Raw genomic sequence first — 72,089 nt, forward strand, 5'->3', positions numbered from 1 at the left:
TTCGAAGAACCTGCACAAGCTTCTTCCGCTGAAATGGCTTTGCTGAGCCTTTCTCAGGGCAACTCCTCTGTGGGCGAGTACCCTATCCGATTTTGTACTCTGATTTCAGAATTATCCTGGAATAATGAAGCTCTTTGCGCCACTTTCAAAAGAGGACTCTCTAGGATGTCCTTGCTGTCTGGGAATTGCCATCTACCTTAAATTATCTTATACAGCTGGCCTCCCGGATTGATATCCGTTTCTCTGAGCGACGTGAGGAACAATGTCAAGAGAGGGAGTCTGCATGACCTCTGCGATTTCCTCACCTGGCACCAGTCTTCCAGCAACCACCGCAACCTTCTACATTGCCTCCCGCACTGGAGCCTATGCAGGTGGAACGGTCTCGCCTGACTCTGCAGGAAAAAACTCACCAATGAGCTGAGCATCTGTGTCTTTACTGCACCAGTGCAGATCATTTCTTCAAAGATTGTCCTATATATCCCCCGTCACAGGGAAACGCTCCCACCTAGGGTTTGTGGGAGAGGCTTCGCTAGGTGTGAACATCAACTCTCTACACTTGAATTTATCGGTCCAGCTTTCTCTACCCTCCAAAGAGATTATTTCCGCTCTTGCCTTCCTGGATTCTGGTTCCACAGTTGATGCCTCCTTAGTTCATAGGTATCATCTGCCGGTGTCTCGCCTGTTGAAGCCTTTATACATCTCTACGGCTAACGGAAAAAATCTGGACTGTACTGTGCTATACCGCACAGAACCCTTATCTATGCAGGTCGGAGTTTTGCATAAGGAGAACTTGTCCTTCTATGTACTTCCTCATTGTACCTCTCCTCTCCTACTTGGCCTACCTTAGTTGCAACTCCATGCCCCGCAGCTGGATTGGAAAACTGGAGAAGTTCTCCATTGGGGACCTTATTGCAACGCTCACTATATTCAAACTCGTTCGTCTCCTTCTACTCCTCTGCACGCTTTGCCTTCGTATCTTCGACTATGCTGACTTCTTCAGTAAAAAGCAAGCTGAATTATTGCCACCTCATTGACCCTACGATTGTCCTATTGACTTATTGCCCAGGACCACTCCTCCTCGGGAAGAATTTATGCTCTGTCTATTTGCGAAACTCAGGCCATGACTAAATATATTCAAGAAAATCTTCAAAAAGGTTTCATCAGGAAGTCATCTTCCCCTACCTGAGCCGGATTCTTCTTTGTAGAGGAAAAAAGATGGTTCTTTACGACCCTGCATTGACTACCCTAAAATTACCCTCAAGAACCGCTACCCACTTCCCTTGTTCTCTGAGTTATTTGTGTGGGGCGAGGATCTTCTCCAAACTTGACCTTCGAGGTGCCTATAACTTGATTCGCATAGGAGAAGGTGACGAATGGAAGACTGCATTTAATAATCTGGATGGACATTTTGAGTATCTTGTGATGCCGTTCAGACGCTGTTATGTTCCAGCAGTTTTCCAGGAGTTTGTTAATATCTTTCGTGACCTCTTATACTCCTGTGTCGTGGTCTATTTGGACGATATTCTCATCTACTCGCCAAATGTTCAGACTAATCATTCCCACATCCGCCAAGTGTGTTTTTGAAAAAAAACTGTCTTCATTTTCTGGGTTAAATTGTTACTAATAAAGGTCTATAGATGGATCCTAACAAGTTGTCTGCTGTACTGGACTGGCCCCAACCTACCGGCTTAAAAGCTATTCAGCGCTTTCTTGGTTTTATCAATTACTACTGGCAATTTATTCCTCATGACTCCACCTTGGTGGCTCCCATTGTCTCTCTCAAAAAGAAGACTTCTAATCCCAAGGTTTGGACTCCAGAGGCTGAAGATGCTTTTAAACAGTTCAAGTCCGCCTTCGCTTAGGCTCCAATCCTGTCTAGCCCCTCTAGCAAGCCTTTTCTTTTGGAGGTGGATGCTTCTTCAGTTGGAGCAGGTGCGGTCCTACCACAAAAATCCTCTAAGAGAAGAATTGTAACCTGTGTTTTTTTCTCTAAAACTTTCTCTCCCGCTGAGAAAAACTATACTATAGGAGACAGTGAACTCTTGGCTATAAAGCTGGCCTTGGAAGAATGGTGTCATCTCTTGGAGGGTTTGTACATCCTATTACTATATATTCTGACCACAAGAACTTTCTCTATCTTCAGACAGCCCATTGACTCAACCCACGGCAGGCCCAATGGTCTCTGTTCTTCTACAGATTTGACTTCTACATTCACTTCCCTTCTGCAGGGAAGAATTTACGAGCTGCTGCTCTTTCCAGGTCTTCTGATTTAAATGAAAGAGAATCTCCTCCTCAGCATATTATTCCTCCTGAGCGTCCTCATCTCTGCAGAGCCAGAAAATTTTCAGCGCCTGCCTCCAGGAAAGACTTACCCCTGTTTAAGACTCAGAGTCTTGAAATGGAGCCATTCCTCTCTTCTGGCCAGTCATTCTGGAACTCGTAAGTCCCTACAGCTCATCTCCAGACAATATTTGTAGCCTAGTTTAAAACAGGATGTTGTTGATTTTGTCCGTTCCTCTTCGGTCTGTGCCCGGGATAAAACCCTTCGTTCTAAACCTGCAGGTCTTCTACAGCCCTTGCCTGTTCCAGAGCTCCCCTGGACCGATATTGCTATGGACTTCATTACTGACCTTCCGTCTTCCGTAGGCAATACTGTCGTCTGGGTGGTAGTGGACCGATTTTCTAAAATGACTCATTTTGTGCCGCTGCCTTGACTTCCATCTGCACCGCAGCTTGCTAAACTGTTCCTTTGCCACATCTTCCATTTACATGGTTTACCTTCGCATATTGTATCCCACCGTGGAGTCCAGTTCGTCTCTAAATTCTGCTCACGTCTCCAAGTCCAGCTGGATTTTCCTTCAGCCTACCACCCTCAATCCAATGAACAGGTTGACAGGGTGAATCAGGTCTTAGGAGACTATCTTCAGCATTTCATTCCTGCTTGCCAAGACGACTGGGTCAATTTACTTCCTTGTAGAAAACAGGAAAAAACTGGAACGCATGAGCGGGCGCCAAAATCCCAAGAACGACCAATATGCCATAAGTATTCCTTAAAAACAATTTGTCTTTTATTGGCAATAGAAGGGTGCAACACAAAGGTTTCGAACCCGTGCCGGGTTCTTCTTAAGGCTAGGTTCTCATACAATCATAAGGATTCTGAATCCACTGGAACTTCGCCCTTTCTACGTAGTTCATGGACTTCATAATCGTCCTCCTCTTCCTCTGTCCTCTTCTTCCGGAGTTCCTGCGGTTGATGAGCAAGTGAAGAACTTTTCCACCATCTGACAGAAGACACGTTCTTCTCTTTTGCATGCTACGTCTCGTATGAAGTCTCAAGCGGACAAGAAAAGAAATTCTCCTCCCCAGTTCTCTCCTGGTGACAAAGTCTGGTTGTCTGCCAAATATATCCACTTCAAAGTACCCAGTTATAAACTGGGCCCTCACTATCTTGGTCCCTATAAAATCAAGAAACGTTTAAATCCTGTGGCCTACTCTCTCCATCTGCCGTCCTCTCTCCGGATCCCGAATTCCTTTCATGTCTCCCTCTTGAAACCTGTCATCCACAACAGCTTTTCTAAAAAAGACATCTCACCTACTCCCATCTCTGGTACCTCTGATGTTTATGTTGTTAAACAGATTTTGGACACCACGTTTATCAGAGGAAAACGCTTTTTTCTTGTGGATTGGGAAGGATTCGGTCCAGAGGAGAGATCTTGGGAGCCAGAAGAAAATATCCTGGACCGTGACCTCAGTAAATTTCTGAACTGCAAAAGGAGGGGGAGACCAAGGGGGGGGGGGGGTACTTGCGGCCACTTACGTTGGCCGTGAGTGCATTGCCCCGCTCTCCCCTACTGCTGGCAAGGCTAGGATTTGCATTGCGGGACGCACCCACATGCGAATCCCAGCCTTTCACTTACCATCGGTCCTCTGCTGCCTCTGCCTCTCAGCTTCGGCGCGCGTGCGCCGGAGCTCTGAAATTTAAAGGGCCAGTACGCCAATAATTATGTGCAACACCTGACACTGCTCTATACGTCCCTGCACCTCCCACTCTTCCCTGCCGGATCTTCAGTGCCATTTGCCTGAGATTAAGTGCACCCTTGTCTGTTTGCCTAGCTCATGTTCTGACCCTTCCGCTACGTTATTGACTACGCACCTTTGCTGCCTGCTTTGACCTTCTGCAAAGTCCGACTTTGTCTATGCCTCCTCCTACTGTACTTCGCCTTGCCAAGCTACCTGTGTGGTCGAGTTATATCGTGGGTAGTGACCTGGATGTCTCCTGCCGCAGCAAGCCCATCCTGCCTTGAGGTGGGCTCTGGTGAAGACCAGCGACACCTTAGACTCCGCTCCCCGATACGACCTGTGTCATCAGTCACACGGGTCAGTGGATCCACATCCAGCAGCGTTACAGATATGGAGTCACACTCAAAATCAAAGTGGAAAACCACACTACAAGCTGATCGAACTTTGATGTAATGTCCTTAAAACAAATCAAAATGAGGCTCAGTAGTGTGTGTGGCCTCCACGTGCCCGTATGACCTCCCTACAACGCCTGGGCATGCTCCTGATTAGGTAGTGGATGGTCTACTGAGGGATGTCCTCCCAGACCTGGACTAACACATCCGCCAACTCTTTGACAGTCTGTGGTACAACGTGCCATTGATGGATGGAGCGAGACATGATGTGCTCAATCGGATTCAGGTCTGGGGAACAGGCGGGCCTGTCCATAACATCAATGCCTTCCTCTTGCAGGAAATGCTGACACACTTCAGCCACATGAGGTCTAGCATTGTCTTGCATTAGGAGGAACCCAGGGCCAACCGCACCAGCATATGGTCTCACAAGGGGTCTGAGGATCTCATCTCGGTATCTAATGGCAGTCAGGCTACCTCTGGCAAGCACATGGAGGGCTACGCGGTCCCCAAAAGAAATGCCACCCCACACCATTACTGATCCACCGCCAAACAGGTCATGCTGGAAGATGTTGCAGGCAGCAGAACGTTCTCCACGGTGTCTCCAGACTCTGTCATGTCTATCACATGTGCTCAGTGGTGAATTTGTGGCAAATGCTGATCAAATGAATCTTGCTGTTCTCTGGCAAATGCCAAACGTCCTGCACGGTGTTGGGCTGTAAGCACAACCCCCACCTGTGGACGTCGGGCCGTCATACCACCCTCATGGAGTCTGTTTCTGACCATTTCAGTGGACACATGCACATTTTTGGCCTGCTGGAGGTCATTTTGCAGGGCTCTGGCAGTGCTCCTCCTGCTCCTCCGTGCACAAAGGCGGAGGTAGCGGTCCTACTGCTGGGTTGTTGCCCTCCTACGGCCTCCTCCGCATCTCCTGATGTACTGGCCTGTCTCCTGGTCATCCTCCATGCTCTGGAAACTACGCTGACAGACACAGCAAACCTTCTTGCCACAGCTCGCATTAATGTCCCATCCTGGATGAGCTGCACTACCTGAGCCACTTGTGTGGGTTGTAGACTCCGTCTCATGCTACCACTAGAGTGAAAGCACCGCCAGCATTCAAAAGTGACCAAAACATCAGCCAGGAAGCATAGGAACTGAGAAGTGGTCTGTGGTCACCACCAGCAGAATCACTCCTTTATTGGGGGTGTCTTGCTAATTGCCTATTATTTCCACCTGTTGTCTGTTCCATTTGTGTCAATCAGTGTTGCTTCCTGAGTGGACAGTGTAATTTCACAGAAGTGTCATTGACTTAGAGTTACATTGTGTTGTTTAAGTGTTCCCTTTATTTTTTTAAGCAGTGTATATCTGAATATCTTAGCCGTGGAAGATTTACTACAATACTCCATCTGTACTTTTGCAATTAGTACGAATTGTTTGGCATGAGAAACATGTACATATCATTATGAAAAGAATGGTACATTGAGATTTTTTGTTTTTTTGTTTTTTGTTTCTGTTTGTGACACCCGCATTCTTGGGTTTGCCTGTTCTCTTAAGCTCATGTGTGCTTGGTATATGTAGACTATATATTCGGCCGTGTTTCACATGATGCGGTAGTCAGCGAATATACACAATCATGTATTCAGCCTTAGCCACCCGAAGGTATACAGCTGGTCCTGGGCTAGGCACGGGGGCAATGAAGACACCGACGCCATGTTACGGAAAAAGGTAGCTTTACTGAGGGTAGACAGTTGTTACAGTCTATGCAGTACAGCCAGGGCCCAAGGAGGTGACCAGAGACACAGAGACCTCGCAGGTTTGCTGGGACTTGTAGTAGACAGGAGAATTTAGTGCAGGCCACGCTGGATAGACAGAAGACTTGATTTGACTGACAGGACTGTGACTTTAGCTTACTGTGCACTTGACTTGTAGCTGCAGGACTTGACTTATAGATGCATGACTTGACTTGAGGCTCCAGGACTTGACTTGTAGCTGCAGGACTTGACTTGAGGCTCCAGGACTTGACTTGTAGCTGCAGGACTTGACTTGTAGCTGCAGGACTTGACTTGTAGCTGCAGGACTTGACTTGAGGCTCCAGGACTTGACTTATAGATGCAGGACTTGACTTGAGGCTCCAGGACTGTGACTTTAGCTTACATTGCACTTGACTTGAGGCTCCAGGACTTGACTTGTAGCTGCAGGACTTGACTTGAGGCTCCAGGACTTGACTTGTAGCTGCAGGACTTGACTTGAGGCTCCAGGACTTGACTTGTAGCTGCAGGACTTGACTTGTGGCTGCAGGACTGTGACTTTAGCTTACATTGCATTTGACTTGTAGCTGTAGGACTTGACTTGTGGCTGCAGGACTTGACTTGTAGCTGCAGGACTTGACTTGTAGCTGCAGGACTTTACTTGTGGCTGCAGGACTTGACTTGTAGCTGCAGGACTTGACTTGTGGCTGCAGGACTTGACTTGTGGCTGCAGGACTTGACTTGAGGCTCCAGGACTTGACTTGTAGCTGCAGGACTTGACTTGAGGCTCCAGGACTTGACTTGTAGCTGCAGGACTTGACTTGTGGCTGCAGGACTTGACTTAAGGCCTCCAATGTTCTGGACAAACACACTAAGATGACTTGACTGCACTGAACCTCAGGAACAAAAGAGAGAAGCTCCGCCATGGGTAAATATATATGGAGGAGACTAGCAGGGAGCCCATAGGTCACCTTTGGGGTCAGCTGGTCACTAGTACCTCCTGGGTAACAATCACATGGTACATTTATTAAAGGTACAACACACAATATAATACACAACATATATACATGGGGGAAACAACTGCAGGGGGCCCTGAGGACACAGAGGGACACTGCCTGACAGGGCAGGAAAGGTACGGGGACACACCATCCAGCACTGGGCCACCACATTAGGATGACTAAGAGGTTATGCTTGAAACGCGTCAGCATTTCAGTCCTGTTTTATGACATGTCACTTTTTACTTTTGGAATGCTTTTTTAACTATGTATTATGTAAACATTAAGTTTTCATTTTTCTTCCTGGGAGCCGGATTTTTTCTCCTTCATTTGTCTGCTATAAATACCAGCAGTTCTAATAGGTATTATCTGTGTCTATTACCTGTATTTTCTCAGTACACAGCGCCCCCTGCTGTCAGCCAGCAGCATCCCGGGAATGCGGAGGGGGCGTGGTCTGTGAGCTCCGCCCCTTCTCGTATAACACCTCTAGTGGTTCCGGTAACACGGGGATAGACATGGCAGCGGTGACCAGATTGCTCTCCGGCTCCCGCTGCCTCCTGGCCCGGTCCTGGAGCGGTATATCCGCGGTGCGGCGGCCGCTGAGAGCGGCGGGAGGAGGGTTCCCGGGGGCGGCGCGTCTCTTCAGGTAATGTCCCGGTGACCCCCTCCATGTCCTGCCTGTATACAGCACTGACAGCGAGGAGCCCTGTGGACTACAACTCCCGGCGTGCTTTTCACAACATCACAGTTCAGAGCAAATGACGTCTGCTGAAAGGCATTGTGGGAGTTGTAGTTCTGGACGAGCTGCAGTCACCTTGCAAGTGTTTGCAGAACTTTTTTTATGCTCTCCTGGTGCAGGAGACGGGGTCACGTGGTGTGTCTCTTTAATTACTTTTGTTGTTCTGTCTTTTATGTTCTGTCACGTGATCGTCCATGTGCAGTGATGTCCAGCACCAGTGATCCTGGGCATCTGGGTGTATAGCTGTCATGGGAGGGGGGTATACAGGAGCAGGTAACCATAGACCAGAACATTCAGGGGCCACAGTCACTAGTTTACAGCTATGTCCAGTGGGGGCACTCAAGCTGGTCTCCAGTTGTTGCAAAACTACTACTCCCAGCATGCTGCATAGCCTTTGTCTATACTATGTGCCTATAGGCCAGTGTTTTCCAACCAGGGTGCCTCCAGCTGTTGCAAAACTACAACTCCCAGCATGCCCGGACAGCCGAAGGCTGTCCGTGCATGCTGGGAGTTGTAGTTTTGCAACAGTTGGAGGCACCCTGGTTGGAAAACACTGGCCTATAGATTAGTGATCCCCAACCTGTGGCTCTCCAGCTGTTGCAAAACTTCAACTCCCAGCATGCTGCATAGCCTTTGTCTATACTATATGCCTATAAGCCAGTGTTTCCCAACCAGGGTGCCTCCAGCTGTTGCAAAACTACAACTCTCAGCATGCTGCGTAGCCTTTGTCTATACTATGTGACTATAGGCCAGTGTTTCCCAACCAGGGTGCCTCCAGCTGTTGCAAAACTACAACTCCCAGCATGCCCGGACAGCCGAAGGCTGTCCGGGCATGCTGGGAGTTGTAGTTTTGCAACAGTTGGAGGCACCCTGGTTGGAAAACACTGGCCTATAGATTAGTGTTCCCCATCATGTGGCTCTCCAGCTGTTGCACAACTACAACTCCCAGCATTCCTGGACAGATTTTAGCTATGCTATGTGCATATAGGCTTGAGCTCCCCCAAACCTATAGTTATCTGGCGGTTGCAAAACTACAACTCCCATCATGCCCTGGTAGGATTCAGCTATACTGTGTGTGTCTATAGACTAGTGTTCTTCAGCTGTTGCTAAATTAAAACTCCCATCAAAGCCTCAGCTACAGTCAGGTCCATAAATATTGGGACAGCGACACAATTCTAACATTTTTGGCTCTATGCACCACCACAATGGATTTGAAATGAAACGAACAAGATGTGCTGTAACTGCAGACTGTCAGCTTTAATCTGAGGGTATTTACATCCAAATCAGGTGAACGGTGTAGGAATTACAACAGTTTGCATATGTGCCTCCCACTTATTAAGGGACCAAAAGTAATGGGACAGAATAATTATCATAAATCAAACTTCCACTTTTTAATACTTGGTTGCAAAGTATTTACAGCCTGAAGTCTGGAACGCATAGACATCAGCAGACGTTGCTGGTTTCATCCCTGGTGATGCTCTGCCGCCTCTACGGCAACTGTCTTCAGTTCCTGCTTGTTCCTGGGGCATTTTCCCTTAAGTTTTGTCTTCAGCAAGTGAAATGCTCGATCGGATTCAGGTCAGGTGACTGACTTGGCCATTGCATAACATTCCACTTATTTCCCTTAACCGGTTGCCGTCTAAGGACGAGCCGGCTGTATGGCTCCCAACTCGAGCCCGCGTCATACTTGCCAGCCCCCAGCTGATTCCTGTAGCTGGGGGCCGGCGTTAAAGGGGTATTCCAGGAAAAAACTTATATATATATTGGCTCCAGAAAGTTAAACAGATTTGTAAATTACTTCTATTAAAAAATCTTAATCCTTCCAACAATTATCAGCTGCTGAAGTTGAGTTGTTCTCTTCTGTCTGGCAACAGTGCTCTCTGCTGACATCTCTGCTTGTCTCGGGAACTGCACAGAGTAGAAGAGGTTTGCTATGAGGATTTGCTTCTACTCTGGGCTGTTCCCGAAACACGTGTCATCAGAGAACACTTAGACAGAAAAGAACAACTCAACTTCAGCAGCTCCTAAGTACTGAAAGGATTGATTTTTTTTTTAATAGAAGTAATTTACAAATCTGTTTAACTTTCTGGAGCAAGCTGATATATATATATATATATATGTGTGTGTATGTATTTTTTTCCTGGAATACCCCTTTAAAACCCCTTAAGGACGCAGTGTTTTTCCGTTTTTGCACTTTCGTTTTTCCTCCTTACCTTTTTAAAAATCATGACTCTTTCAATTTTCCACCTAAAAATCCATATTATGGCTTATTTTTTGCGTTGTCAATTCTACTTTGTAATGACATTAGTCATTTTACCCAAAAATTCACGGCGAAACTGGAAAAAAAATAATTGTGCGACAAAATCAAAGAAAAAATGCCAATTTGTAACTTTTGGGGGCTTCCGTTTCTACGCAGTGCATATTTCAGTAAAAATGACACCTTATTATTCTGTAGGTCCATACGGTTAAAATGATCCCCTACTTATATAGGTTTGATTTTGTCGCACTTCTGGAAAAAATCATAACTACATGCAGGAAAATGTATATGTTTAACCCCTTAAGGACAATGGACGTACTCCTACGCCCCCGTTTCCGAGTCCTTAAGGACCGAGGACGTAGGAGTACGTCCTGTCCATTCCCGGCCCCCCGCCGCTAGCCGGAGGGGAGCCGGTGCCCAATGCCTGCTGAAATCGTTCAGCAGGCATCGCGGCATATCGCGATCTGCGGCGATCCCGGGTCAATCGGGTCTCCGGTGACCCGGAATTACTAGCTGTTCGGGGCTGCCAAACTCGGTGTTTCACAACCAGTGTGCCTCCAGCTGTTGCAAAACTACAACTCCCAGCATGCACTGATAGACCATACATGCTGGGAGTTGTAGTTTTGCAACAGCTGGATGTCCCCCCCCCCCCCCCCCCCCCCCAATGTGAATGTACAGGGTACACTCACATGGGCGGAGGATTACAGTAAGTATCCGGCTGCAAGTTTGAGCTGCGGCAAATTTTCTGCTGCAGCTCAAACTGCCAGCGAGAAACTACTGTGAACCCCCACCCGTGCGACTGTACCCTAAAAACACTACACTACACTAACAAAACATAAAATAAAAAGTAAAAAACACTACATATACACATACCCCTACACAGCCCCCCCCCCCCCCCCCCCCCCAAATAAAAATGAAAAACGTCTGGTACGCCACCGTTTCCAAAACGGAGCCTCCAGCTGTTGCAAAACTACAACTTCCAGCATGCACTTATAGACCCTACATGCTGGGAGTTGTAGTTTTGCAACAGCAGGATGTTCCCCCCCCCCCCCCAATGTGAACGTACAGGGTACACTCACATGGGCGGAGGATTACAGTAAGTATCCGGCTGCAAGTTTGAGCTGCGGCAAATTTTCTGCCGCTGCTCAAACTGCCAGCGAAAAACTACTGTGAACCCCCCCGCCCGTGCGACTGTACCCTAAAAACACTGCCACAAAATAAAATAAAAAGTAAAAAAACACTACATATACACATACCCCTACACAGCCCCCCTCCCCTCCCCAATAAAAATGAAAAACGTCTGGTACGCCACTGTTTCCAAAACGGAGCCTCCAGCTGTTTCAAAACAACTACTCCCAGTATTACCAGACAGCCACTGACTGTCTAGGCATGCTGGGAGTTTTACAACAGCTGGAGGCACCCTGTTTGGGAATCACTGGCGTAGACTACCCCTATGTCCACCCCTATGCAAGTCCCTAATTTAGGCCTCAAATGCTCATGGCGCTCTCACTTTGGAGCCCTGTCGTATTTCAAGACAACAGTTTAGGGCCACATATGGGGTATCGCCGTACTCGGGAGAAACTGTGTTACAAATTTTGGGGGGTATTTTCTGCTATTACCCTTTTTAAAAATCTAAAAATTTTGGGAAACCAACATTTTAGGTAAAATTTTTTTTTTTTTTTTTTTTACATATGCAAAAGTTGTGAATCACCTGTGGGGTATTAAGGTTCACATTACCCCTTGTTAAGTTCCCCGAGGGGTCTAGTTTCCAAAATGGTATACGCCATGTGTTTTTTTTTTTTTGCTGTCCTGGCACCATAGGGGCTTCCTAAATGCGGCATGCCCCCAGAGCAAAATTTGCTTTCAAAAAGCCAAATGTGACTCCTCCTCTTCTGAGACCTGTAGTGCGCCAGCAGAGCACTTCTCACCCCCATATGGGGTGTTTTCTGAATCGGGAGAAATTGGGCTTCAAATTTTGGGGGGTATTTTCTGCTATTACCCTTTTAAAAAATGTAAAAATTTTAGGTAAAAAAAAAAAAGTTTTTTTTTTACATATGCAAAAGTCGTGAAACACCTGTAGGGTATTAAGGTTCACATTACCCCTTGTTACGTTCTACGAGGGGTCTAGTTTCCAAAATGGTATGCCATGTGGTTTTTTTTTTTTTTGCTGTCCTGGCACCATAGGGGCTTCCTAAAGGTGACATGCCCCCCAAAAACCATTTGTCGCTCCTTCCCTTCTGAGCCCTCTACTGCGCCCGCCGAACACTTTACATAGACATATGAGGTATGTGCTTACTCGAGAGAAATTGGGTTTCAAATAAAAGTAAAAATTTTCTCCTTTTTACCCCTTGCAAAAATTCAAAAATTGGATCTACAAGAACATGCGAGTGTAAAAAATGAAGATTGTGAATTTTCTCCTTCACTTTTCTGCTATTCCTGTGAAACATCTAAAGGGTTAATACACTTATTGAATGTCATTTTGAATACTTTCGGGGGTGCAGTTTTTATAATGGGGTCATTTATGGGGTATTTCTAATATGAAGACCCTTCAAATCCACTTCAAACCTGAACTGGTCCATGAAAAATAGCGAGTTTGAAAATTTTGTGAAAAATTTCCAAATTGCTGCTGAACTTTGAAGCCCTCTGGTGTCTTCCAAAAGTAAAAACTCATAAATTTTATGATGCAAACATAAAGTAGACATATTTCATATGTGAACCCAAATTTTTTTTATTTTGAATATCCATTTTCCTTACAAGCAGAGAGCTTCAAAGTTAGAAAAATGCAAAATTTTCATTTTTTTTCATCAAATTTGGGGATTTTTCACCAAGAAAGGATGCAAGTTACCATAAAATTTTACCACTAAGTTAAAGTAGAATATGTCACGAAAAAACAATCTCAGAATCAGAATAACTAAAAGCATTCCAGAGTTATTAATGTTTAAAGTGACAGTGGTCAGAATTGCAAATAACGCTCTGGTCCTTAAGGTGTAAAATGGCCTGGTCCTTAAGGGGTTAAAAATGTCCTCTTTTGACCCCTATAACTTTTTTATTTTTCCACTTACAGGGCGGAATGAGGACTCATTTTTTGCGCCGTGATCTGAAGTTTTTTCAGTATAATTTTTGTTTTGATCAGACTTTTTGATCACTTTTTATTCATTTTTTTTTAATTGTATAAAAAGTGACCAAAAATACGCTCTTTTGGACTTTGGAATTTTTTTACGTGTACGCCATGTGGGTTAATTAATGATATATTTTTATAGTTCGGACATTTACTCACGCGGCGATACCACATATGTTTATTTTTATTTACACTGTTTTATTTTATGGGAAAAGGGGGGTGATTCAAACTTTTTTATTAGGGAAGGGGTTAAATGACCTTTATTGACACTTTCTTTTTTCCTTTTTTTTTGCAGTGTTATAGGTCCCATAGGGACCTATAACACTGCACACACTGATCTCTCATGCTGATCACCGGCGTGTATTAACACGCTTGTGATCAGTTTTATCGGCGCTTGACTGCTCCTGCCTGGATCTCAGGCACGGAGCAGTCATTTGTCGATTGGACACAGAGGAGGCAGGTAAGGGCCCTCCCGGTGTCCTGTAAGCTGTTCGGGACGCCGTGATTTCACCGCGGCGCTCCCGAACAGCCCGACTGAGCAGCCGGGTTACTTTCACATTCATTTCAGACGCGGCGGTCAGCTTTGATCGCCGCGTCTGAAGGGTTAATACAGGGCATCACCGGGATTGGCGATGTCCTGTATTAGCCACGGGTCCCGGCTATTGATAGCCGCCGGGACCGACCCGATATGACATGGGGACACCGCGTGACCCCGCGGCATATCGCAGGAGCCGGCGGAGGACGTACATATACGTCCGTCGTCGTTAAGAGGTTAATAGTTGACATGCGGTGACTACTGCGGCTGGCTATTATCCCTTTAGATCGCCGCTGTCAAATTTGACATTTAAACCATCCCTGGTGGTCCAGTGGGATGGATTGCCTCACCGCAGCACGATCCACTGCTGAGGTAGCCGGAGGGCTTACCTCTCGTCCTATGCTGGCTGCTGCTCTGTGAATGATAAAGCCTGGCAGGACAAGGCTTTATCAATCGAGCACAGAGCACACAGATAAAAAAAAAAAAAAAAACACCCATTAACCCCTTCCTTATTAAAAGTTTAAATCACCCCCCTTTTCCCAAATTCCATCTAAAAATATGTAACGTAATAAAAATAAACATGTGGTATCACCGCGTGCGTAAATGTCCGAACTGTAAAAATATATTAATTAAACTGCATGATCATTGACGTATGCAGCAAAAAAAAATTCCAAAGTCCAAAATAGCGTATTTTTGGTCACTTTTATGTCATGAAAAAAATGAATAAAAAGCGATCAAAAAGTCCGATCAATACAAAAAATGTACTGCTAAAAACTTCAGATCATGCCGCAAAAAATTAGCCCTCATACCGGCCCGTACATGGAAAAATAAGTTATAGGGGTCAGAAGATGACAATTTTAAACGTATTCATTTTCGTGCATGTAGTTATGATTTTTTCCAGAAGTACAACAAAATCAAACCTATATAAGTAGGGGATCATTTAAATCATATGGACCTACAGAATAAAGATAAGGTGTCATTTTCACAGAAAAATGTACTATGTAGAAACGGAAGCCCCCAAAATTATTATTTTTTTGGTTTTGCTGTAGATTTGAGTAAAATGACGGTCATTACAAAGTAGAATTGGTGGTGCGAAAAATAAGCCATAATATGGATGTTTAGGTGCAAAATTTAAAGGGTTATTATTTGGAAAATGTAAGGAGGAAAAAACACAAAAGTGCAAAAACGCTCGGTCCTTAAAGATGATGTCCGGTGCTCACTTTTCTTATTGTATCCGTTCCGGGTTCCGGGCTGCAAAATAAAAGAAAACAAACTTTCTCTTACCTGCCTACGCTCCCCCGGCGCTCCGGTACAGGTGTTCGGTCCCCGGGCTGTATTCTTCTTACTTCCTGTTAGCCCGGCACGTCACACGGAACTTCAGCCTATCACTGGCTGCAGCGGTGTCCCGCCTCGGCTGGTGATAGGATGAAGTTCCATGTGACGTGCCGAGCACCGGGGTAGTGTAGGCAGGCAAAAGAAAGCTTGTTTTATTTTTATTTTTTTGCAGCCCGGAATGGATACAATAAGAAAAGCGAGCACCGGACATGTCCTTTAAGGGGTTAAAAAAAACCTCTTTGGTTGCTTTTGCAGTTTTCTTTGGGTCATTGTCTGTCTGCACTGAGAAGCGCCGTCCAATGAGTTCTGAGACATTTTGCTGAATATGTGAAGATAATATTCCCCCGAAACACTTCAGAATTCATCCCGCTGCTTTTATCAGCAGTCACATCATCAATAAATACAAGAGAACCAGTTCCATTGGCACCATACATGCCCACTATGCCATGACACTACCACCACCATGTTCACTGATGAGGTGTACGCTTAGGATCATGTTCCTTTCCTTCTCCATACTCTTCTCTTCCCATCAGTCTGGTACAAGTTGATCTTGGTCTCATCTGTCCATAGGATGTTGTTCCAGAACGGTGAAGGCTTTTTTAGATGTTTGACAAACTCTAATCTGGCCTTCCTGTTTTTGAGGCTCCCCAATGGTTTCCATCTTGTGGTGAACCTTCTGTATTCATTTTGGTGACGTCTTCTCTTGATTGTTGACTTTGACACCCATACACCTACCTCCTGGAGAGTGTTCTTCATCTGGACAACTGTTGTGAAGGGGATTATCTTCACCAGGGAAAGAATTCTTCGTTCATCCACCACAGTTCTTTTCCTTGGTCTTCCGTATCTTTTTGTGTTGCTGAGATCACCGATGCATTCCTTCTTTTTAAGAATCTTCCTAACAGTTGTTTTGGCCATCTCTCTGATGTTTTTTTTTTTTTTTTTTTTTCAACCTAATGATGGCTTACTTCACTGATAGTGACAGCTCTTTGGATCTCATCTTGACAGTTGACAGCAACAGATTCCAAATGCAAATAGTACACTTGAAATGAACTCTGGACCTCTTATCTGCTCATTGTAATTGGGTGAAAAAGGGAATAACACACACCTGGCCATAGAACAGCTGAGAAGCCAATTGTCCCATTACTGTTGGTCCCTTAACAAATGGGAGGCACATATGCAAACTGTGGTAATTCCTACACCGTTCAACTGATTTGGATTTAAATACCCTCAAATTAAATCTGACAGTCTGCAGTTAAAGGGGTACTCCTCTGGAAAATATTTTTTTTTAATCAACTGGTGCCAGAAAGTTAAACAGATTTGTAAATTACTTCTATTTAAAAATCGTAATCCTTCCAGTACTTATCAGCTTCTGTATGTTGCACAGGAAGTTCTTTTTCTTTTTGAATTTCCTTTGTCTGACCATAGTGCTCTCTGCTGACACCTATGTCCATTTTAAGAACTGTCCAGCGGTCTGACTCCTCCCGCGATCTTCTGTACGGGGCCGCGGCAGCCTGCGGGAAGGGGGCGTGTTGACCACCGCACGAAGCGGCAACTGACACGCCCCCTCAATACAACTCTATGGCAGTCGGAGATTGACAAAGGCAGCGCTCCTGCTCTGCAATAAAGTTCTATTGAGGGGCGTGTCAGCCGTCGCTTGGTGCGGTGGTCAACACGCCCCCTTTTCCGTGGGCTCCAGGGCCCTGTACAGGAGATCGCGGGGGGCCCCAGCGGTTGGACCCCCCCGCAATCTGAAACTTATACCCTATCCTTAGGATATGGGATACGTTTTTCAGGACTGGACTACTCCTTTAATTGTCGATTAATCAATTAGTGGCTTTAGCCCTACATACCTGTCCCCGTCTGTCATCCATTCTTTTGCTCTGTACTTTCGTTCTGGCGGTAGGGCGGAACTTCCTTACGTCACCGCTGCTGTTTCCCTGCTGACCTCAGGAAGCTTCGCCCATTCTCTAAGTCTGCTGTTGTGCCTCCCGCTATTCTCCCCTCCTTTCCTGACGTCTGCTGCCTGCCGGGTCGCAGCAGCAGTTTGTAAGGGGCCTATGTAGGGCTGAAGCAACTAATCGATTAATCAATAAAAAAATATTCATTAGTTGCAGCCCTAATACTATTACTACTTCCCTTATACACTGCTCAAAAAAAATTAAGGGAACACTAAGATAACACATCCTAGATCTGAATGAATTAACTAATCGTGGGAAATATTTTCGTCTTTACAGAGTTGAATGTGCTGACACCAAAATCCCACAAAAATTATCAATGGAAATCAAATTAATCAACCCATGGAGGTCTGGATATGGAGTCACAATCAAAATCAAAATGGAAAACCACATTACAGGCTGATCCAACTTTGATGTAATGTCCTTAAAACAAGTCAAAATGAAGCTCAGTAGTGTGTGTGGCCTCCACGTGCCCATATGACCTCCCTACAACGCCTGGGCATGCTCCTGATGAGGTGGTGGATGGTCTCCTGAGGGATGTCCTCCCAGACCTAGACTAAAGCATCCGCCAACTCCTGGACAGTCTGTGGTGCAACGTGGCATTGGTGGATGGAGCGAGACATGATGTCCCAGATGTGCTCAATTGGATTCAGGTCTGGGGAAAGGGTGGGCCAGTCCATAGCATCAATGCCTTCCTCTTGCAGGAAATGCTGACACACTCCAGCCACATGAGGTCTAGCATTGTTTTGCATTAGGAGAAACCCAGGGCCAACTGCACCAGCATATGGTCTCACAAGAGATCTTAGGATCTCATCTCGGTACCTAATGGCAGTCAGGCTACCTCTGGCAAGCACATGGAGAGCTGTGCGGCCCACAAAGAAATGCCACCCCACACCATTACCGGCCCACCGCCAAACCAGTCACGCTGGAGGATGTTGCAGGCAGCAGAATGTTCTTTCACGTCTGTCACGTGCTTAGTGTGAACCTGCTTTCAACTGTGAAGAGCACGGGGTGCCAGTGGTGAATTTGCCAATCTTGGCGTTCTCTGGCAAATGCCAAACGTCCTGCATGGTGTTGGGCTGTAAGCACAACCCCCACCGTTGGACGTCGGGCCCTCATACCACCCTCATGGAGTCTGTTTCTGACCGTTTGAGGGGACACATGCACATTTGTGGCCTTCTGGAGGTCATTTTGCAGGGCTCAGGCAGTGCTCCTCCTACTCCTCCGTGCACAAAGGTGGAGGTAGCGGTCCTGCTGCTTGGTTGTTGCCCTCCTACGGACTCCTTCATGTCTCCTGATGTACTGGCCTGTCACCTGGTAGCGCCTCCATGCTCTGGACTCTACGCTGACAGACACAGCAAACCTTCTTGCCTTAGCTCGCATTGATGTGCCATCCTGGATGAGCTGCACTACCTGAGCCACTTGGGTGGGTTGTAGACTCTGTCTCATGCTACCACTAGAGTGAAAGCACAGCCAGCATTCAATAGTGACCAAGACATCAGCCAGGAAGCATAGGAACTGAAAAGTGGTCTGTGGTCACCACCTGCAGAACCACTCCTTTATTGGGGGTGTCTTGCTAATTGCCTATAATTTCCACCTGTTGTCTGTTCCACTTGCACAACAGCATGTGAAATTGATTGTCAATCAGTGTTGCTTCCTGAGTGGACAGTGTGATTTCGCAGAAGTATAAAGCCCGCAGGGCTGTATTTGTATTGCCTCCTGCACTTCCGGGTGGGGCTTACTGGGAACAGTTGTGGGGGCGGGTGTATATAACTTCCGACCCCCCCCCCCCTCCTACAGGGGGGAGTACGTGATGCTTGCGGAAGTGGAAGGTGTTGTTGTATGGCAGTTTTATCGTGATAATCTCCGGCCACTCTTCCGGCCCCAATGTGCCGCCACCCGCTCACTCCAACAGGTCCCGGACGCTAGGGTCTAAGTCAGGTGGCGCGGTCTCGGCATCTTGTGCAGTCCTACTCCTGCCTCATGGCAAGATGCATGCCGGCTTATCACCTATGGGTAATGTATTACTATGGGTTCCGTGTGGCGGCATACGACCTCTCTAGGTAAGGAGAGGTTGTTGCTGCTCTGCAGTGATGTAATGGTACAAGAGCTCGCTCCTGGGCTCTTGTGTGGCTTTCACGGGGGCGAGGAGGCATTGGACCTCGGCATGTTTCCATCCACGTTTCCACTGGTAGGTCACCGCAGCTGCAGGCTTGCCCTGCTTCCCTGGGCTCGCATAGTTCAGCGAGTCCGGGAATAATAGTTCCCGAGCTCAGTGTTTGGGAGTATAAGCTTTCCTTTTCGGCTGTGTCAGCCTCTGTGCACAGGAGAGATAGTGCTGTCTGCGGGTATACAATGCGGCCGGGCCATATGTGATAAGGTCTACTGTACAGACCTCTCGTGTCAGGCTGCTTACTGTTGTTTAATTCAGGTGGCATAGTGCACAACGTACATGTGGGGGCAGCCCCCTCTAATTGGGTATCCCATTGTCATATAAGGTGTAAATGTTACATTTAGGGTCTCGTCATTAAATTGTGTATGAATATGGTGCAATGTTTGAGTTGTTCAATGTGAATACGGTATCCTTGCATTACTATACAGTGATCACCCCTGCTCAGCAACAACATTGACCTGCCCACCTCTCATAGATACATCAAGGTATTCGCAAGCGCTGCAGCCACCGAGAGTTATGTCCATGAACTTGGTGCTGCACTTTCACTCATACTGGTCATGCACGCACCGCATCATATTGTATATCAGTTTCAATTTATCGGTTACACGCTTTTTCTTTTCTTTTTTTTTACTTATTATTTGCTCAATCATGGTTTCCATACGATTCATACGCTTGGCTTATAATGGGCATACACTCATTACTGGTACAAGGTGCATAGGAGTAGAGCATCTTCATGGTTCGACAACTCCATGAGTTTCTTATCGTCCGTACGCTCATGGTTAATTTCATACGCTTATGGGACACTGCTCGTACGCTCATATTAGGTATACAGTTTCATGTGCTAATATAATTTATACGGTACATACGCTCACTGACGATACATTCACAGCAGTTATACTGTGCAAACTCGTTAATGATGTTCACCTCCTGGGTATTCTCTCACTTGCTAGTGTTTCACGGTCCACAACTTGGCATTCATGCTGGTCATTTGTTGTTGGCATATACGTGGTCTTACGTTCTTTCTATACCATGGTACGTTCTTGGCAGCCACACGTCTCATACTTTATTACTGGTTTATACGCTCAAAGTGTAATACTGTTCATATTCTAATGGTATTTCATACTGGTTACGGCAGTATACTGCCTGTGGTCAATTATATGGTTCATACACTCATGGCAGTTATAGTGGTCACACACTCTTTTTTTTTTTCCACGCTCATGGTTCTTAAAGTGTTCACACGCCCACGGCACTCATACATACATTCAGGTTTCATACGGTTCTCACACAGTGTCATGCTGTTTCGTGGGGTGGTGGCCACGTGCTCATAGCATGTACATAGCATTATATTGCTCATAGTATCATACCGCTATACGCTTATAGCATTTCTACCACACATACGTGTGTTGTATCATACCACAGACATGCTCACGTCATGTATATTGCACATACAATGGTAGCAATACACTACACAGACACTCGTAGCATTCATTCTGTACATACGATGGTAGTAATTATGCTGACACGTTGTAGTACTTATCCTGCATACTTGTAGCATTCATTCTGTTATGTTTTCTGCACTAACATCCATAGCATTTACGGCACGTGGGGAATGGTATTTATTCTGCAGGTTCATCCTTAGCCTCTACACTACACACATGCTCCCATAGCTTTTACTGTACATAGGTTCATAGCATTTATACTGTGTATTTGTGCATAGTATTTAAACGGAAGTTTCACTCGGGTTGTCGGATGTTGCCCTATTGCCTGTCTCCTCTTCAGGTAAGGGGTCAATGTCAGTTGCTACTGACTCGTTTCAGAGCAATTGCATTGTTGTTTATTGTCATGACCTGACACATTTTCATCTCAGATTCAACCTCCTCTGCCGTATTTCACGACTAAATTATCAGTTAGTTACAGTACAAATATTCAACTATCCAGCACAGGAGCACGTTCAAAGGGTGGCCATCATTTAGTGGCACTAATCTGCTGTTCAATTCCCGGTCACCTGACTCGTTCCTTCAGGATTAGGAGTTGAATCGCGGTTGTTACTGACTCATATTCAGAGCAACCAATTTCCACTTGGTTATGTAGGTAGTCCGGTTACGCTCATAGCTTTATTTTGTCCTACCGCATATGGGTAATTCCATCCTCACAATCTATACTACACATATGCTCCCGTAGCTTTACTGTACGCATGCTCATAGTTTCATACTGCATATTCGTGCATAGTCTTTATAGGGAAAGCTTTATACAGCTTTGTTAGGATGTTGCCCTATTTGCCTGACTCCTCTTCAGGTTAAGGGGTTAATGTCGGTTGCTATTGACAAATTTTCAGAGCAATTACAGCGGGTTTTTATTGACCTGACCTGACACGTTCTCAGGTCAGATACGACCTCCTCCGTGGTATTCACAACCACGTTATCAGTTACTTATAGTACATATTCAACTATCCAGCACAGGTGCACGTTCAAAGGATGGTCGTCATTTTAGTTGCATTATTTTGGCTGTTCAATACTTGGTCACCTGACTCGGTACTTCAGAATCAGGGTTTGAATTGCGTTTGTTATTGATTTTCCAGAGCAACCAATTTCACGTGGTTAGGTAGGTAGTCTGCTTACTCTTGTAATTTATTCTGTCGATATGCTGGTAGCATAATGCTGTCTCACGTTTCGTTACATTCATGCTATACATAAACTGTGTTCTCCTAATTGCTGCTACTTTTTATTGTTCATAGGCGCTTGCAGTCATGCTGTAAATACGATCGTAGCTTCATACTGTTATTCGTTATTATATTTAAATCGGTTCATACTAACATTGCGTCATACAGTATATATGCTCAACAGTGTTGTGCTGTTATATTGCTTAGAGCAGTTATATTGGTCATATGTGCATGGCGTTCATGCCGTACATACGCTCATACTTTTATTTTGTTTGTCTGCTGATTAGCATTTATGTTGGCATACCTTCATCTCATTTCATATCATACATACGCTCCTGGTTTTACTGGCAGGCGTTGTTAAGCAGTGACGATGGTTGCACTCGTTCATAGCGATTACTTCATATAAACCACTGTCAGGTACGTGCACACACTTGTAGCATCACGGCGGTTCTTATGGAGCATCTCATTATATATAGGTGTAGCTTCTATACTATTCACATGGGGTTAGACCATAAATTCATAACGTTCTTCGCGTTCTCACGGTACTTATGATCCCAGCTTGTCTGATACATGCACCAGTACATAGCGTCAATGCATACGACCATGGTTCGTATGTGGGTAGGTTTATTATGTGCATATGTCCCAAGTGTTGAATAGCAGTTGCATCTCTTGCTGGGGGGGATCACGTCTGCTGGGGGGGATGCACCACATAGATTATTGTTACGGACGTGTCGTCAGAGAAATAACATCTCGAGTAGCCGTTTGCGTATATTGTTAGCAGGTTATTCTATACATACGGGTAGAATGTTTCATACTGTGCATACAGTAGACGTAGGTTTCATTTGATTAGGATATTGACACAATTTGGTCATTGTTGTTACTGACACGCCTTCAGAGCAACACGCTAGCTTCATATAGGTTGGTTGTCAGGAATACTTATGTTAATCGGTTGCCGGACTCCTCTTTAGGTTAAGGGGTTGATGTCGATTACTACTGACTCTGTTCAGAGCAATTTGTCGTCGTTATATGGTGATGACCTGACACGATTCAGGTCGGACACAACCCCATTGTGGTATCTTCTGGATTACGCTATCACTTATAGTAGACGTACTCAACTATCCGGCATAGTTGCACGTTGACGTTGTTATTAAATATATTGTCATACTTTTATTTTCCTAGGCGTTTATGCCATACTTATAATTGTCAGATCATAAATTCAGAACGTTTACATTCTCACGGTACTTACGCTCCCAGCTTGCGTTTGATACATGCACCAGTACACAGCATTTGATGCATACGACCGTAGTTAAGAATGAAGAAAGTCCAGCTCACTTCCCGTATCGTGCTATGCACGGACCGATGCCCGGCTAGGCGCCCCGGATACTGGAAAATGAAGTCCAGCACTGCAGTGGAGGCAGCTTTATAAAGTGAGAAGCACACAGTAAAAACACACTAGTCAGACATGTTTCAAGCGCGAACGCTCTTCCTCGGTGGTCACCGAGGAAGAGCGTTCGCACTTGAAACATGTCTGACTAGTGTGTTTTTACTTTGTGCTTCTCACTTTATAAAGCTGCCTCCACTGCAGTGCTGGACTTCTCCTTCATTTTCCAGTAGGGATCGACCGATTATCGGTATGGCCGATATTATCGGCCGATAATCACGATTTTGGGCATTATCGGTATCTGCAATTACCCAACAAGTTCCGGAGTATCCCTGGTGGTGATTAGCACATATTTTCCTCAGCCTTAGCAGAGAAAAGTCTGTTTCATAACAAGTTGTGCAACTTTCATAGATGGATTTGGTATCAATCTGCACAATGCAGAGTGGAATGCCACCAACAGTTTGTAACTGAAGTTAAAGATTATTAAAACTCTTACTCTCCTTTTACCTTACTTTTCCTTTATCTTATTTACACTACTAGCTGAGTGCCCGGTTTTTCCTTCCTAATCCTTGTTGGAGAGGAAAATAGACAAAGGAGGAAGCTTTTGACCTCCTATCCCGACCTGTAATATGTGTACCAGTTATTGAAATATCTCCAGCCGTACGGAAGTTATGCAGTAACATATTTCCCATAGACTTGTATGGGACTTTAAACAAAAACCCTGACCCAGGCAAATGGGGACCTGATGCTGGAACATACACACAATACTGTATTTATCAGCATATAACACGCTCTTTTAAAACGCCTGCCTGCGTGTTATACGCCGATAAATCTTCTGGTCACTGATTTAAAGCGGCCGCAGCAGCGGCTGCTTATTAAATGTTAGCAACACGGCCGAGGCCACTTTAAATCAGTGACCAGCAGCGGCTCCTCCCCACTCTGCTTTTAATTTTTCTTACCCCCTCCCCCCTTCCTCATCAATCCCCCTTTTCCCTGCTTTTCATAGTTTTTTATTTTATTTATTTTTTTCCCTTACCTGGCTGTGCTTTGGCAGGTCAGCCGGGGGGGGGGGGTGGGTCTTGCGGACTGTGTGGTCAGTGAAGCAGATGAGTGACCTCCTCTCCCGGCTTCTCTGCGCGGCATCAGAAACATCACTTTTCATTTCCTGTAGTCGCCGCACTCCGAGCTCTGACTAGCGGCGATTGCAGGAAATGAAAAGTGGCTTCCCTGATGCCGTGCAGAGGAGCCGGGAGAGGGCGTCACTTATCTGCTTCACTGACCGCAGCCTGCAAGACACCTGAAGCGCAGCCAGGTAAGGAAAAAAAAAAAAAAACGAATGAAAAGCAGGCAAAAGGGGGAATGATGAGGGAGAGGAAGAATAGCATAGGAGGAACAGGGTGGGGGGATGATGAGACGGGAAAATGATGAGGGGTGAATGATGGGGGACATGATGAGACAGGGTGGGTGATGAGACAGGGGGAAATGATGGTGGGGGGAGGCACTAAATGCTTAAAAGGGTACTCCAATGGAAAACTTTTTTTTTTTTCTCTTATTTTATTCCTTCTTATTTCTGGCCAGAAAGTTAAACAGATTTGTAAATTACTTCTATTAAAAAATCTTAATCCTTCTAGTACTTATTAGCTGCTGAACACTACAGAGGAAATTCTTTTATTTTTGAAAAACAGTGCTCTCTGCAGACATCTCTGTCCATTTTACGAACTGTCCAGAGCAGCATATGTTTGCTATGGGGATTTTCTTCAACTCTGGACAGTTCGTAAAATGGACAGAGATGTCAGCAGAGAGCTCTGTGTTCCAAAAAGAAAATAATTTCCTCTGTATTATTCAGCAGCTAATAAGTACTAGAAGAGTTAAGATTTTTTAATAGAAGTAATTTACAAATCTGTTTAACTTTCTGCAAAAGAAGAATGTCCAGCGCACACACGTATAAAACTGAGCTGCTTTATTGCATGGTTGCCATGGGAAACATCGGACACTCAGGTAATGTGACGCGTTTCGGCCAGCAAGGCCTTAGTATGACTAAGGCCTTGCTGGCCGAAACGCGTCACGTTACCTGAGTGTCCGATGTTTCCCATGGCAACCATGCAATAAAGCAGCTCAGTTTTATACGTGTGTGCGCTGGACATTCTTCTTTTGCATTTCTCTGGATCCAGTCCTGGTCCTGTCCGTGCGCTGAAGCCTGGGGTAGAGCTGGTTCGACTTGTTTGTACCTTGTTTAACTTTCTGGCACCAATTGATTTAAAAAAAATTTTTCCACCGGAGTACCCCTTCAATGTCTGTATTGCTAGTGGTGGTCTATGACAGGGGGAGACACACACTCACACATACACAGACACACACTCACACATACATACATACATACACACACATACATACATACATACACATACTCACACATACATACATACATACACACACTCACACATACATACACACACTCACACATACATACACACACTCACATACATACACACACATACATACACACATACATACACACACTCTCACACATACATACACTCACACATACATACACTCTCACACACTCACACATACATACACTCACACATACATACACTCACACACTCACACATACATACACTCACACATACATACACTCTCACACACTCACACATACATACACTCTCACACACTCACACATACATACACTCTCACACACTCACACATACATACACTCTCACACACTCACACATACATACACTCTCACACACTCACACATACATACACTCTCACACACTCACACATACATACACTCACTCACACACTCACACATACATACACTCACACACACACACACTCACACATACATACACTCACACACACACACACTCACACATACATACACTCACACACACACACACACTCACACATACATACACTCACACACACACACACACTCACACATACATACACTCACACACACACACACTCACACATACATACACTCACACACACACTCACACATACATACACTCACACACACTCACACATACATACACTCACACACACACTCACACATACATACACTCACACACACTCATACTCACACATACACATACTCACACATACACATACTCACATACATACACTCACACACACACTCACACATACACATACATACACTCACACACACACTCACACATACATACACTCACACATACACATACTCACATACACACACTCACACACACACTCACACACACACACACTCACACACACACACACACTCACACACACACACACACTCACACACACATACACTCACACACACATACACTCACACACACATACACTCACACACACATACACTCACACACACATACACTCACACACACATACACTCACACACACATACACTCACACACACATACACTCACACATACACTCACACATATACATACACACATATATAGCAAATAACAAGAAAGAGAAAAACGGAGTCACTTATAAAATATATATCATTTTATTAATTCCGTGGAATATAAGTACATAAAAATTGTATATATATTAGTTAAAAAATATTATTTTTCAAGGAGGAATGAGGCTAAAAGGCGGTGTCACCGGCTCTGCAATGAAGGCTGGGTATGGTGTAAATATTACTGGATCCACCACAATTTGTACACAAATTTGCAAAAACAGGATGTTTTAACAACATGTAGGAAACATGTATATGAATCTCACAGTGAGAGCGAAAAAATTATTATATATATATAACATGCAAAATAAAGTGCAGTGTGCATGTAAACAAGCATAACATTGTGGGGATACAAATCAGTATAGCGATATACCAGAGTACAGCAGCAATCAGCAGAGACCGGGACAGCACCACTCCAACGTACGTTTCGGTACGCAACCTTCGTCTGGGAGTCAATATATATATATACACACATATATACACACACACACACACACAGAGGTCAGGATTTATTATCCACCATAAGGTGATTTTAGTACCTACCTGGCAGACAGTAATGGACATGCTTAGGAAGGATCTGCGCTTGTGTTGGGATTAAATGTTGTGAGATTACCATAATACTGTGGCTAGCTTTTTATGAACTGGTGTTTCCTGTTGGAATTAGTTCTCTTAAACTACAAATCCCATGATTCCTTGTTTGTAAGTATGAGGTCACTTTTCTCCCTCCCACACATCAGCCACCCCACCCATTAAAACACAACTGTGCTGCCTTCAATGCAATAGACCAGTGTTTTCTGACCAGCTGTTGCACATTCTTGCAGAATGATCTCCCACCCAGCGGTTGCTTCACCCATTGAAGCAAAGACAGGGTGTCGGCCTAAAGCAGTGTTTTTGTTTACCAGGGTGCCTCCAGCCGTGTCAAAACTACAACTCCCAGCGGCATGCTGGGAGTTGTAGTTTTGCAACAATAGGTTTTCCTTGGCTGTTTTTACACAGCATAATTTCCCTGTTGTAATCTAGTAGTAAAAACCCATAAGTCAATGGGACTTGGAATTTTGGCAAATTAAAGCGGAAATAAGTGTAGATTCCGTATTGTTTATTTTCCAAGGAGCATCTTCAAAGGAATTTATCTATGAAAGTTTTCTGGTTGAACGCTTTAGTGTGAACATACCCTAAATCTGTATTCTATGCAGTGCTCACTGTGTTTTAATTCCTCCCTTCAGCTCAGAAGACAAAATTAAAGTGACGTTTATAAACCGGGATGGAGACGCCATTGTAGCGGAGGGGAAGGTTGGAGAATCCCTCTTGGATCTTGTTGTAGAAAAAAATTTAGACATAGATGGGTTTGGTAAGTACAAAGAAGACCTGACATGACAGCATGTACATGTCAGAGGACCCCTTTATTATAAACTGTATCATGCTAGTCCTCAGATGCTATTATGTACACTCCTGCAATACTGTGCTGCTGTGCACATATATGAATTTACCATATAAATATAACCTACAATAGACTCTTCTGGCTGCCAGGGGTTAACAAGCAACTTGTATTTGTTCTAAGTAAGTCTTTGGGCTTCAGAGCTGGGTCCATATCTTGGCACCTATATTTTTGTCCCTTTTTTGTGTGTTTTTTTTCTTTATTTATAGTAGTAGATATTTTGCCACATGCAAAGATTGAAATGCACAGAAAATATGCATATAATATTAATTCTGCGGGTTTGAGAATCAACTGGCAGATTTATTATTTTAAAAATTCTATGAATTTAATATTAATTTTATTTCTTAATTATTATTTTTTATGTAATATCATTTTTTTAAATTATTTCTTATTAACATTAGTAGTAGTAGTTAGTATTTTAATTAGTATTAGTTTTTATTTATTTTAAACATTAATAATTATCATAATGATATTTTAAATAATGATACTATTTGAATATTTTAATTATTTTTATTTATAATGTAATTTTTTTTTCTACTATTTCCACAAAGCCTTTTCTGTACCTTTTTATTAGAATCTGATTCACATATTTGAACAGAATCTAACATACTTTATTTCTCATGGTGTTTTCTCATATCATAACGTGGTGGCATATTGCTAGAGTACGCCATCACTATGATCGATGAGGGCCTGACCTCTGGGCCCACCACCCGTTGTTACAAAAAGTGGGTGCATTGCCGGTATAGTGCTGCATACTCTTTTAGTGCAGGTAGAAATGGGGAAGTGAACACAGAGCAAGACCAGTACGGTCTCCTTCATGATCACAATTGTTGGGGGTCAAAGGGAGTGCGCCAAAACTGATCCTAAAGTCCTATGCCATCACTTTCCTATGGGAAACCAAAGCAATACTGGATCCCGCCGTCTTTCTGTCTCCATCCAGGAGCCTGTGAGGGGACGTTGGCCTGTTCTACTTGTCATCTCATCTTTGAGGATCATATATTTCAACAACTGGAGGCGGTAACAGACGAGGAGATGGATATGCTGGATCTCGCCTATGGACTCACTGACACGTAACCTCACTTGGTTTATTACATAGTTTCTAATTTTTAAGGTCTAGTCACATGTTGTAGATTTGTGGGAAAAAAAAATTCTATTCTATTTGTGTGACTGGGGCTGTATCTGTAACTTGTGTATGGATTTTGTAAGTCCCATTAGGATGAATGGAACAGTCACAAAAATCTGCAGGTACTCTGCCATGTGTGACTGCACCCTTCAATGAACACTCAACCTAGAAATGAACAATGTAGTAAACAGGAGTTACACTCCCACCCCCCCCCCCCCCCCCCCATGCACTTCTCTCACTACTTGTTCATGTGTTCAGTCTGATTCCAAAAACTTTTGAGATGTCCCTAGAACAGCATTTACCAACCAGGATGCCTCCACCTGTTGCAAAACTACAACTCTAAGCATGCCCGGACATGCTGGGAGTTGTAGTTTTGCAACAGCCAGAGCACCCTGGTTGAGAAACATTGGTTTAGCTGGTGTTTGTATGACTTATCCAGCTAAAGTCTGTATGTCTCAGTATATACTGTTGTCTGGTCCCCTGATGAACTCCAATATCATTATAATGGGGAGAAGCATGTTGGGACATTTCTTTGATTGTAATGGCGGGGTGGGCGGGAATCGAGTTAAGAATGTTTGCCATTAAATGGGCACTGTCATCAACTTTTTTTTTGATATGTTGTACAACATATCTCTAATATATTTTCATTATTTTTTTTTTATTAAAATGTTTTAAATTACGTTTGAAAACCGCCCACTAGGGGTCTCCCTCCTAGTGAGTGGCCGGCTGGCGTGACGTCACGCCTGAATTCGGACCGATGCCTGCCGGGCAATCGGTCCGAATTCATTCAGCCTGCGCTCGCTTCCTGCCTGTCAGACAGGCGGGAGCGAGCGCATTGGCTCCCTGGGCTCACACGCCAGCCACTCCTCCCGCACTTGTCACCGCTGCTGGACTCTGCAGTATGTATGTTTAGGGGAGAGCGGGGATTGTGGTTTTAAACGGGGGTTGGGGGAGTGCATGGTTCGGAGTTTTAACCCCGGGGGGGGGGGGGGGGGGGGGTAGCGCGGCCCTAATTTATTGACCTATTGTTTTCAACACAGGGTGCCTCCAGCAGTTTCACAACTACAACTCCCAGCATGCCAAGACAGCCAATAGATGTCAGGGCAAGCTGGGAGTTGTAGTGGTGAAACAGCTGGAGGCACCCTGTATAGCTGAACTAAGGGCGGAAGTGTCGGCCCCAGCAGGCATCAGTGACACCTCTGTGCTCTGAATGACTCCTCTGACGCTCATGTAAAAATCTCCTTCAAGTTGTATTGTATTGTTACTTTTTTTATTTATCTTGTATCATCATATGCCAAAAGAGAGAGAGAGAGAGCACAATTGCACAAATAATGTATCAAAAATTACTTTATTGAACATATACAAAATATATAATGAATATAAATGGCAACACCCTTCCCACCCCCTTAGGAGACACATACACAGAAGGAAGGAGAAATAGGAAATCAAAGGAGTTGACCATAATCTACCCACAGGTAAAAAAAATAAAATAAAATTATGTATGAGTGAGTTGGTTTAAAACCGCTGCTCGGTACCCCCCACAATCCTGCATTCTGCACCCACCTCTTTGAGCTGCACGCCACGCTGCCAGCTCACAAGCTACCGGGTGCCGACCACGGGGCCAGAGTATCGTGGCATCACGACTCCGCCCCCATGTGAAGTCACCCCCCCCGCTCCCGCTATGCAAGTCTATGGGAGGGGGCGTGACGGCCTTAAGGATGCAACCAATTTTATTTTTGCATTTTTGTTTTTTCGTCCTTCTAAAAAAATTATAACTTTTATATTTTTATCCACAGATGAGTATGAGGGCTTGTTTTTTGTGCGACCAATTGTCCTTTGTAATGAAATCACTCATTTTACCATAAAATGTATGGCGCAACCAAAAAGGTACTATTTGTGTGGGGAAATTGAAACGAAAACTGAAATTTAGCTAATTTTGGAAGGTTTTGTTTTAACACGGTGTACAATTTTCGGTAAAAATGATTTGTTTTCTTTATTCTGTGGGTCGATACGATTAAAATGATACCCATGATAACATACTTTTTTCTATTTTTGTACCGCTTTAAAAAAATCTCAAACTTTTTAACCCAATTAGTACATTTAAAATCCCTCTATTTTGACGACCTATAACTTTTTAATTTTTCCATATAAGCAGCGGTATAATGGCTCCTTTTTTATTTTTGACTTTTGATAAATTGTTTAGTAATATACCGGTAATGAGACAAAAGCACATTTTTTTTTTTTTTAACGTTTAAGCAGTTCACCGTACAGGATCATTAACATTATATTTTGATAGCTCGTACATTTACGCACACGGTGATACCAAATATGTGTTTTTATTTATTTAATTATTATTATTATTTTTTGCTATTACTGTTCAGTGGTATGCATAGGGCATAGCACTGATCAGTGTTATCGGCGATATTCAGCTCTGGTCTGAGATTGAGCAGACCAGAGCAAGAGATGGACGGAGAGACTGAGGCAGCTGAGGGGACCTCTGTCCGCCATTATGGATGATCGGATCCCTGCGGCCGTTCTGCGGGCGGTCCGATCATCCATTTTTTCTGACCTCACTGCCGCAGATGCCGTGATCTGTATTGATCACTGCATCTGAGGGGTTAATGGCGGACATAAGCGTGATTGCTCATGTCCACCATTACTGGGGGGTCCCCGGTTGCTGAAAGCAGCCGGGACCTGTCGTGCATGACGCGAGCACTACCCCGATGCTCGCGGTCTTGTACAGGACGTTAATGTACGTGCCACCACAACAGGATGTACATTTTACGGCCTGCGTCGTTAAGGGGTTAAAGAACCCCCAAAGAAGTAAGCTAACAAATTTCTTCCATGTGAGATTCCTTTCCAAAGGGTGTGTGTAGCCCAACACACGTTTCGCTCCTACTGAGCTTCGTCAGGAGGTGTGGGTAGCTTATGGTCTACTCCTTTTTGATTTCCTATTCCTCCTTCCTCAGGTGTACGTGGTTCTTGTGGAGATGGGAAGGGTGGTGCCACTTTTTATGTATTTTTATATATATATTGAATAAAGTATTACTATTTTTGATACATTATTTGTGCTTTTTCTCTTTGGTGTATATTTTATTTTGGCACACCACTTTTTGTTCATGGGTATTTACAGATTGCCTTAAACTTGTTTTGGTGATATATCTTTTGTTATCCCTGCAGGTCAAGACTGGGCTGCCAAATCTGCCTCCGGCCGTTCATGAATGGCATGACTGTGAAGGTCCCTGAGGCTGTGGCCGACGTGCGACAAGCAATGGACATGGGAAAGAGTTCTTGAAATAAGCCAAATGTGATTCTGATGCAACTTAACTTTTGACTTTTTTTTTTTTTTTTATATATCATAGTTCTTAATCTCGTTTAACCCCTTAATGACTGAGCATTTTTCCGTTTTTGTATTTAAATTTTTTCCTCCTTACCTTTTAAAAATCATAGCCCTTTCAATTTTGCACCTTTTTCACCGCGGTCGGTCCCGAACAGCACCACTGAGCTAACTGGCAATGTTTACTTTAGTTTTAGACGCGGCGATCAAGTTTAATCGCCGCGTCTAAAAGGTTAATGCCGGACATCAGCCCAATCGGCGATGTCTGGCATTAGCTGTGGGTCCTAGTTGCTTATAGCAACCGGGACCCACCTGGTATGATGCGCACGTTAATGAATGTCCATTTGAGGCAAGGGATTAATAAGGTATTTTATTCTGTAGGACACCAGTTAGCAAAATGTAGTTTTAAAATTTGCCTTAAAGGGGTACTCCACTGCCCCAGCATTCGGAACATTTAGTTGCGGGGGTTGTGACGTCACAACATGTCAAGCCACGCCCCTCAATGTAAGTCTATGGGAGGGAGCGTGGCGGCAGCCACGCCCCCTCCGATAGACTTGCATTGAGGGGTGTGATGTGATGTCACGAGGGCGTGGCGTACTTTGCCCCTAGACATGTTATCTGTCTGGATCCCCACGATCTCCAGGTCAGCGATTCGGCATTCATAAAAGCAGAAGCCTGGGGCTTCAGTCACGCCCCCTCCCATAGACATGAATGGAGGGGGCGTGGTGTGGCATCACTAACATAGAAGCCCTAGGCTTCCGTGAAGTGCCGGCCCAGCAGCCGGACCCCCGTGATCATACCTGTTATGCCCTTTGTATAGGGCATAACACGTCTAGGGGCAGAGTACCCTTTAAAGTGTTTTTTTTATTTTATTTTTTTTCCTACCCTGCACATACAGGTTTTTTGTTCTTTTTGTGAGTCCAGGCCAAAAATTGTCGTCATATCTCCTGATTTGCTCTGCACATGTGGATAACCTATATCTGTGCTAACGTTACAACCTATATAGATAGCAATGTTAGTGCTGCATATGGGGTGTGTAAGATACCTCAACAGTGCTCCGTTACCTATAGATGGGCAGGCCTGAGAACAGAACCGCAGCGTGTCTGATTGTACTCCCCATGGGATAGACTTCATGTATGCCCAGTATTGAAGAGATGCATTAACAGGAACATTAAAGGGATTGTATGAGATTACACTAAAGGGACTATTACAACATTTCCCAATCAGTGCTCCTCCAGCTGTTGCAAAACGACAACTCCCAGCATGCCCGGACAGCCTTTGGCTGTCCGGGCTTGCTGGGAGTTGCAGTTTTTCAACAGCTGGAGACAGTCTTTGAAAAACACTGCTTTAAACCATACCCCCCCCCCCCCCCCCACACCTATTCCAACCAAACAGGAATTGATACTGGAAGTTGTTTTTCGACAGCTGGAGGCACACTGGTTGGGAAACACCGGTCTGTTGTAAAGCTATTGAATGCGACTGTTGGTTATTGCGGCCAAGCCGTATTCCTTTTTAAAGGAATTACAGATACAACATATGGTCCTAAGTGGCGCTGTTTCTAGGAGGGAAAAAAATAAAGTGGAGGTTGAATCTCTATTTAAAAAATAAATAAAACTTTAGTTAAAGGGGTTATCCAGGAATCAAAAAACAGACCTATTTCTTTCAAAGACCGCTCCCTGTCTGTCTCCAGGTTGGGTGTGGTTTTACAACTTGGCTCCATTCACTTCAATGGAACGGAGCTGCAGAACCACACCCAACTTGGAGACAGACAGGGAGTGGTCTTTGAAAGAAATTATCAGTTTTTCGATTCCTGGATAACCCCTTTAAAGCGGTATGCTGGATTTTGGTATGAATATCTTATCAAAGGGACATGGCTACTCGCCAAAGGCTGCGTCACACATTAGCAGGACATCAGCAAGGGGCTGTGCTCATCGGGCACTACTGATATTCTTAAATTTATCATCGGGAATAATCCACTTTAAAAGAAGCAATTCAATGGCAAAAGTAAACAAAGTATATAGAATAAAAATGAGGGTTGTATAGGATTAGAAAAATATGGCTGCTTTCTTTCAAAAACATCACCGTGCCCACCTACAGGTAGTATGGTGTCATTACAGGTTGGCCCTATTCATTTCACCAGAGATGAGTTGTAATACCAGCCGTAAACAAGTGTGACGCTGTTTCTGGAGGAAAGCAGTCTTGCCCATTTTAATCCCGGACAACAAGGTAAAATTAGTGAAGAGCTGGAATTCTAATCACGCCAGAAATCATTGATATAAAGTTATTTGTTTTTTATCTTTTTGTTTAAGCTCCACCCCTGAGGAACTATCATTTTACCAAAAAATTGATATTTCTCATTTATGTCCATGCATTACATTTTTTTCAGAATTTTTCTACACCCAGAGCAAAACCTACTACCTGGAAACAATCTACAAGCAGGCTAGCTACTGTTGACAGATCTTATTCTATGTGAATTTTAATCCTGAGGCTTTACACAGACGTTACTGTGATGTTATGAGCCATGTTTTTGTGACTTTTTTTCACTCAGATATTTTTGTTACTCTACAGTTTTTATACTTTTATGTGACTAGTCCTGATAACTGAGAATCTCGTGCAGTTACTTGTTCTATGAAGCCCTTTTGACATCCCAGCTGCTTATGACCCCTGGCGCCCCCAACCGGGGAAGATCTAGAATGACAGGGTGACTGTTCATATCATGTAATGCACAGATATGTCGGGTCCTTCAGGGCACACTTGTTATGAACACGACCGCTCCTTCAAACAGTATGCAGCCCCAGCCTTAAGCACCTACAGCTCACGTCAAGGTGAAAGGGACCTTGTGGGCCAATATGCATGAAATATAGTGTCCCTTTAAGTGACAATAAATGTTTGGTGAGCATGGAGGAACTGAGATGCAATACTTGACTGGTTTTCGAATTGTCAATCGATGAAATAATTTACAATAAAAAGTAGTTTTCAGATGTTGTGGATATGTTATCTTTTTTTAATTTTTTTCACTTTTGTGGCAGCAACTTTGTTTTGCCCTCAATGAGACCTTTTTGTAGCCATCGGTTAGGACTGAACCAGCTGATATTCATTTGCACTCACAAGGGGTGTTACTAATAGATTTCAGCAGTTGTCTTGGCTTTTCATGCCTTTTTGCACCTCCCTTTCTTCATGTGTTCAATACTTTATTTTTATTTTTTTCTCACTCACTGCTATTGGAGGAGCATGGCAGCCCTGCTCTGCAACCCTTTCCTCTCTGGTTTTATGCTGTACACACTCAAACACACACAGCTGTGCCTACAGCTTTTTCAAAACTACAATTCCCAACATTCCCAGATATCCTTTGACTGTTCAGGCATGCTTGGAGTTGTAGTTTTGCAACAGCTGGAGGCAGTGTTGCTGCAGGCTGTGTTCCTCATGCAGCCTTGTCAATTAGCCATCTCATGTCCATGACCCTTGGACACACTCATGCTGCTCTGGGACTCATCAGTGTCCTAGGAGGTATGGGGACCCACTAGTGGTGGGATTTTCAAAGGCAGTTTTCTTTAATAAAAAGTGAAAAAAAATTTAAGTATATTAGAAAAACTTTTGTTTTGCCAAGATGCACAACATATAAAAAGCTTTTATATCTGACAGTGTTCATTAAATTTTCTGAGCACCTGTTGGAAAAAATTTTTGTGAGAAAAATACCCGCTGTATGTGTCTGGAGTTAAATAATTATACCAAACAGCTTTTAATATGTTCTGGAATTGAACACCCTGATCATATACTTTTTGGGTATCAGAATTTTTGGTATTACATGAAGTATTTATAGCAGTTTTTTAAGGGACTGTCTCATTAAATGCAAAAAAAAACCGTTAATCTGATCTCCAATATATTTGATACCAATTATTATTATTATTTATTATTATTATTATTATTATTAGCCTCTTTCGTACACCCTCTGCAGCTCTGGTCTTTTCACTTCCTGTGGTCACCAAAATGAACCAAGTGACCATCAATCAGATGTATTTCCCAGGAGTATATTGCATTCTGCCACTCAGTTACTCCACTTTACCAATTACCAGAACTTTCTTCTCCCATCTCCCTCCACTGACCTGCATAGCAGTAGTCCCTTACACACAATTCTCCTCCTTAATTATTTGTGCTTTATGGGGAGATTTATCAAAACCTGTGCAGAGAAAAAGTTGCCCATAGCAACCAATCAGATCGCTGCTTTCATGTTTAACAGGCCTTCCTAAAAAATGAAAAGCAAGCTGGTTGCTATGGGCAACTGGGCAAGGTTTCATAAATCTCCCCTTATGTACTTCCTGTAGGCACTTCAATAAGCCTGTACATAGACCGAAAATAGAGAAAAGAGTACTATACATAAATCCATCCTTTTCACTCTCTCTAAGGCTATGTTTACAAGGGCAACGTCTACATGGAAAATCTCTGTGCGGACATTGCCCTGACAGCGGAGCAACGGCAGAACATTCCGGCACTAGGACCACTCGGGAATGTACCGTCTCATAGATGGCAATGCATTTCTGTGTGGAGTCTGCAGAATTTAAATTTCTGCTCCAGATGTTTCTGGCATGAAGATTGTGCTAGGTGAACGGCGCACGGAAATTCCATTGTGTGAAATTCTATCGTGTGAGCATAGCCTAAGGGTACTTTCACAAGCTAGTTACAAGCAGCGGGTTTCCTGCTGCGGGAAATCTGCTGCAAGTTAGGCCATGTTCACGCATAGTAATTTCGGTGCAAAATTCCAAGCACAAATCCGCTGCAGCAGAGTCCCAGTGAATTCAACAGGATTCTGCTGACCTGTGCACAAATGTCGGAATTTCCGTGCCAGATGTCTCCGGCACGGAAATTCCGAATTCCGTGTCTGCAGGAAGAATGAACCTGTTCTGCATGGAATGCATAGCAGTCTATGAGACGGCGCGTTCCTGTGCAGTCCTAGCACCAGCATATTGTGCCTGCGCCTGCTGTCTCCAGAATGTCCGCACAGAGATTTTCACTGCAGACATTCCATAGTGTGATCATAGCCTTATGCTACCGTTCATTTTAATGTGACAATAAACAGGTAAAAAACTCCGTGTGGACAGGATACACGGGCGCTCGACAACCAGGTAACAGGATAAAAAGGTTTATTTTGCCATAATGCAACGCGTTTCACAGCACAGCTGCTTCATCAGGCCTGATGAAGCAGCTGTGCTGTGAAACGCGTTGCATTATGGGAAAATAAACCTTTTTATCCTGTTACCTGGTTGTCGAGCGCCCGTGCATCCTGTCCACACGTTGGAATTTTTTACCTGTTTGTCACACTTCATTGAAACGAGGAGTGGCTGCCTGACACCTTATTTTCTATTCTACGCCTTGATCCATTGTTGCTCTTGGTGAAGTGTAACCCATTGGGGTAAGAGCAACACTCACCATTACTAATTTCTCTGTGCAACTACGGTATTATACGATGGAGCGCTGTCTGTCTTTTGTCTCAATTCATTTTAATGGGGACAGTCCACAATAGTGTCAGATTTGCAGACTGCCAGCGGATCCGTTCGAATGAATGGTAGCATAACTCGCAACGGGGATCCCAGTGCTAGCTACTAGCGTGTGAACGCACCCGAAGAGTGGTTGACATACAGGTGTAAGTTTCACAAAAACAGAGTGACGTTCGTTTCACACAGAATTGTGCTTGTGTCAGCACTACCTTGGTTATATACAGGTAACAATAAAGACAAATGTATTTGTGTCACATTGTTGTTATCTTATGTTCAGCACCCCTGTGGTTGTAGGGAAATTTACCTCAGGTTACTTTTGTTCCTATAATGTGCCCCTCATTTCTGCAGGATCCGTGTTCATCTCCTGCGTCGCCTTGATATGGTGGCGCCATTGACACACGTTTCCTAGGATGTATATTCCCTGGGTCCGGTGCCCATGGTTGCTCATGGTGATGCATGGAGATACGGAGTGCTACAGAGGACGCTTTACATTGTGAGTGGAAGGTGTGCGGGAGCCTCTCCTCTCGGGGGCGGCGGCTTCGGCGCTGGACAGGTAACTCCTGTTGCGGCGCGGGCGCCGGCGTCCACCGGGTTGCCTGGAAGACGGGGATTCCGCACACCTGTGAGTGATGAGATGCCGGCCAGAAGGTAGGTGGGGGCGAATGTCATCCCGCGGCGCCTTCGGCTCGACATACGTCATAATTGTTACCTGTATATAACCAAGGTAGTGCTGACAGTGTTGAGAGCCAGAAGAAGCACAATTCTGTGTGAAACGAACGTCGCTCTGTTTTTGTGAAACTTACACCTGTATGTCAACCCGCTGAAAATAAAGAAGCCGTGCTTTAAAGGGGTACTCCACTGCCCTAGCGTCCAGAACATTTTGTTCCGAACGCTGGGTGTGGGCTGCGGGGGTCGTGATGTCATGGCCACACCCCTCGTGATGTCACCAACGCCCCCTCAGTGCAAGTCTATGCAAGGGGCCAGACCCAGTGTTCGGAACAAAACGTTCTGGACGCTAGGGCAACGGAGTACCCCTTTAATTGGTGAGCTGCCGCTGCTTTCTTTCTACGTTGTGTGCTGTATTTGAAGACTGTGCTGAGCACCACCTCGAGGCTTACGATAAGTGACTGTGCTGCACTGGAGAGTTGGGGATTGCTTAACCCCAGGGACATTATAGCAGTGCCAGCTGATCCTCTTTCTACACATTTATGAATTTCTGTTTAGTACTTGTTCTCTCTTTACATATACAGACTTCTGGAAGTACCTTAAAGTACATAGGGGGAGATTTATGAAACCTGTGGAGTAGTTGCCCATAGCAACTGATCAGATTACTACTTTCATTTTTAAAAAGTAATTTAGTTACTATGGGCAACTGCTCCATTTTTCCGCTACACAAGTCTAGATAAATCTCCTCCAGAATGTACGAATTTCAACACCGGTATCCGTGCACCAGCTGAGGAGGCCAGCAGTGAAACTCATGCGTGTTTCCCACTGGAGGCTGCTTCAGGTGGTCAGAGAAAGGAACAACAGGGGGCGCTAACTCTGACATAAATGGAAGTGATCTCACAACAGAAACAGATTTTTATAAATCAGTTGCTATGGATACAATTCTTATTTATACACTATCTATCTACCGTATATATATATATATATATATATATATATATATATATATATATATTATTATTATTATTATTTTTTTTTGGGGGGGGGGGGGTGGAGATGGTCCATGGTAGATTAAAGAAAGCAGAAGCAGATGCTGCAGGGTCTCCTCTTTACTCACTTAAGTCCTGGAATGAGATCATGATGATCTAATGTCTTAGCCAGCAGCGGGCAATCTCCTCTTTTGTAGTTTTGCCTCCCAGAGGGCAGATATTCAGGGGGGCTTGGGGGGGGGGTCTCATCTGTTTTGATATCCTCATCCTTCAGTTTGTAATTTTAATGTTAAACCTTCTTATTGAAGTTTTTATTTTGGACTTGCCGGTAAAGCTGCTGCAGCGCTGTTACTACTGCTGTATGACCTATTACTGCTAGTGAGCGAGGAGCATTTACTAAATGTGTTTTGTGTAAATTTGGAAGCAGGAATTAATTAGCGTTGCATCCCCTAATTTTCAGGAGTTGGCGAGTGTCCGGAGGTCTGTCCCCCCCCCACCCACCCACCCACCCACTGACCCCAAAGTGTTGATATATACCAGCAATATCACTTTATAAGATGTGGATGACTAGGTGCATGGTTTAAAGCACGGCTTTCCAAACAGTGTGCCCCCAGCTGTTGCAAAACTACAGCTCCTAGCATGCCCGGACAGCCTTCGGCTGTCCGAGCATGCTAGGAGTTGTAGTTTTGCAACAGCTGGAGGCACCCTAGTTGGGAAACACTGCTCTACAGAGTCAGGATGTTTTTTTATGATCATTATGATGTATTATAACATGCACTGCATGTAATTGGTAATAAAAACTAATTTAAAAAAAATTTGAATTTTTTATTTTGCTGGGCGTTGTAGTTTTGCAACAGCTGGAGGCACACTGTTTGGAAGTTTTGATATCAGCCTAAATAGCCATCAGGATTGGGAGAAGATCCCTATCTGTACTCTCGGTCCTGTAACTTGCATAAACAAGAAAAAGCTGATTTCTTTAAAAAATAAAAAATAAAATGCACCACATTTGTCCTTAGGTTGTGTGCCGTATTGCAGCTCTGTTCCATTGAAGTAAATAGAGCCAAGTTGTAATACCTGTAGTGCAACCTGCAGTGGTCTGAAAGATAAAATCTATCCATTTAGCGGCAGGGGTATGGATGAAAATGCCTTGTTGGTATCAGAGGAGAATAGGTAGACTAGTTTGAGATGACAGAAATGCAACAGTAATTTAAATAAGCCACTTGTTACAACCAAGAGATGCAGAATTTAATCTTAGAATGCACAACACATCTAACCTTGAAGCAGATGGGCTACAGCAGCAGGAAACCACATCGGGTGCCACTCCTGTCAGCTAAGAACAGGGAAGGTTGGGGCTACAATTCACATAGGCACCAAAACTGGGAGATGGAAGAATGTTGTCTGGTCTGATGTGTCTTGATTCCAGCTGTGATCCAGATGGCAGGGTCAGAATGGCCTCCACAATCACCAGATCTCAATCCAATAGATCACCTTAAGGATGTGGTGGAATCGGAGATTCTCATCATGGATGTGCAGCCAACAAATCTGCAGCAACTGTGTGATGTCATCATGTCCATATGGGGGAACTGTGGGATGTCATCATGTCCATATGGAGGAACTATGTGATGTCATCATGTCCATATGGAGGAACTGTGTGATGTCATCATGTCCATATGGGGGAACTGTGTGATGTCATCATGTCCATATGGGGGAACTGTGTGATGTCATCATGTCCATATGGGGGAACTGTGTGATGTCATCATGTCCATATGGGGGAACTGTGTGATGTCATCATATCCATATGGAGGAACTATGTGATGTCATCATGTCCATATGGAGGAACTGTGTGGTGTCATGTCCATATGGGGGAACTGTGTGATGTCATCATGTCTATATGGGGGAACTGTGTGATGTCGTCATGTCCATATGGGGGAACTGTGTGATGTCGTCATGTCCATATGGGGGAACTGTGTGATGTCATCATGTCCATATGGGGGAACTGTGTGATGTCATCATGTCCATATGGAGGAACTGTGTGATGTCGTCATGTCCATATGGAGGAACTGTGTGGCGTCGTCATGTCCATATTGAGGAACTGTGTGATGTCATCTTGTCCATATGGAGGAACTGTGTGATGTCATCATGTCCATATGGGGGAACTGTGTGATATCATGTCCATATGGAGGAACTGTGTGATGTCATCATGTCCATATGGGGGAACTGTGTGATGTCATCATGTCCATATGGAGGAACTGTGTGATGTCATCATATCCATATGGAGGAACTGTGTGATGTCATCATGTACATATGGAGGAACTGTGTGATGTCATCATGTCCATATGGAGGAACTGTGTGATGTCGTCATGTCCATATGGAGGAACTGTGTGGCGTCGTCATGTCCATATGGAGGAACTGTATGACGTCGTCATGTCCATATTGAGGAACTGTGTGACGTCATCTTGTCCATATGGAGGAACTGTATGATGTCATCATGTCCATATGGAGAGACTGTGTGATGTCCATATGGGGGAACTGTGTGATGTCATCATGTCCATATGGAGGAACTGTGTGATGTCATCTTGTCCATATGGAGGAACTGTGTGACGTCATCATGTCCATATGGGGGAACTGTGTGACGTCATCATGTCCATATGGAGGAACTGTGTGATGTCATCTTTTCCATATGGAGGAACTGTGTGATGTCAGCATGTCCGTATGGAGGAACTGTGTGATGTCATCTTTTCCATATGGAGGAACTGTGTGATGTCATCATGTCCGTATGGAGGAACTGTGTGATGTCATCATGTCCGTATGGAGGAACTGTGTGATGTCATCTTTTCCATATGGGGGAACTGTGTGATGTCATCATGTCCGTATGGAGGAACTGTGTGATGTCATCTTTTCCATATGGGGGAACTGTGTGATGTCGTCATGTCCGTATGGAGGTACTGTGTGATGTCGTCATGTCCATATGGGGGAACTGTGTGATGTCGTCATGTCCATATGGAGGAACTGTGTGATGTCGTCATGTCCATATGTAGAATCTCCGAGGAATGTTTCCAGCACCTTGTACAAAGTATGCCACGAAAAATGAAGGCAAAAAGGACTAGCAGTGTACGTAATAAGGTGTGAGTGTGAATGCCAAGGATTTATAATTGTATGCATTTTCTACTTTGCCCACAAGAGAGCGCTGTTGGTTTAATGTAAAAAAAACTATTTGCTTTAATGTTGAACGCTCCGAAGACTGTTCTTGTTGAGTGTAGAGTGACCTTGTCAGGAGTGGGATGCTGCCTGACCCACAGACAGCAGTTAACACTGAGGACCCATTCACACTGTGAAATCTCCACCTAGAGATAATCTGGATGGAGAATCCATCTGTAGCAGTTGCTTGGAAATAACCCATCTCCATAGACAGCAATGCATTTCCGAGCAGATTCTGCCAAAAGAATATAGGGTTCTTTAAGACACCCAGACAACTGAATAGCGCTGGGTGGAGTAAGGGAGCAATGCTTCCCCCATAATATAGACAATGCTGCCTGCATCATTCTGCACTGACTAGGCCTGACTAGAAGAGCCCAGAGCAGCAATGCAGTGAGGGAGCAGAGAAAGGTGAGTATTGTAAGGGGACAGGTTATTTAGGTTCCCTGCTAGAACACAGAACTTCAACCCTTCTGTCAAAGCAGGATGGGAGTTGTTTGCAACAGATGAAGAGTCACAAATTGGGAAACAATAATTAAAGAGCACAGAGGTGAAGTTCATTTGGGGGGCAGTGGTGTCATTCATTGTTTGAGAGGGCATAGAGGCATCATCATTTGGTCCAGGTCACAATTTAACAATTTAATATTTAGGTACCACAGCAGGGGCAGTATTGTATTCAGGGAACAGTATACGGCAGTATTATATTGAAGGGTACAGTACGTGGTAGTATTATATTGAGGGGCACAATGTGTGGTCGTATTATAGTGAGGGGCACAGAGTGTGGTCATATTCAGGAGCACAGTATGTGGCAGTGATATATTCAGGAGCACAGTATGTGGCAGTGATATATTCAGGAGCACAGTGTGTGGCAGTGATATATTCAGGAGCACAGTGTGTGGCAGTGATATATTCAGGAGCACAGTGTGTGGCAGTGATATATTCAGGAGCACAGTGTGTGGCAGTGATATATTCAGGAGCACAGTGTGTGGCAGTGATATATTCAGGAGCACAGTGTGTGGCAGTGATATATTCAGGAGCACAGTGTGTGGCAGCATTATATTCAGGAGCACAGTGTGTGGCAGCGATATATTCAGGAGCACAGTGTGTGGCAGCGATATATTCAGGAGCACAGTGTGTGGCAGCATTATATTCAGGAGCACAGTATGTGGCAGCGATATATTCAGGAGCACAGTATGTGGCAGTGATATATTAAGGGGAACAGTCTTTAGCAGTATTATATTTAGGGGCACAGTGTGTGGCAGTATTATATTTAGAGGCAGCTTGTGTGGTAGTATTATACTCAGGGGCACAGTGTGTGGCTGTATTATATTAATACAATAATACATAAATTTAGGTGCACTACTACGGTAGATGTAGACAGTAACATATGACTAACCCTCAAAACTGATGTTACAATTGAGACATTAGCCAGTATATTCTTATATGAGGAACATACCTGAGCCCACACACAAAAGCCAAGATTTCTCATGTGGCACAGGCAGGGCCGCCATCAGGGGGGTACAACCGATATCCCTGTAAGGGGCCCGGACCGCCAGGTGGCCCGTCCGGTTCCAGAAAAAGAAAAAAAAAATTATGTCAGTGAGTGATTGTCACTCACTGACTGCTGGGGCCAACACATTGTACACTGACTGAATGACTGACTGTACTCTGTACAGTCAGTCAAATCAGTCGCAGATCACACACTGCAGCGGCTGCACTGCTGCTGCACAGCACATACCTCCGCTCCGGCAGCCACTGTCTCTTTAAATCTGCAGCAGTGGTCGCTGGGAGGTACGTCTGCTGCGCTCTGCACGCTGACGCCGGCCCTGACGTCACGTGACCGCAGAAGCCCTGTGGCGGAGTCCGGAAGAGGAGGCCAGTGTGTGGAGCAGCAGTGTCTGACAGAGCGGAGCAGCGCAAAGGAAGAGCCTGCCCTGAGGAGGACGGCGGGTCGCACGGAGCAGAGGGTATTAAGTAAAAATAAAAAGGGAGAAAAAAAATGTATGACTGGAGCTGGGGCAGAACCATGTGGTGGTGTACAGTCTGGGGGCAAAGACTGAGGCCTACAACTATATGGGGGCAACAGTTAGCAGCAGAGAGGGGCCTGCAGCAACTATATGGGGGCAAGTTGCCTCCATATAATTTTTGTAGGCCTTTTTAGCTAATAGATGCCCCCTCATAAACTTGTAGGCCCCTTTGAGAAGGGCCTACAACAACTATATGGGGGCAACTTAAACATGGGGGCCTGCCCAAACTATATGGGGCCCCCATAAAGTTTTGGTAGGCCCCTCTTCTAATAGCTGCCCCCATAAAGTTTAGGTAGGCCCCTCTGTTAATATGGGGGCAACTATTAAAGGAGTACTCTAGTACTGACAATTCCTCATCCGTTGTGCCCGGACTGGAAAAAAAATTAAAATAAACTTTCACTCACATTCCTCCGTTCCCCCAGAATGCTGCTACAGCTGATTAGTCCTCTGGTTCTGTCTTACTCCTGTGCACAGATCATCACACGGCGCTCAACCTATCACCGGCCGAGGCGGGACATCGCTGAGGCCAGTGAAAGGCTGAGCGCCGTGTGACAATCCATGCACAGGAAAATGGGACCCGAGGACCGATCAGCTGTAGCAGCGAGGGGGGAGAGGTGGGGTGGGGCCCAGGCCTTGAGCTGTGTAATTTCTGATGGCAGCCCTGTGCTCGGGACCTAACACTAAACCTACCTGTGCCGTATGGACAATACCAGGGGCCAGTGGGCAATTACAGCGGCATTAGGTCCAACTCACAGCCTGTCCCCAGGTTACCTCCAGTGTGGCTGAACACATATACAGTGGGAGGAGGGAGGAAGGCTGTGAGCCCCACCCAAGTAGGCTGATACTTTGCCGGCCTCATAGGTGCACCTACATGCTGCCTATAATAGTGATCAAGGTGAATTAAGGCTGAGTTTCCACTTGGTTTTTACTCTGGCAGTTTTTTTTATATCTGGCACTGCAGTTTTTAAGCCAAAGTCAGAAGTGGATCCATAAGGGAGGAGAAGTGTAAGTTCTTCCTTTATATGTCCTATTCCTTTTGAATACACTTCTGGCTTTGGCTCAAAAACTGCAGTGGCAGATATCCAAAAACTGCCAGAGAGAAAAACAAGTGGAGACGTAGCCTAAATGTGGAGTTTGTACACATCCAAGTATAGGATTTAAACAACAACAAAGACGTGGTCTCAAATGACAGGAAGTGCTCAACCCCAAATGCAGTTGTGCTGGGGGAGCGGTATTATAGTAAGGGGCACAGTGTGTTGTAGTATTATATTCAGGGGCACAGTGTGTGGCAGTATTATATTCAGGGGCGCAGTGTGTGGTAGTATTATATTCAGAGGGTACAGTGTGTGGCAGTATTATATTCAGGGATACAGTGTGTGGTAGTATTATATTCAGAGGGTACAGTGTGTGGCAGCATTATATTCAGAGGGTACAGTGTGTGGCAGCATTATATTCAGGGGCACAGTGTGTGACAGCATTATATTCAGGGGAACAGTGTGTGACAGTATTCTATTCAGGGGCACAGTGTGTGGCAGTATTCAGGGATACAGTGTGTGGTTGTATTATATTCAGAGGGTACAGTGTGTGGTAGTATTATATTCAAGGATACAGTGTGTGGCAGTATTATATTAAGGAGCACAATGTGTGGCAGTATTATATTCAGGGGCACAGTGTGTGGCAGTATTATATTCAGGGATACAGTGTGTGATAGTATTATATTCAGGGATACAGTGTGTGGCAGTATTATATTCAGGGGGTACAGTGTGCGGTAGTATTATATTCAGGGGGTAAAGTGTGTGGTAGTATTTTATTCAGGGATACAGTGTGTGGCAGTATTATATTCAGTGGGTACATTGTGTGGCAGTATTATATTCAGGGGCACAGTATGTGGTAGTATTATATTCAGGGATATAGGGGGATATTTATCAAAGTTGTTTATGTCCCGCATCAATATAGACCAAACTACAGAGGGTTAGTCTGGTCTATTGTGCACCTAATCTATCAAATGGCGCACAGCTCTTGATAAATGCTGTGCACAGACTGCATGATCTATGCTTTAGTCTATATTTAAACCTGCTCCAACATGGTCTGACATTTCGGCGTACTTTCAGCCTATGCGACTTGTCGCTGAAAAGTCGCTTTTGATAAATTCAGCACCAATGCATTTTTCAATGCATTTCAGTCTAAAATAGACTTGCATGCATCATGTTCTAAAAATCCTCTAGAGCAAAAGTCGCAGAAAAGTCGCACATATTTAGACTGCGACTTTCTGTGCGACAAATTTAGACAAGAAAAACCAGTCTAAATCCTTTGATAAATCTCCCCCATAGTGTTTGGAGGTATACAGGTCATACAGGGAACAGTAGATTTACATCCTCCCCACTTCAGTAGCTTATATTACCCTGTGACCTAATATTAGGGTAATAATATTGTTCTGCAATAGGTAGTACCTCTTTCTTGTATGGCACTGTAGCCACTAGGTGTGAACTGGGACCTTCACCTGGATAAGCGGACCCTCACTAAGAGTAGTTGAGTACCCTTGCACTATAGTTATTGGGCAATCCATGAATTGAGCTTCCAGTGTACTGAGCGCCACCGCAAATGTAACCATGCCGCTTTAACATTACTGCATGACAAACTTATGCAATTGTTTGATATCATGTAAAATGTTCTCTTCATCACATGCCATACTTACATAAACCCTCACAGACGGCCCAGACTCCATTACAGGCACCAATTCACATGTTACCAAGGGCTGACACATAGCTCTTAAGTGGTGGAACTAACCTGCATTCACATGGGGCCGGTCACAAGGACGCCTGGACCTATTTCTGTCACATGGGGCTACATTATGAGTCCGTACTATCAGTCCTTATATAACATCATTATCTAATTTAGTTATTTACGGCACATCAAAGGACTGTGTCTATGGCCAATGTCAACCTTTATGCTACTAAAATGAGAAAGAAATCTATTGGAATATTATTTCAACTTTTACCCCATTGGGCTATTTAGTGTTTTTTTTTTCTGTTATATTAGGTCTTATTTTGGCTTTGATCAATATGTATTGGCCATTTATAGTCAAAGTTATTGTAAAGTTCTGCATTTAAGACAGGTAGACAGTAAAGTATGGAATACGCACATACTAATGCCTACAGTGGGGATCAAAAGTTTGGGAACCCCAGGTAAAAATTTGTATTAATGTGCATAAAGAAGCCAAGGAAAGATGGAAAAATCTCCAAAAGGCATCAAATTACAGATTAGACATTCTTATAATATGTCAACAAGTTAGATTTTATTTCCATCATTTACACTTTCAAAATTATAGAAAACAAAAAAATTGCGCCTGCAAAAGTTTGGGCACCCTGCAGAATTTATAGCATGCACTGCCCCCTTTGCAAAGCTGAGACCTGCCAGTGTCATGGATTGTTCTCCATCATCACCAGGTGATGTCAATCTCAAAGGTTTTAAATGCCCAGACTCATCTGACCTTGCCCCAACAATCAGCACCATGGGTTCTTCTAAACAGTTGTCTAGAAATCTGAGACTGAAAATAGTTGACGCTCACAAAGCTGGAGAAGGCTATAAGAAGATAGCAAAATGTTTTCAGATGTCAATATCCTCTGTTCGGAATGTAATTAAAGGAGTACTCCGATGCACCACAAAAAAAAAAAATGCCACAATGTAGCCCATTAACTGTAGCCCATTAACTTACCTGCCCAACGACCCCTCAATCTTGTTAAACGGCCCAGCCATTCTCCTGTTACGGCCGCCCGAAGTTCCTGGCCCACGCTGGGAAAAACTACATCTCCCAGCATGCCCGCTCCTGACATCTGGCCAGCTCCTGCCCTCCCCCTGATTGGGTGACAGCGCTTAGGTGGGCGTTTGCTGAGCTGAGCCTATGACAGCTCAGCTCAGCGCATGAATGAATAAATTTAGTTAGGGGGAGTAGCCGACTCTGGGCTGGGAGGCCGGCACAGCCCGCAGTGACTCATGGGATCGATGAGTCACCGGGCGAAGATGGCGCAGGATCGTGAAAAAAAGGCAGTCAAGCGTCATCAAAGGCACCAGCTTCCGGCCTGATGGAAAACCGAGGAGAAGTCCGGGAAGAAGCCAATATGGACAAGGTGAGTACATTACAATGTAATATAACTTTTATTCATGCTTCTTTTCACAGGTAAAGGTTTTGCGTCGGAGTACTCCTTTAAAAAATTGCAGTCATCAGGAACAGTGGAAGTTAAAGCAAGATCTGGAGGACCAAGAAAATATCAGACAGAACAGCTTGCAGGAGTGTGAGAAAAACAATTCAAAACCCACGTTTGACTGCACAATCCCTCCAGAAAGATCTGCCAGACATTGGAGTTGTGGTACACTATTCCACTATAATGAGATACTTGTACAAATATGGTCTTCATGGAAGAGTCATCAGAAGAAAACCTCTTCTACGTCCTCACCACAAAAATCTGCGTTTGAAGTTTGCAAATGAACATATAGACAAGCCTGATGCATTTTAGAAACAAGTTCTGTGGACCGATGAGGTTAAAATTGAACTTTTTGGCCGAAATGAGCAAAGGTACGTTTGGAGAAGAAGGGGAACAGAATTTAATGAAAAGAAATTCTGTCCAACTGTTAAGCATGGAGGTGGATCAATCTCGCTTTGGGGTTGTATTGCAGCCAGTGGCACAGGGAATATCTCACGAGTAGAAGGAAAAATGGATTCAATAAAATTTCAGCAAATTTTGGATGTTCACTTGATGCCATCTGTGAAAAAGCTGAAGTTAAAGAGAGGATGGCTTCTACAAATGGATAATGATCCTAAACATACCTCGAAATCCATGGGGGATTACATCAAGAGGCATAAACTGAAGGTTTAGCCATGGCCTTCACAATCTCCTGACCTCAACATAATTGAAAATCTATGGATAGACCTTAAAAGAGCAGTGCATGACAGACAGCCCTGAAATCTCAAAGAACTGGAAGACTTTTGTAAGGAAGAATGGGCAAAGATACCTCAAACAAGAATTGAAAGACTCTTGGCTGGCTACAAAAAGCGTTTACAAGCTGTGATACTTGCCAAAGGGGGCAGTACAAGATATTAACTCTGCAGGGTGCCCAAACTTTTGCAGACGCCATTTTTTTGTTTTCTGTTATTTTGAAAGTGTAAATGATGGAAATAAAATCTAACTTTTGTTGACATATTATAAGAATGTCTAATCTGTAATTTGATGCCTTTTGGAGATTTTTCCATTTTTCCTTGGCTTCTTTATGCACATTAATACAAATTTTTACCTGGGGTGCCCAAACTTCTGATCCCCACTGTATTATTTTACCACAGAGAGATCCTTAGGCTATGTTCACACCTAGGGTGTACATAGTGTAATTGATTATAATATTATGAATAATAACAGAATTAATAATAATATGAAATCACACAGTTTTTTTTCTCACCACATTTTCACTTGTATTGCTTTGGAAATATGTCAAATTTTGGTTTGGTTTTATCTGAATCCAGTAATGATGTGAGTGCTAAAAAAAAGACTGCTTAAAAAGCCCCAAAAAAAATTTATAATGAAAAAAATAATATATATGTATATATATGTTAGGGAGGTAATGGAAATTGCGGTTAATTTTCAATACCGACATAGTAAAGCTGTGTTTTTATCGTGATTTTCTGAAATGTATTTAAAATTTATGCAAATTGCTGGAAAACATAGAAATGTTAAATATAAATATCTTTATTATCTGCCATAGGTGCTTACGATTAGGACGTTACTCAATTCCCCCAGGAAGTCGATGAACTAGCGACACTTGTCCTACAGCTTCTCAAATCCCTGCAAATAAAATTCTTCCGACTTATATGCAGCATTAGCTTCCCCCAAATCGTTGTCCCTTTAGGTGTTTTTTGAGATTGTGGAACAGATGATAGATAGAAGGTGCCAGGACGGGTGAATAGGGTGGATGGGGCATCACTTAGAAGTCAATTTAACCATTGTTTTGCCTGGGGGGGGGGTGGGATGACGCATTGTCCTCTTTTGTTCGGATGTCAAAACTTTTGGGATCCACTTTGCTGCAAGCTTTCTCATTTCCATGGCGTTGTGAATAATGGCCCCACGTGATATTCCCAAATATGGAGCAATACTTTTGGCTGCTGTTCCGCGGTCCTTTATGGTCATGGATGGCTTTCACATTTGCAGACACAGACGGAAGCGGGCCTTTCACTGGGTTTCTCATTGGCCAGTTTTATAGATGACAACCCAATGGTTAAAGGGTTCTCCACTGGCCAGTGTTCGGAACATTTAGTTCAGAACGCTGTGTGCGCACTGTGGGGGTAGGCCATGCACCCTCATGCTGTCATACCATGCCTCCCCTCCTCCTTGCAAGGCTATGCAAGGGGGCGTGGCCTACCCCCATAAACGGCACGAAGGGGCGTTGTCCGGAACTAAATTCCGAACACTGGCCAATGGAGTACCCTGGGGTACTCCGGCACTTAGACATCTTATCTGATTATCGGCGACCACAGGGCCGGCGGCGTGTGATGTCACGCTCCGCCCCTCAATGCAAGCCTATGGGAGGGGGCATGACAGCTGTCACGCCCCCTCCCATAGGCTTGCATTGAGGGGCGGAGCGTGACATCACACGCTGCCGGCCCTGTGGTCGCCGGTAATCAGACCCGGAGCGAATATGCTCCGGGGACTGATTTTAACTGGGGTGCTGCATGCAAGATCACGGGGGTCCCCAGCGGTAGGAACCCCGCGATCAGGCATCTTATCCCCTATCCTTTGGATAGGGGATAAGATGTCTAAGCGCCAGAGTACCCCTTTAACTGTTGTATATAAAGGACCACTGTCACCCAAAGGCTATGACATATTTTCATGGATCTACTTCCTACCTTTACCTAGGAGAAACAGGAACCTGATCATGGTCCGATGTTTTTCCACAATGGATTTTTCTGGAGGTGCTGCATGTTCATTTTTGGAAAAATAAAAAGAAATTAAAATCATAGGTGGTTGATTTTTGCACCATTGAATATAGACACATTGGCCAGTATACACTGCAATTTACAGCTCCCTAGCTATTTTTCTTCTAGGGAAGACTCAATACTTTTAGCAAGAAGTATGTAATTGGGGGCTGCTGTAAAGATCCTTTTATGTGGGTAAATAATTGCGCTGATCGCTGTTATATCAAGTCTATTGTTGCTTGTTAAAAGGCACATAGGGCTTTTCTCATGGGGAGATGTTCTACCAACAAATGGTAAGTGTTAGGGCCGCATGAAAGATGTGGTGGAGCCATTCTTTGGTTGATCTCATGGCCTTTTACACTGGGCAATTAAAGGGGTTGAACATTCCTATGAATGCTATACGGCTCATGTATTGGACACTTAAAGGGGTTATCCACCCTAAGGTGATTTTAGTAGTAAGTACCTGCCAGAACTGTGTATTTCCTGTTGAATTTCGTTCCCTAAACTACACATCCCATAGTTCCATGTTTGTAAGTATGAAGTCACTTTCCTCCCTCCCACACATCAGCCACCCCACCCATTGAAACACACCTGGGATCCCTTCAATGCAATACACCAGTGTTTTCTGATCAGGGTGCCTACAGCTGTTGCTAAATGAACTCCAAGTGAAGCCGGACAGATTCCCTCTGATCACCTGACTAGTGATGCCATGTCTCAATGCACTGCAACCTGGGAAATCCCAAGACCCAAGTCATTTTGCATGCTGTTAAAAATAAATATTGGGGCGATAATCGCATAAGAATTGTGAGAAAACCGTCACGCACAGATACAAACACTATATTATGAACTACACTAACTTTACAGCCCCTGTAGCATAGTCAAATAAAAAAAATCCTGGAATACCCCTTTAAAGGGGTATTCCAGGAAAAAACTTTTTTTTTTTTTTTTTTTTTTAGATCAACTGGCTCCAGAAAGTTAAACAGATTTGGAAATGACTTCTATTAAAAAATCTTAATCCTTCCAATAATTATCAGCTGCTGAAGTTGAGTTGTTCTTTTCGGTCTAAGTGCTCTCTGATGGCATGTGTCTCGGGAGCTGTCCAGAGTGGAAGCAAATTCCCATAGCAAACCTCTTCTACTCTGTGCAGTTCCTATAGGAATTTGCTTCTACTCTGGACAGCTCCCGAGACACATGCCATCAGAGAGCACTTAGACAGAAAAGAACAATTCAACTTCAGCAGCTCATAAGTACTGAAAGGAATAAGATTTTTTAATAGAAGTAATTTACACATCTGTTTAACTTGCTGGAGCCAGTTGATATATATATATATATATATAAATAAAAAGTTTTTTCCTGGAATACCCCTTTAAGTTGTCAACATAGAAAATATGTGTGGTGTTACCCACAGCAGTGCTTCCACAGAGATAACATATTCTGTAGACCCTCAATGTTCTTTGATCTCCTGCACATTGACAAGATTTCTCCCTAGGACAGGAGATTTTGCCGTTTCGGAATTCCTTGTTGTGGATTTTGCGGACAGGTGGTGCCCACATGGGCGTAGAATACCAGATGAAGAACTTATGACAGGCAGAGATGATGAACAAGAGGATCAGATACAGGAGACATTGTAGAACAGTGGTCTTCAACCTGCGGACCTCCAGATGTTGCAAAACTACAACTCCCAGCATGCCCGGACAGCCGTTGGCTGTCCGGGCATGCTGGGAGTTGTAGTTTTGCAACATCTGGAGGTCCTCAGGTTGAAGACCACTGTTGTAGAAGAACCCAGCACTCTATGTACTCTTGATATGTAGGCCGGGTAGGTAACATTTAGCATAATGAAGTCGTAGGAAAGAGGGGAAAAGAAGACAGGGGGCGCTCCCTTCGTTTACATATACCGACTTAGTGTGACCCTCCACCCCACCTAAGTGATATACTTACCAGATCGGATGGCAAGCCTTAGTCCCAGGTTTCCCGGGATCACTACTTGCAGTGGACCGGTGGAAGTATGGTTATGGAGGGTAATGGCTGCCACACTCTGACCGGGACTGGACCCTTGCACAAGCGCCAGATTGAGCAACACGTGAAAAATTGAGAAAAGCGGTCTATAGAGGTGCTGCGCAAAACGTGGTAACAGATGAGAAGATTCAAGCCAGCAATAAATATTTTATTTTGACAAAATGGACGACGCGTTTCGGCACACAGAGAGTGCCTTCCTCAGGTCTCTGAGACCCACGCCAGCACCGCTCATCACAGGAACCCCACAAGTGCAATCTTGCATCTGATCCACCCCAGAACTTGTTTGGACCCGAGGAAGGCACTCTGTGTGCCGAAACGCGTCGTCCATTTTGTCAAAATAAAATATTTATTGTCCTGTGCTGGCTCGAGTCTTCCCATCTGTTACCAAGTTTTGCGCAGCGCCTCTATAGACCGTTTTTCTCTGTTTTTTTTCCCCATTTAGCAGAATGAGCAATTCCTGGTATACAGAGATCTATCCCAGCATTGTGATCTCTACAGGAGGCCGCAGCATTTACTGTAAGCCATCGCATAGCTCGTATTATGGGAAGCAGGTGATGTTTTGTCTAGTCTGACTAGCCAAAAATGTTTTGCCATAGTCAGAAATAATCACTGACATATCGGATGAAGGAGAAACCACAAGACAAGAAACCCGTATATTATCAGTAATGGCATCTGCGGGAGTAGAGTGATGACAGCCTAAGTGGATTTCTGGGGTATGGGCAGATGTGCCTCAGGGGAGGAAGAAATGAATGAGAATATATAACCGAATACTGTACCCTGAGCGTACCTGTGTGACATACGACTCTCTTGTCTCACTGCCTGTGGGCTCTCTATACAGGTGAAACCCGAAAAATTAGAATATCGTGCAAAAGTTCATTTTATTTCAGTAATGCAACTTGTCTGCGGAAGAAAGCAGGAAGTGCTCCAAAATCTCCTGGTTGACCCTGGACTTAAAGGGGTACTCCACTGGAAAACATTTTTTTTTTTTTAACCAGCTCAGAAAGTTAAACAGATTTGTAAATTACTTCTATTAAAAAAGCTTAATCCTTCCAGTACTTATCAGCTGCTGTATACTACAGAGAACGTTTTTTTTATTTTTGAATGTCTTTTCTGTCTGACCACAAGTGCTCTCTGCTGACACCTCTGTCCATGTCAGGAACTTGTCCAGAGTAGGAGCAAATCCCCATAGCAAATCTCTCCTGCTCTTGACAGTTCCTACAATGGACAGAGGTGTCAGCAGAGAGCACTGTGGTCAAACATAAAGGAAATTCAAAAAGAAAAGAACTTCCTGTGGAGCATGTAGCAGCTGATAAGTACTGGAAGGATTAAAAAAAAATCAATAGAAGTCATTTACAAATCTGTTTAACTTTCTGGCATCAGTTGATTTAAAAAATAGTTTTCTAGGGGAGTACCCCTTTAATGAAGCACAGTGGACCAACACCAGCAGATGACATGGCTCCCCAAATCATATAATATATTGGGGATTTGGGGTTTTCATGAGCTGTAACCATAATCATCACAATTATGACAAATCACATCTTGAACTATCTCGCTTTGCATGTAATGAGTCTCTTATATATCAGTTTTACCTTTTAAGTTGCATTACTGAAATAAATGAACTTTTGCACGATATTCAAAATTTTCAAATTTCACCTGTAGTAGTAAACATGATAATTGACTGGGTGACAAGTCAATAGGGAACTGCAAAATGCCAGATCCACTTGGCGTTTTTCAGTTTGGTGTTTTTTTTTTATCCTTTTGGTGTTTTTCAGCTATTTTTGGCTCCTTGGCAGTTTTTCAACAACGACCTCTTGTTGAGACTTTGGGCGTCTATGGGAGTGAAAAAACGCCAAGAAAAATGCCACATGGGTTTTAACTTCTTTTTTGGACTTTTAGCGATCCAAAAAAGTGATGGAGATACCTTTTTTAACAAAAAGGTTAATAAAAAGGTTTAATAAAAGGTTAATAAAAAATTTCATAGGGTACCATTGAAAAAAAAAATGATAAAAAAGATACAGTAGTGATGAGAAAAATTGTATTTAACTAAATGTATCTATTTTATAGCAACATTTTTATTGATTGAATTCAATTTTATCAATTTATGTGTGAGGGCAGGGCACTAGAAATGTAGCCAACCATAATAAAAATTTAGAAAGGGGCCATTTAAATGTAAAAATAATATATTTGTTATAAGTAGTTTGGTTAAAATTTTTATTAATAATGTATTTTAATAATGTGTTGAATAAAGTGTGTGTTCGTGTGTGTGTGTGTTTTTAACTTTTTTCTCTTTTATTCGTTTATTTTTTAATTTTTTTTAGGTAGTACTACTACTCCCAGCATGGAACATACTGTTCCATGATGGGAGTTGTAGTACATGTACTAATTGACAGATCGCCCTGGGTGTCACTTCTAATAAGCCAATCACAGCTCTGCGGGAAATATGAATATGTGTATATATACGTCAGTGCAGGGGACCATAGAAGAGTGGCCGCATCTATACATTATACAGGAGGATCACAGCGGGTGTCAGAAGTGACACCCACAGTGATCTTTCCTTAACTGCAGGTACTACTACTCCCAACATGGAGCACATTCTGCTCCATGCTGGGAGCTGTAGTACCAGCATTAATAGACATATCGCAACAGGTGGCAGAAGTTACACTCGCTGCGATCTGTCTATTAATGCAGGTACTACAGCTCCCAGCATGGAGCGGAGTGTGCTCCATGTTGGGAGCAGTAAAGGACAGATCACAGCGAGTGTAACTCATGACACCCGCTGTAATGGTCCTTCATCCATGAGATGTGGAGCGGCTTTTTCCTGCGTGCCGCATCTCTGCTCTGAACTCCGGATTGCCAGTGATGTGAATATAAATTCACATCACTGATTCATATTTCCCTCTGAGAGCGGTGATTGGCTGCCACCATCCAGCCAATCACCACTCTGGGCGGAAAATATGAATTCTATTCACATCACTGGCCGGCCCGGAGTTCAGAGCAGAGATGTGAGCGCTGTATAGAGCTGCTCCGCGTCTCTGCAATAGATAGGACGATCGCATCGGGTGTCAGGAGTGACTATTAGTACAGGAACTACTACTCCCATCATGGAACAGTGTGTTTCATGCTGGAAGTAGTAGTACTACCTTAAAAAAATTTAAATAATAAAGAATAAAAGTTAAAAACACACACAGTTTATTAAACACATTATTAAAATACATTCCTAATAAACAATGTTAACAAAATGAATTATAAAAAATATATTATTTTTACACTTAAATGGCCCCTTCCTAAATTTTTATTATTGCTGGCTACATTTTTAGGTCCCTCTGTTGGGTACATCTTTTTCCATTCCTACTGCATCCTTTTTTTTTTTGGTACTCAACAAAATTAGAAAAAAAAAGCCAAAGGGGCCAAAAATGCAATTTTCCCTCAAAAGCAAAAACGCCAGAAAAACTGCCAAAACTTAGGTAAAAGCTGTGGCAGTTTTTTTGGCATTTGTGCTGGCGTTTTTTAGGTGTAAAAAAAATAAACAAAACAAAAAATGGACACCTAGCCTTATAGGAGCAGCTGATGTCAGCTAGTCAGTACTCACTCTGTGACTGATTGCCTCTAATTACTTAAAGGGGTACTTTCCGGTGCCAGAAAGTTAAACAGATTTGTAAATTACTTCTATTTGAAATATCTCAAACCTTTCAGTACTTATTATCTGCTGTATACTACAGAGAAAATTCTTTTCTTTTTAAATTTCTTTTTTGTCTTGTCCACAGTGCTCTCTACTGACGCCTCTGTCCGTGTCAGGAACTGTCCAGGGCAGCATAGGTTTGCTATGGGGATTTTCTCCTGCTCTGGACAGTTTCTGATACGGGCATTAGGTGTCAGCAGAGAGCACTGTGGACAAGACAAAAAAGAAATTCAAAAAGAAAAGAATTTCCTCTGTAGTAAACAGCTGGTAATAAGTGCTGGAAGGATAAAGATTTTTTGATAGAAGTCATTTACAAATCTGTTTAACTTTCTGGCACCAGTTGATTTAAAAAAAAAAAAAAATGTTTTCCACTGGTGTACCCCTTTTTAAGTGTGCTTTAAAAAAAAAAAAAAAAAAAAAACTTTTGTCTTGTCCTAAAGGCATTTCAAACATTTTTAGTGGTCGGGGTCTGAGTGTTCAAACTCTGACACATGATGAGAACGACCAGAAGAGAAGAGGGCACCAAAGCACTTTTTTCCCCGCTATATGGACCCGGACTTTGAACCCGTACACATACATTATGACAATGTGCATCAGTTGTGTAGCATCCGGCATCCATTGTTTCTGAACGCCAGAGGGGGGCACTTATTAGCAGCTGTTTGCTACAGAGGAAATTATTTTCTTTTTGAATTTCTTTTCTGTCTTGTCCACAGTGCTCCCTGCTGACACCTGATGCCCGTATCAGGAACTGTCCAGAGCAGGAGAAAATCCCCATTGCAAACTTATGCTGCTCTACATTATGATAATTTTTCCCTAACCAGGGTGCCTCCAGCTGTTGAAAAACTACAACTCCCAGCATGCCCAGACAGCCCTGGGCATGCTGGGAGTTGTAGTTTTGCAACATCTGGAAGTCCACAGTTTGGAGACCACTGTGCCCTTCCAGATGTTGCAAAACTACACATCCTCAGCATGCCCTTACTGTCCAGGCATGCTGGGAGTTGTAGTTCTGTAACATCTGGCCCTTCAGATGTTGCAGAACTACAACTCCCAGCATGCCTGGACAGTTTTGGCATACTGGGAGTTGTAGTTTTGACACATCTGGAAGGGCACAGATTGGGAACCACTGTATTAGTGGTCTGCAAACTGTAGTCCTCCAGATGTTGCAAACTACAACTCCAAGCATGCTGGGAGTTGTAGTTCGGCAACATCTGGCTCTAAAGATGTTGCCGAACTACTACTCTCAGCATGCCTGAGAATGTTTGGGAGTTGTGGTTTTGCAACAACAGGAGGCACACTGGTTGGGAAACATTGTCTGTTTCCTAACTCAGTGTTTCCCAACCCGTGTGCCTCCAGCTGTTGCAAAACTATAACTACCAGCATGCACTGATAGACTGTGCATGCTGGGAGTTGTAGTTTTGCAACAGCTGGAGGTTCCCCCCCCCTGTGAATGTACAGGTTACACTCACATGGGCAGGGGGCTTACAGTGAGTATCAGGCTGCAAGTTTGCGATGCAGCAAATTTTGCGCGGCAGCTCAAACTCGCAACGGGAAAATCGCTGTAACCCCCCGCCCGTGTGACTGTACCCTAAAAACACTACACTACACTACACTAACACAAAATAAAAAGTAAAAAACACTACATATGCACATACCCCTACACAGCCCCCCTCCCCTCCCCAATAAAAATGAAAAACGTCTGGTACGCCAGTTTTCAAAATGGAGCCTCCAGCTGTTGCAAAACAACAACTCCCAGTATTGCCGGACAGCCATCGACTGTCCAAGCATGCTGGGAGTTTTGCAACAGCTGGAGGCACCCTGTTTGGGAATCACTGGCGTAGAATACCCCTATGTCCACCCCTATGCAAATCCCTAATTCAGGCCTCAAATGCGCATGGCACTCTCACTTTGGAGCCCTGTCGTATTTCAAGGCAACAGTTTAGGGTCACATATGGGGTATCGCCGTACTCGGGAGAAATTGCCTAACAAATTTTGGGGGGCTTTTTCTCCTTTCACCCCTTATGAAAAGGTGAAGTTGGGGTCTACACCAGCATGTTAGTGTAAAAAAATAATTTTTTTACACTAACATGCTGGTGTTGCCCTATACTTTTCATTTTGACAAGAGGTAAAAGGGAAAAAAGCCCCCCAAAATTTGTAATGCAATTTCTCCCAACTACGGAGATACCCCATATGTGGGCGTAAAGTGCTCTGGGGGCGCACAACAAGGCCCAGAAGGGAGAGTGCACCATGTACATTTAAGGTGATTTGCACAGGGGTGGCTGATTGTTACAGCGGTTTTGAGAAACGCAAAAAAAACAAAACCCCACATGTGACCCCATTTCGGGACCTACACCCCTCACGGAATGTAATAAGGGATGCAGTGAGAATTTACACCCCACTGGTGTCTGACAGATCTTTGGAACAGTGGGCTGCGCAAATGAAAAATTTTGTACAGCCCACTGTTCCAAAGATCTGACAGACATCAGTGGGGGGTAAATGCTCACTGTACCCCTTGTTACGTTCCTCAAGGGGTCTAGTTTCCAAAATGGTATGCCATGTGGGGGTTATTTTGCTGTTCTGGCACCATAGGGGCTTCCTAAATGCGACATGCCCCCGAGCAAAATTTGCTCTCAAAAAGCCAAATATGACTCCTTCTCTTCTGAGCATTGTAGTTTGCCCGTAGTGCGCTTCAGGTCAACTCAGAAGAGATGGGGTTACAAATTTTGGGGGGTATTTTCTGCTATTAACCCTTCCAAAAATGTGAAATTTGGGGGGAAACACACATTTTATTGAAATTTTTTTTACATTTTTTTACATATGCAAAAGTCGTGAAACACCTGTGGGGTATTAAGGCTCACTTTATTCCTTGTTAGGTTCCTCAAGGGGTCTTGTTTCCAAAATGGTATGCCATGTGGGCTTTTTTTCCTGTTCTGGCACCATAGGGGCTTGCTAAATGCAACATGCCCCCCAAAAACCATTTCAGAAAAATGTACGCTCCAAAATCCCCTTGTCGCTCCTTCCCTTCTGAGCCCTCTACTGCGCCCGCTGAACACTTTACATAGACATATGAGGTATGTGCTTACTCGAGAGTAATTGGGCTACAAATAGATGTATACATTTTCTCCTTTTACCCCTTGTAAAAATTCAAAAATTGGGTCTACAAGAACATGCGAGTGTAAAAAATGAAGATTGTGAATTTTCTCCTTCACTTTGCTGCTATTCCTGTGAAACACCTAAAGGGTTCAAATGCTGACTAAATATCATTTTGAATACTTTGGGGGGTGCAGTTTTTATAATGGGGTCATTTGTGGGGTATTTCTAATATGAAGACCCTTCAAATCCACGTCTAACCTGAACTGGTTACTGAAAAAGTGTGATTTTGGAAATTTTGTGAAATATTGGAAAATTGCTGCTGAACTTTGAAGCCCTCTGGTGTCTTCCAAAAGTAAAAACTCGTCAATTTTATGATGCAAACATAAAGTAGACATATTGTATATGTGAATAAAAAAATTATATTTGGAATATCCATTTTCATTACAAGCAGAGAGCTTCAAAGTTAGAAAAATGCTAAATTTTCAAATTTTTCATCAAATTTTGGGATTTTTCACCAAGAAAGGATGCAAGTTACCCAAAAATTTTACCACTAAGTTAAAGTAGAATATGTCACGAAAAAACACTCTCGGAATCAGAATGATAACTAAAAGCATTCCAGAGTTATTAATGTTTAAAGTGACAGTGGTCAGATGTGCAAAAAATGGCCGGGTCCTAAGGTGTAAAATGGCTGGGTCCTTAAGGGGTTAAAGGGGTACTCCGGTGAAAACCTTTTTTCTTTTAAATCAACTGGTGGCAGAAAGTTAAACATATTTGTAAATTACTTCTATAAAAAAATCTTAATCCTTCCAGTACTTATTAGCTGCTGAATGCTACGGAGGAAATTCCTTTCTTTTTGGAACACTGATGACATCACGAGCACAGTGCTCTCTGCTGACATCTCTGTCCATTTTAGCAACCATGCATAGCAGATGTATGCTAAGGGCAGCATGGTGGCTCAGTGGTTAGCACTGCTGCCTTGCAGTGCTGGGGACTTGGGTTCAAATCCCACTAAGGACAACAATAAATAAAGCGTTATTATTATTATTATAATAACGTCAGCAGAAAGAACTGTGCTCATTAGGTCATCAGAGAGCATTCCAAAAAGAAAAGAATTTCCTCTGTAGTATTCAGCAGCTAATAAGTACAGAAAGGATTAAGATTTCTTAATAGAAGTAATTTACAAATATGTTTAACTTTCTGCCACCAGTTGATTTAAAAGAAAAGGTTTTCACCGGAGAGGTTTTCACCGGAGTACCCCTTTAAGCGAGATGCCAAATGGTTCTTGGCCCCTTTGTTTACAGGTTCGGCATCAATCCCAGAAGTCGGACCCCCCCCCCCCACACCCCAATTATAATCTCATGGCATATCCCAGCACTATGCTATAACATTACACAATGGTAATATCACTGTAAACCAGTTTTATGTGAATTCTTCCCCCTCCCGACCTGACAATTACAGTAACTGACAAGCGGGTGATGACTTCATTATAGCATCATTTCATTTCACTTCTATTAGAATTCGTTCTATAGCGCGAGATCCGAGTCACTTGTCAAAACACGTCTGCGAGTGTTTTATCTAAAGCGTCAATGACACTCTTCCCATTTCATGTATATACTGTAAAGCTTTGTATCTAAAAACAAACATTGCATGTCATTATGTAGATGGGGCCGTGCGCTGCGCTCACATGGTAATGTCCCTTCCAAAAAACCCAATTAGTTTTGCTCTGCTTATCACAGTGCAGCAATGACAAAGCCACCGGCCCCCTCTCCCCCGGGACCTCATTACCATAGGAGACGCTCAATAATAAAGATTTGTTTCCAGGACTCAACAAGAAATGTACCAACAATAACAGCCCAACAAGGACATGCAGGGCACAGGAACTTAGCACAAAGTACAATATCGCCCTATTTCTTTCCAATTATAGGAGACAGGGGCGTAGATATAGAGGTAGCTGTTGCATCGGGGCCCTGATGCCTAAAGGGGCCCCAAAGCACATCTGCCCTATAAAAGACCAGTATTATAATTGGCATGTGGTGACCCAGTACAGAAGTGGCCCTTCTGTACACTATTGGTCCTATCAGGTGGACTCAGTCCCAGGCCCCTGGCCCCCACACTCCTCAGAACTCTCATGATCCCTTTTATTGTATAAACAGTTAATGTATTATATTCATGTTAATGTGCCTTTAACCGCTTAAGGACCTGGGGTTTTTTCCGTTTTTGCATTTTCGTTTTTCCCTCCTTACCTTTAAAAAATCATAACTCTTTCAATCTTTCACCTAAAAATCCATGTGATGGCTTATTTTTTGCGCCACCAATTCTACTTTGTAATGACGTCAGTCATTTTACCCAAAAATCTACTGCAAAACGGAAAAAAAAATCAATGTGAGTCAAAATTGGTAAAAAAAAACGCCATTTTGTAACTTTTGGGGGCTTCCGTTTCTACACAGTACATTTTTCGGTAAAAATGACACGTTATCATTATTCTGTAGGTTCATACGATTAAAATGATACCCTACTTATATAGGTTTGATTTTGTCGTACTTCTGGAAAAAATCAAAACTACATGCAGGAAAATTTATACGTTTAAAATTGTCATCTTCTGACCCCTATAACTTTTTTATTTTTCCGTGTTTGGGGCGGTATGAGGGCTCATTTTTTGCGGAGTGATAGGAAGTTTTTAGTGGTACCATTTTTGCATTGATAGGACTTATTAATCGGACTTATGAATTTTTTTGCGCGCACGCCATTGACCGTGCGGTTTTAATTAATGATATATTTTTATAATTCGGACATTTCCGCACGCGGTGATACCACATATGTTTATTTTTATTTTTATTTACACTGGTTTTTTTTATGGGAAAAGGGGGGTGATTCAAATTTTTATTAGGGAAGGGGTTAAATGATCTTTATTCACTTTTTTTTCACTTTTTTTTTGCAGTGTTATAGCTCCCATAGGGACCTATAACACTGCACACACTGATCTTTTACATTGATCACTGGTTTCTCATAGGAAACCAGTGATTGATGATTCTGCTGCATGACTGCTCATGCCTGGATTTCAGGCACTGAGCAGTCATTCGGCGATCGGACAGCGAGGAGGCAGGTAGGGATCCCTCCAGCTGTCCTGTAAGCTGTTCGGGATGCCGCGATTTCACCGCAGCTATCCCGAACAGCTCCCTGAGCTATCCGGCATGGTTTCACTTTCATTTTAGACGCGGCGTTCAACTTTGAACGCCGCGTCTAAAGGGTTAATAGTGCGCGGCAGCACGATCAATGCCGCGCGCTAATAGCCGTGGCCCCGCGTTATAGATCGGGAGCGGACTCAGGGCGTACAGGTATGCCCTAGGTCCTTAACAGGTTAAGTGTTGTTACTAAGCCTGTGTAACCAGGAAAGGTGCCAGAGACCAGGTGACTTGTTGGTGACCTATGGGACCCCTTCAAATTGCTCCCTTATATACCAGGGAGGAGCTAGCCTAGTCAGTCTTAGCTGAACTACAGTCAAGTGAAGACCTCAGAGTGTCTGGTGTTCCTGAGGGAGACCAAGGCCTAACCACGCAGCCACTATCCATGGAACCCCCTACAAGTTAAAGTCAAAGCCTGGTAAGCTTAAATACCGGGGAGACATGTAGCCAGCATAGTCAAGTCTGTCAAGTCTAAAGTCAGCGTGGGTCCAAGTCCACTACAAGTCCCAGCGAGCCCACAAGTCTCCTAAAGCCATTGGTCATCTCCTTGGGCCTAACTGACCTCTAAAGACTTTTAACATCTGTCTGCCTCAGTAAAACAACTGCCGTTGTTCTGTAACCTTGCATAGGAATGATTATTTGCCCTGCGCCTGGCCTAGGAACCACGCCATGGTGTCATGAATGCTAAGGGTTAATAACATCTGCCCTAAGGGTAACAACTTCGGTCTTCATCACACCCCGCACCACAGGCATATGGGGCCCTGTTGCAGATTTTGCATATGGGCCCAGAAGCTACAAGCTATGCCTCTGATAGGAAATCTACTTTTAGGAGATCTACTATGATCATGTTGTGACTATCTCGGGTTATTTAGTGATAACATTCACGGTACCCTTGATTTGCATAGAGAATAGGCAAAATTTAGAGTGGGTCTTAAAGGGACACTGACAGGCTGTTTACCTACACTAAACCCAATATATTGGGTTATAGAGTGGGGGAACAGCATTAAAATGAGTTGTCACTTACTTGAATTAATGAAGTACTTGCAGAGTTATAGATCTTTAATCTTCTAGTTCTGGCTCACTGCGCTCCCCTGTCCCCTCCATATTCCTCCTCTGGCCCGCCCCCCTAATGAATATGCAGATGCATTCACTCTCACGTCTCTAGGACGTGAGAGTCTGTGTTCTGCTTTGAACAGAGCACAAGAAAGCAAAGTGCAGAGCGCAGGTTCTCACGTCCTAGTGACGTGAGAGTGATTACATTTGCATATTCATTATGGGGGCAGGCAGAACGGGGAATAATGAGGAGGCAGGGGAGCGCGGCGAGCAGGCTCCCCACCTCCATTGCGCACAGCTGCGCAATAGGAATAGAAGACAGAAGACCTATAGGTCTGCAAGTACTTCATTAATTCAAGTAAGTGACCCCTTATTCACCTGCAGTTCACCTGCACTATAACCCCGTATTTTGGGTGACAGTGTCACTCTAAGATGGATAGCTATTTTTGTAAATGTGTCAAAACCTCAGCAGTCACATAAATCCCTGAATGTCTTTTTCAACACATAAGAACTGTTATCACAATGCCTGACATCATGGATATTGCTTCTCGGCCTTTTGGCTAAGATCTAGTGTAGTATCTGTTCTTATCAGTTTCATGCAGGTGAGGATGGGTGCTGCATGGTAGGGAGCAGGTGTACCAGGGTGTTCCGGGGCTGGTTCTGAGGAATCAGCTTGATGGCTGCCCTGATGTGACCTCTTTCCTCCGGGTCTCGCCATGAGGCTTAGAGGGTCTAGAGCCGAGGTACTTTAGTGCCTCGGGGAGCGGTGACCCCGAGGTGCCGAAACTCACTGAGAGTATTGGCTCACTGAGTTGAAGCATGGACACCATGATCTCTTCACCTTTGTGGCACTCACCTCTTGATTCCAGGCCTTCTGGCTAGGATTAGATAATTTTTTTATAGATCCGGCCGGATGTCCAGGCAGTATATCTGCACATATTCCCTCATTTGTTTCTTTTTGTCTCACTGTGTCACTTTTTGCGTGTTGTGTGTCCACAGAATTTGTCAGGATGCGGTAGCCCTTCTGGATGTCCCTCCTGGCGGTCTAGGGGAGGTGTGTGTGGCCATTAGGTTCCGTACCTCCCTGCAAACACCCCGGGTACTCCTGCTTTGGCAGGGTACCGACTGTTATAGGCTCTGCGGGCAGATAGGGGGATGCCGGGAGCATTTGTGGTCCCTTAGTAGCTTCGGCGAAAAGGGACATTGAACCTGGAACCTTGCAGGTACCTTTTGGTCCAGAGGAGAAGGGTAAGGTTTGTTGGGGGGTCTCTCTCCCATCGGAGAAGGGTTTGCGATAGACCGCATCCTTTGTGCACATTATTTTAGTGTAACACGTTTGCACTTTTTCTTGCACTTTGGGTGATTCGAGAGCACGTTCCTCGGCTCTTTAAAAAAAAAAAAAATGTCTGACATCATGGATGTCTCTTGTAGGGTTTGAAATGTTAAAATATTGGACACAATGGTTTGTGCGGTTAAATTGCACCAACTTAGGAGTGTGCTGGGTGACAACTGCTAATCTGCTTAGGCTAAGTACACACTGCTGTTGTGCGCCGACCTGTTCAGAGTCAGTTCGGCACAACTGACATCGCCAGGCAGAGGTGGATCTCCCATTAGGCGAGTTAGGCGACTGCCTAAGGCCTTGCACTTGAGGGGGCCTCGCAGCTGCCTAACTCCCTCCCCCCCTTCCCGAAGTGAGTGGCGATGCATACGGTACATGCATTGCCACTCTGTAATGCCTGGTCTGGGCCGCATATAACTATAAGTACGTCTTAGATACTCGTCTATAGTTAAATGCAGGGCTCTGTTGATTGACAGATCAAAGAGCCATTGGCTCCCCGCTCTGTCAATCTCCTTTGTGGCTGCCTGCGATATGTAGACAGCTGCAGGAGACCAGAGTGTCCTTCTTCTGCGCTCCAGCACATGAGTGAGGTCATCATCATGCGCCGGAGCACAGGCGGAGGGGAAGAGGAGAGAAGAGGCCACACTGCGGACTACAGGAGCCAGGTGAGTATTGTTGTTTTTTTCCCCTCTTTTTTAAACCCTTATATTGCCTAAAGGGGGCTTCTGTTTCCATCACCTAAAAGGGGCTGCTGATTTTACTGTAGTGTCCCAGTAAATGACCTTGTCCTGTCCCTGTCTAAAGTCACCGCAGTTAGAGTCCCTCCATTCCACAGGGCTCTCCTGCAGGGCTTGCCCCTTGGTCGCCTCATATAAATGTATTTCTGTATAGTGTACAAATGTATAGGACCTACCTAGGTCACGTGATATATTATAATGGTTGTACAGATATTTAGGACCTTCCTGGGTCATGTGATATACCCAGAGCTCTCTGGGTTCAGGACGTACAGGCTTTGCAGCCAATGGGATTAGTCCAGCCCCCCTAGTATATAAGGGGCTGTAGTTTGTAAATTCTCTCAGTTCCTGACTATCAAGCATATCTCAATTCATCTCAACTAGTCCAACGCCTAAAGAACCAGCAGCCACTAGAACCGTGAGTTAAAACTCTGTTTCCTAAATCCTTGTGACTACTATTTAACTCAGCTCATACAATTAGTAGCACAGTGGCCTGCTTAAAGCTAAAGATTATTAGTCCCAGCAAAGCCTGTGAGGAACCTGCATCCCGGTTACCTCAGGAGAGACTGTATGTTTATAAAGACTGTTTGCATAAGAAGTTCAGTAAAAGTTCCAGTTATCTCATAAATCAAGCTGTGGACATTCTGTTTATTTCCTGACATAATACCATCAGACCCTGCTACATCATTGCCTCACCCAGCTCACCACATTACTACCTAATGTGCATGTGCACATTAGGGGCATGTGCTGCTGGTACTACTACCTAAAGGGGACATGTGCTGCTACTACAACCTAAAGGGGGCTGCTGCTGGTACTAACTACAGTAAAGGGGGCTCCTACTACTACTGTCTAAAGGGGACCACTATTTCTACCACCTAAATGGGGCTGCTGATTTTACTACCTAGAGAGCTGCTATAGCTACCCAAAGGGAGCTGCTACTACTACAGTATTACTCAAAAGGGGCACTCACCATCTATAAAGGGAACTCTGCTCCTACAGTCACTTCATAGACAGTTAACCATGGATAACATAATTATTATCATTTTACATTATTGCTTTCCTGCCTAAGGCGTTAATATACATCATAGGGCGGAAATGGGTTAAGGGAAGCTACCTTCAGTAGGTAGGTTTGCCATCTTTCTTGCAAAAAAAATACAGGCCATGCTAATTTGCATAATTAGTTATATATGCATGATGTCACATTTATCCCCTCCCCCTGATCCCCCTTTGCCATAATCATTCCTGTTCATTCCCCCCATGCCATGCATTTAAGTTGATCCCCATCCCCATGAACCCCATGTCATAACCATTCCAATTGATTTATCCCGCCTCCCACTGATCCCCCTGTGCTATAACCATTTAACCATTTCAACTGATTCCTGACACCCCCCGATGCCATACTCTTTTACTCATTTCAATTGATACCCCACCCTCCCACTGATCCCGCTGCCTGTACCTAGTTACAGTACCTGGCCTACATGTCTATAGCAGGCTCCGGTGAAGCATAAAGGTATCTGTCAGCTATTTGTGCCGGCGGGCAGAACTGATGAGGGACGTCCTCCTGCGCGGCTCCTCGGTGTAACGTCAGGGGCGTCCTTCATCAGTCCCTGCACAAGTTTAAAAAGTGGCTGCAGCGCCAGGTGCTTGTTATGCAGCACGGGCTGTGACCTTACAGCAGTGAGCTGCGGAGGCTGCTGCAGGCTAGTGGGGCTAAGGGCACATCATTTGATTCTGTCCGCGGTGGCCGGGGCTCTTTCCTAAAGAATACCGGCCTGTGCATGGCTGGTATTTTTTCTACAAAATTACCTGCAGGGTGGCAACCCTATGAGTAGGTGGCACTGTAGAGCAAGTTCTTTCCTTCTATAAGATGAGATACTTTGTATATTAGTTATGTAATAGAAGAAATAGGTTTCCCCAGTAACCCAAGGAAATAATAAGAGACACCAGGTAAACCAAAGAGGGGCACCGGTGGCATCTAAAGAACCTCTGTGTCATTTTCTAAATATGTTTTCATTTTCTATTAAATGCCATGTGCCTTCATTTCCCTCAGGCCTCAATGTTCTGCCGTCCAGACCTCATGACTCATTGAAGATAATGTATTGTGCACAGTCCAATCATAAGAATGAATGGGGCACTTGGAATCAGGAGATTCGACTTAGATCAGTCCCTGTATGTGTCTCCAGTAGAAACATAAGCAGATTATGATGATTTTCCTGCTTGCTACATAAGAGTTTCAACATCTTAAAGCCAAGTGACAGGACTTTATCTTTCTTCCTACGTTATATTATTTCATGGCAAGAAGCGCAGATTTTCTGCCTGATCTCCCGCAATGACATGAAAGCCGGCCATATCACTCTCTGCATGGCTCATTGGGTACACTGCTCTAGTTATCTATGGCATATGTATCTACTGTATATTATCTATCTCATATCTATCTATCTCATATATACCTATATCTGTCTATCATTGATCTCCTACATATATCTTTATTTATCCTCTATGTAATATCTATCTATCTATATCTGATATCTATATATCTATATATCTCATCTCTCATCTCTCTCTCTCTCTCTCTCTCTCTCTCTCTCTCTCTCTCTATATATATATATATATATATATATAATATATATATAGACAAAGAATAAGTCAGCCAGCACTTTAGTTGATACCAAACTATTATATGGACCTGGCCTAAAGGTGCACGCTACTACTTGCAAATTTGGCGGCCAAGTAGCTTGGACCGTCCCACCACGGTAAGGTGAACTGTTCACACAGAGGCATATTCATAGAGTAGGGTCCGTCCCAAAATGAGGTCACCTTACCGTGGTGGGACGGTCCAAGCTATTTGGCCGCCAAATTTGCAAGCTAAGTACCTCACTGTTTCATAATTTCACATTTGTTGCACTAAAGCTGTATAGCTTCTCATGTTTTATCTATTTACTCATGTTTCATCTATATACTCATGTTTTATCTATATCTTTGTACTAGCAGTGTGCTGCTGTATTCTCCTGTTGCTGTATATTTAGCCCAGCAGCCTGCACCTGTAAACCAGGTCCATACAATAGTTTGGAATCAATAGTGCTGGCCAACTTATTCTTTGGTTGTATTACACATACGGGGGAGTGGCTACCTCCATGTTGGCTCTTGCACCCCACCCACCTCTATCAGGTGTATATAAGGTGCCTTGGATGTTTCAGATCCTGCAATGCTTACTGAACTGTTCACACAGAGGCATATTCATAGAGTAGGGTCCGTCCCAAAATGAGGTCACGTTACCGTGGTGGGACGGTCCAAGCTATTTGGCCGCCAAATTTGAAAGCTAAGTACCTCACTGTTTCATAATTTCACATTTGTTGCACTAAAGCTGTATAGCTTTTCATGTTTTATCTATATACTCATGTTTCATCTATATACTCATGTTTTATCTATATCTTTGTGCCAGCAGTGTGCTGCTGTATTCTCCTGTTGCTATCTATCTATATATATATATATATATATATATATATATATATATATAGAGCTATCTCTATTTTATTATATATGTAATTTATCTAAATATTTATCTAAATAATTTCTATGGGGAAAATTTTTAGGTAGAAAAAACGTAGAAGAATGGATGCAAAATACCCTTTGGAGAAGGCGCTGCTGGTTTCCGGTGTTCACTGATCTGAAGAAGGGGGCGCTGTCCCCCGAAACATGTTATCTTGTTTGTTACTGCTTTATTTCCAATAATTCGGTCCAGTTTGGTTTATAAATCTTCTCTGGTCTGATCATTCTCATCCACACCGGAAACCAGCAGCGCCTTCTCCAAAGGATATTTTGCATCCATTCTTCTACGTTATTTCCACCAGGACGTGCTAGTCCTCTCCTGCATTCTGGGCTCAGGAGCTGTTTCCAGTGTTTGTAACCCTGGTTTATGGGTTGATACGCAAGTTTTCCACTCGCTCCAGGTGAGCACCCACTACCTATAGGCAACCTGTGCCCACCTGCATGTTGTTTCACTTTGCTCCCATTTACTTGCGGTAATACACTAAGCACCTGTCTGACAGTCTCCATTTTTTCCTTATCCACAGGTGTAGGTAGAAGTTTTTCGTTTTGATTGGTCTAAATTTGGTGCAATTGCACAAAATTTACCAAACTTGTGCAAGGCACACAGTTCTATTTGAACACCTGAGCTGCACCTCAAAGGAGAAGTGGACACCAGGGATTTTGTTCTATTTCTTTGAGGCTCGGACTCCATTGAGGTTTTTTGTCCACCAGCAAAAACACCCAAAAAACTGTCACAGCTTTTTCCTGCGTTTTGTCAGTTTTTCTTGCGTTTTTGCTGGTGTGTGGAAACAGTCATTTTTGTACCCTGTGGCAATCTTTTTACTGCCTTCAGGGTACCACTCCATGGGTCGGATGCAGAGCGCCCAGCCGACAGAGTGTAAGGAGGTGGGGAGTGATGTATAGCATATACATATACAGCTCTATAGTATACAGGGATGCATAGTGTATCCATGTATACTATACAGGAGCCCAGCAAGGAAAGTGTTAACCCACTCTGCTGCTGAGCAGTTCTGGGTTAAGTCTTTGTGTGCTATCCTATATATACAGATGTTTATAGATGACTGTATATACAGGATACAGTAGGCAGACATCAACAATTGGAGGCTTCTTGTTTAGGAACACACTGCAGTATGGGGAGAGCGCCAAAAATGTACTAACTTTTTTTCCCCTTTTCTTCTCATTTCAGATACGTGAATGCGGAGGACTACGTCAGATTCGGTGGATTGTGAAGATGACCAGCTTTATTTTTTTATGTCAATAAAAGGGTTAACGAGGGCTGTGGGGGAGTGTTTTTTTTTTTACATAAATTTTTTTTTCCAATGTGTCATGTGTTTTATAATAGAATTTTCAGGCTTAGTAGTGGAAGCCATCTTGTAAACGGAATCCATTACTAAGCCGAGGCTTAGCATTAGCCCCAAAAACAGCTAGCGCTAACCCCGAACTATTACCTCGGTACCCACTGCCTCC

General features: G+C 43.9%; 1 protein-coding gene and 1 pseudogene across 1 annotated transcript; both read left to right on the forward strand.

The window, feature by feature from the left end:
• Positions 1–7,571: 7,571 nt before the first annotated feature.
• Positions 7,572–34,311, forward strand: FDX1 (ferredoxin 1). The gene is made up of 4 exons (XM_056561684.1): positions 7,572–7,798; positions 27,982–28,106; positions 29,134–29,263; positions 32,497–34,311. The coding sequence occupies exons 1-4, from the start codon at positions 7,668–7,670 to the stop codon at positions 32,609–32,611; spliced, it is 501 nt and encodes a 166-aa protein (XP_056417659.1). The 5' UTR covers positions 7,572–7,667; the 3' UTR covers positions 32,612–34,311.
• Positions 34,312–65,540: 31,229 nt separating this feature from the next.
• LOC130359834 (U2 spliceosomal RNA) lies at positions 65,541–65,700 on the forward strand (annotated as a pseudogene).
• The last annotated feature ends 6,389 nt before the right edge of the window (positions 65,701–72,089 follow it).

Source organism: Hyla sarda, chromosome 2, assembly GCF_029499605.1.
Source record: "Hyla sarda isolate aHylSar1 chromosome 2, aHylSar1.hap1, whole genome shotgun sequence".
NCBI lineage: Eukaryota > Metazoa > Chordata > Amphibia > Anura > Hylidae > Hyla > Hyla sarda.

Coding starts and splice junctions, on each gene's coding strand:
- FDX1 (XM_056561684.1), top strand. CDS start 7,668: ATGGCAGCGGTGACCAGATTGCTCTCCGGCTCCCGCTGCCTCCTGGCC. Junction 28,107..29,133: donor TTTAGACATAGATGGGTTTG/GTAAGTACAAAG, acceptor GTCTCCATCCAG/GAGCCTGTGAGGGGACGTTG. Junction 29,264..32,496: donor GCCTATGGACTCACTGACAC/GTAACCTCACTT, acceptor TTATCCCTGCAG/GTCAAGACTGGGCTGCCAAA.